The sequence below is a fragment of the Hemitrygon akajei genome, chromosome 11 (assembly GCF_048418815.1).
Source record: "Hemitrygon akajei chromosome 11, sHemAka1.3, whole genome shotgun sequence".
Taxonomy (NCBI): domain Eukaryota; kingdom Metazoa; phylum Chordata; class Chondrichthyes; order Myliobatiformes; family Dasyatidae; genus Hemitrygon; species Hemitrygon akajei.
The window spans coordinates 47,859,093-47,927,366 of NC_133134.1; the positions used below are offsets into that span (position 1 = coordinate 47,859,093).

The 68,274-nt window shown below is 42.3% G+C and overlaps 1 long non-coding RNA gene across 1 annotated transcript; it reads right to left on the reverse strand.

The window, feature by feature from the left end:
- Positions 1 to 8,307: 8,307 nt before the first annotated feature.
- Positions 8,308 to 35,727, reverse strand: LOC140735577 (uncharacterized). Its single transcript, XR_012100781.1, has 4 exons — positions 35,371 to 35,727; positions 13,149 to 13,258; positions 11,183 to 11,380; positions 8,308 to 9,430 (listed from the first exon to the last, which is right to left on the reverse strand). It is a non-coding gene; the product is annotated as an uncharacterized lncRNA (long non-coding RNA).
- Positions 35,728 to 68,274: the final 32,547 nt, after the last annotated feature.

Below are 68,274 nucleotides of genomic sequence, written 5' to 3' on the forward strand. Positions count from 1 at the left end.
CAATTCTTGTTTGGGGGATTTTCGCCCAATCTTTCTTGCAAAAGCTGGGGGTTTTCACCCATTCTTCCTTGCAAAAGGCTTCTAGTTCTGTGAGATTCTTGGGCTGTCTTGCATGCACTGCTCTTTTGAGGTCTATCCACAGATTTTCTATGATGTTTAGGTCAGGGGACCATGAGGGCCATGGCAAAACCTTCAGCTTGCGCCTCTTGAGGTAGTCCATTGTAGATTTTGAGGAGTGTTTAGGATCCTTTCCTTTTTTTCACTCTAAAATTGTACAAAACAAAAGTAATACACTAATCTTGCTTAAAATGTTGAAAAGAGTGTTTCATCTTTAACTTTATGACTTTTGGAGATTAGTTAATCTTTTACTCACTTAACTATTCACAGTAACAGATATTTTGACCAGGGGTGCCCAAACTTTTGCATGCCACTGTATTTTGTATAAATGTTTAAGTCTGACAGTCGACTTAACTATTATCTCCATAGAAAAAATATATGAATGACATTTCCTTTTCAAGATTGGTTACATTTCTCCACACTTTAAGGTCTTCCATAGCACTGTTAATCTCCCTTTAAGAACACAATGCCATTTGGTAGAAGCTTCCTGGACCAGGTTATGCCATCAAAGCTGAACCAGGAGGTACAGAGAAGAGGAAACATTAGGAGGCTAATACTTCTGGGTTACTGTGGTATTGTTGTTACAGATACTCAGGGACTTTGAGTGATGACAGCAGCTAAATGTGGTGCCAAAGTTAGAGAAAAGCCATGATCTAATTGAATGCTGGAGCTTGAATAGCTTACACACACAAAATACTGGAGGAACCCAGCAGGCCAGGCAGCATCTATGGAAAAGATTACAGTCGATGATTCGGGCTGAGACCCTTCAGCAGGACTGGAGAAAAAAAGATGCGGGTAGATTTAAAAGGTGGGGGAGGACAGAGAGAAACAAAAGGTGATAGGAGAAACCGGGAGGGGAAGAGGGGAAGGGATGAAGTAGAGAGCTGGGAAGTTGATTGGTGAAAAAGATACAGGGCTGGAGTCTGATAGGTGAGGGCAGAAGGCCATGGAAGAAAGAAAAAGGGGAGGAGCACCAGAGGGAAACAATGGGCAGGCAAGGACATAAGGTGAGAGAGGGAAACAGGGATGGGCAATAGTGAACGAGTTGGGTGGGGAGGGCATTATCGGAAGTTTGAGAAATCAATGTTCATGCCATCAGGTTGGAGGCTACCCAGATGGAATACCCAGGTGATGTTCTTCCACCTGACAGTACAGGAGTAGAGGAGGCCATGGATTGACATATCAGAATGGGAATGGGAAGTAGTATTAAAATGGGTGGTCACTGGGAGATCCCACTTGTTCTGTCGGACGAAGTGTAGGTGCTCAGTGAAGCAGTCTCCCAATCTACAATAGGTCTCACCGATATATACCAGGACCACAACAGGAGCACCGGACACAGAATGTGACCCCAACAGACACACAGGGCTCAATATTGAATCAAATGATTTTAGATGCTTTACTCTTTCTGTTTGTATCTAAACTGGCCAGTTCCACTGTGAGGTTTTCCACCTGTAATATGTACGTACTCTCCATAGATACTGCCTGATCTGCATTCTCTATTTAGTCTCAGGTCTCAGCAACACCTGCGTCTTCTGTTTCACAGTTCTAGTATGTTCCTTTATCTGTTTTGTCACTCTCCAGCCCTCCTCAATGAACAATCAAAGTTCAAAGTAAATTTATTATCAAAATATATATTATATATGTCACCATATACAACCCTGAAAATCAACCAGACGTTTCCATAAACATTAGGATCACCTTAGCAATCCTGGCCTCACCCTGTCAAGATATTCCTTTTGTGCTTCCTACCATTTAACACCCTCCCTGAAACTTAAAACTTTGTTTTCTAACTTTCCCAGTTCTGATGAAGAATATTCAACTTAAATCGATCTCTCTGTTTCTCTTTGCGCAAATGCTGCCTGACCTACCAAGTTATTATCCTTGGTGGACCATATGGACTTAAGCATGGTGTGGAAGGTGGGGGCAATGATATAGATATGTATGCCATAAACACAAGAGATTCTGCAGACACTGGAAATCCAGAGCAACACCCACAAAATGCTGGAGGAACTCAGCAAGTCAGGCAGCATCTATGGAAATGAATAAACAGTGGATGTTTCAGGCTGAGGCCCTTCATCGGGATAGATACATACTCTACATTCTTGGATAAACACTACAGGAGCCCTAGTGATGATGATTTTCCCAACTCCCTGCCCCCACGACTTAATTCAATCCCCTGCAGACTTTAACACAAGAATATATCAGGTTATTTAGAATTGGGACCACAGATGATCTTCTCAATAAGAGAAGATGTAGTTAGCACTCAACTCTTCAATGGATCTGCTGTTGCTTGTATTCTGCATACAGTGCACAGTCATGACAGCCTGATCTCTAAGCAACCATCCTGACACGGTGCTTAGGCTGAACAATGCAGGCATCTTTAATGCTGGAAATCATGGGATTAGCTCAGCTTCTATGGCAGCATGCAGAAAAACAAAGAACGTGGTGGCAAGCTGCATTGTCACAGAAAGAAATTCATTTCATAGAGAGGCATTTTGACACTAAATAAAATCAAAGCATTTATTGTTAAACTACATCATAGATTTGTGGATAAAATTATGAAATCTGTGGCAGGCACAGGGGAGAACATTTGACTTGACTCAAATGTTACAGTCGTACAACCCCTTGGCCCACCACATCTATTCTGCCCTCATCTTATCCATATTAATCCCATATTCCTTAATGCCTTGATCTTTCAAGTACCTGTCAGTCAATGTCAAAGTAAATTTATTATCTAAGTACGTCACCATATACTACCCTGAGATTCATTTTCTTGCAGGCATTCAAGAGACCTTTTAAAGGTTGTTACTGTTTACTGCCTCCATTATCTCCTTAAGCCGATCATTCCACATACAATCCAGAATCAAACCTTTCTGTAAAAAATTATACCTCAGTTTGCTAGAAGCCCTAAAGGGCATTTTACTGCTCTGCCCTTGCCCTCGACTGGAGAGGTGATTTACTTTACCTGTGCAGGGGGTAAAACTATGAGGGCAGATAGAAATGAGCCTTGCATACTTGAGAATGCGAGAATGTAGCTTCCTGTGGATTTGACTGTACGCAAACAATGAGAGTACTGTACTAGGGATGGACACACTGAGTAAAGAACGGGAGAAATACCATGGACAAGACAGGGAAAGCGAACATGTGTGACCGCAGAGCAGACAACATGGCCCTCAGAGAGACACCAGCCCCAAGCAGAGGGGAGAGACTGGGTGAAGTGTGGACAGAAGATGGGACAATGATCGTGAATCATGTCAGCAAGTCCCAAGGTTAGGGACTGTTAAAGGACAAGAACTGTTAAAGGTGATGCAGCTACCGGTAGATGTAGCAGCAACTGAAGTAAATGCTGAGCAGAAAGGGGAGAGTATGGAGCAGAAAAGGAATGAGTGTAAAGATCACAGGGCATAGAGAGCAACAGGAGGACAAAATGACAGAAATTGAGAGGGTGGAGAAAGAAATCAAGGGATTTACCAATTTAGTAAGACCTTGTGGAGATGTGGCGGACCATTGCAATGCTTTGAGGGACCGAGCGAAACAGCAACAACATATTGCTGATCGGAGAAAGTCAGAGAGAGGGAAGATCGTCCTCCCACAGATGGGTGACCAATTCATGGTGAGGGAGCTGTGGTGAACTACATATACCTGTCTGGACACGCCCCCTGTTGACTGCTCCTGTGGCTCCTCCCACAGACCCCGGTATAAAGGCGATTGAGGCCTGAGCCCGGCCTCTCTGTCTCCAGGATGTAGTATGGTGGTCAACTCAATAAAAGCCGCTGAAAAAAAGCAAGGTTCACTCCCAGGTGGATAAGTACTTCCGACAAATGACACCTGTGTTTGTGTGCAGTCCTGGCAAGGCAGACAGTGGAAAACACAGGACTCGGGTTCAACTGTATGACTCACCTTCTAGTCACTCTCACAAATAAAACAAGGGATCGTGTCTACCTAGTAACAACGTCATTACAGAGAATCTAAGTGATGGACAGCAGCCTGCTGCTTCACATCTGACCACTCCTGGTGAAAACTACATGCTGAAGTGTAATGGTAACCACTTTGTAATGAAGGCTGGTTCTGGGAGATCAGCGATTCGTTGTAGAATAGAAAGATATAGGGGAAAATAGATGGGAAAGGATCTGAGTTACGGTGGACATCAAGTTCCACAGCCTCGATGGCAAGGCGAACCAAGAAAGAATAAAATGCATATAGCGTCTCAAAGCAACGACCCCAGCCTGAAATGGGAGTGGATACAAAGGAGCTGGGCCCTGTCAGTGTTTGGACCACTGATCAAAAGGACAAACCAGGAGTGGGTGCCACTGGGATAAGGTACTTGGAGATACACAAATAGAGACCACCCCAAACCCTCTTGCAGATTGATCAAAGGGACTGAGAGACTTATTGTCAGATTTTTCTGACAGTCTTTTGTCACAGCACTGAATGGGAACTGTTACCATGCTAGTGTCCACAGAATAACTGACAGCTACTGCTGAGTTTTAGCTATCAAATACTGATGGTGGAGGGGAAGATAAAGATGTGATTAAACTGTACTGGGCCAGCAGGCAAGAAAGCAACAAGCACATAAATGACAAAGCTGAATTTTAAAGTCTGTTGAAATCGAAAAGACAAAACTATCTAAGAAGAGGATGTGATCAAATTTTTGGAATGGTTTATTGCCATCTTTGTTTAGTCTTGTAGATAGGGATGATAGTGCAGATGGAGATGCACACAGGGTTTGACCTTCCTGGGACAGATTTCTGTCCGGGGGCCAAGGGGAGGGCATATTTGGGAGTACTCTGGAGTTATATGCAGATATTAATTGAAGCAAGAACGTCTTCAGTTCTTTTTGTAAATTGTAAGCAGTAAATTGAAGTTAAAAACACAGATTCTCCCACAGATTAAGTGATTGCATATGTATCAGCCAAACGGTAAGACATTGGGGTCATGTTAATTGCCATGCATCGACTATGGGTTTACGGAATTTGCACCTTTGTAACATTGTAAATTGTAAGCATTGTGTAAGTTCAGGGAAACTTGCAAATAGCTTGTTTCAGCAAAGATATTTAACGTTCAGAGGGGTCTCCCACTGTAGACATACAATTCAAAGGAAGCACAGTCAAACCAAAGTTTTGAAATAAGCGATGTCATTGTAGCTAGTGAAATTGTACTGAATCACCTGCTGTTACCTTTGGTCTTTGGGTATAAAAATGGGATGTGCTTTGTGAGACTCTACCGCGAGCGTCACCAGGAGGATGACTGCTTGTTATGATGAAGACTTGTATATCACCAGCTTCAGTGGTCTCGGGTGACTTCATTCAATCACAGCACAATCTGCTCCAGCCAATTCTTGTTACATGCCCTAGCATCTCTGTACCAGATCTCCAGCCCCTTCAGGTAGTCAGACTCAACACTATATGTGATTTTACACAGTAAGGTTCAGAGCCGCATAGATCAACAACCAGTATCTTTCTCTGGGGTTGAAATGTCTAATACCGGCGGCATACATTCAAAATGAGGGTGGGTAAGTTTAAAGAAGGTATGCAGGGCAAGTCCGTTACATGTAGGGTGTCTGGAATGGGTTGCCGGGGGCGGGAGTGGAGGCAAATACAGTAAAGGTGCATGTAAACAAGCATGGAGGGATGTAGACACTGGGTAGGTAAAAGGGCCTAGATTGTTTAGGTAAAAACACAAAATGCTGGCAGAACTCTGCAGGTCAGACAGCATCTATGGGAGGAGGTAGGGACGACGTTTCGGGCCGAAACCCTTCATCAGGAGTGAAGTAACATGGGATGGTGGAGAGGGGATAAGAAGTGGGGGGAGGGATGAAGTGGAGAGCTGGGAAGTGATAGGCTGGAGGGAAATGGGCTAGGGGGAAGGTGGAGAATTATAGGAAATAAAAGAGAAAGAAAGGTAGGGCTGGGGGGAGATTATAGTGAGGGGGGAAAAAAGAGAGAAAGAGAACCAGACTAAAATAATAGACAGGGATGGGGGTAAGGGGGGGCAGGGGTATCAACAGAGGTCTGTGAGTTGGATGTTCATGCCGGCAGGTAGGAGGCTACCTAGGCGGGAGATAAGGTATTGATCCATCGACCTGCGTGTGGCTTCATCTTGACGGTAGAGGAGGCCATGGACAGACATGTCGGAGTGGGAGTGGTTTGTGGAATTGAAGTGTGTGGCCACAGGGAGATCCCGCCACTGCTGGAGGACTGAGCGCCGGTGTTCGGCGAAACGGTCTCCCAGTCTGCGGCGGGTCTCCCCAATGTATAAATGGCCACATCGGGAGCACTGGATACAGTATATCACCCCAGTTGACTCACAGGTGAAGTGGTGCCTCACCTGAAAGGACTGTCTTGGGGCCTGGGATGGTGGTGAGGGAAGAAGTGTGGGGGCAGGTGTAGCACTTCTTCCGTTTGCAGGGATAAGTGCCCGGAGGGAGTTCGGTGGGGAGGGATGAATGGATAAAGGAGTCGCGTAGGGAGCGATCCCTACGGAAAGCCGAGAGTGGGGGTGGGGGGGGGGGAAGATGTGTCTGGTGGTGGGATCCCGTAGGAGGTGGCGGAAGTTACGGAGGATTATACGTTGGATCTGTAGGCTGGTAGGGTGATAGGTGAGGACCGGGGGACTCTATCCCTGGTGGGCTGGCGGGGGGGATGGGGTGAGGGCAGAGGTGCATGAAATACGGGAGACGCGATGGAGGGCAGAGTTGATAGTGGACGAAGGGTAGCTGTTTCCCACAGCTACCTAGACTTTTCCTCCTCCCACACTGTCTCCTGCAAAAATGCTATCCCTTTCTCTCAATTCCTCTGCCTCCGCCGCATCTGCTCTCAGGATGAGGCCTTTCATTCTAGGACAAAGGAGATGTCTTCCTTTTTTAAAGAAAGGGGCTTCCCTTCGTCCACTATCAACTCTGCCCTCCATCGCGTCTCCCGTATTTCACGCACCTCTGCCCTCACCCCATCCCCCTGCCGGCCCACCAGGAATAGAGTCCCTCTGGTCCTCACCTATCACCCTACCAGCCTACAGAACCAACGCATAATCCTCCGTAACTTCCGCCACCTCCTACGTGATCCCACCACCAGCCACATCTTCCCCTCCCCCCCACTCTCGGCTTTCCGTAGGGATCGCTCCCTACGCGACTCCCTTGTCCATTCATCCCTCCCCACCGACCTCCCTCCGGGCACTTATCCCTGCAAACGGAAGAAGTGCTACACCTGCCCCCACACTTCTTCCCTCACCACCATCCCAGGCCCCAAGACAGTCCTTTCAGGTGAGGCACCACTTCACCTGTGAGTCAGCTGGGGTGATATACTGTATCTGGTGCTCCCGATGTGGCCATTTATACATTGGGGAGACCCGCCGCAGACTGGGAGACCATTTCACTGATCACCAGTGCTCAGTCCTCCAGCAGTGGCGGGATCTCCCTGTGGCCACACACTTCAATTCCACAGACCACTCCCACTCCGATATGTCTGTCCATGGCCTCCTCTACCGTCAAGATGAGGCCACACGCAGGTCGATGGAGCAATACCTTATCTCCCGCCTAGGTAGCCTCCTGCCTACCGGCATGAACATCCAACTCACAGACCTCCATTGATACCCCTGCCCCCCCTTACCCCCATCCCTGTCTATTATTTTAATCTGGTTCTCTTTCTCTCTCTTTTTTCCCCCCTCACTATAATCTCCCCCCAGCCCTACCTTTCTTTCTCTTTTATTTCCCATAATTCTCCACCTTTCCCCTAGCCCATTTCCCTCCAGCCTATCACTTCCCAGCTCTCTACTTCATCCCTCCCCTCACTTCTTATCCCCTCTCCACCATCCCATGTTACTTCACTCCTGATGAAGGGTTTCGGCCCGAAACGTCGTCACTACCTCCTCCCATAGATGCTGTCTGGCCTGCTGAGTTCTGCCAGCATTTTCTGTTTTTATTTATTTCCAGCATTTGCAGATTCACTCGTGTAGATTGTTTAGGTGTTTATTTGCAATGTAATTAGTTCAGTACAACATCATTAGCTGAAGGGCCATGTACTGTGTTGTACTATTCAAAGTAAATTCATTAACTAAGTACATCCATGTCACCACTTACAACCCTGAGATTCTTTTATTTTGACAAGCACAGTAAATACAAGAAACCTAACAGAATCATAGCAATGCCACACCCAACAGAGCAGACAACGAGCAATGTGCAAAAAAACCCTACAAACTGTAAAAGAAATAATAAACAATTGAACAAGTGAATAAATAAATAAACAATAAATAAATGAACACACAGGAAGATAAATAAATAAATAAGCAAGCAAACAATAAATATCAAGAATGTGAGATGAAGGGACTTTGAAAGTGACTCCAGTTCAATGGGAACAGTTCATTGATGGGGCAAGTGAAGTTATTCCCCTCTGGCTCACGATCCTGATGGTTGAGGGATAATAACTGTCCTTGAACCCGGTGGTGTGGGCCCTGAGGCTCCTGTACCTCCTTCGTGATGGCAACAGCAAGTAAAGAGTGTGTCCTGGGTGGTGGGAGTCACTGATGATAGAGACTGGTTTCCTGTGACAGCGCTCCTTGTAAATATGTTCAGTGTTGGTGGGAGGGCTTCACCCATGTTGGATTGGTCCATATCCACTATGTTTTGTAGGCTTTCCCATACAAGGACATTGGTATTCAATAGTTTATGCTCTATGTTTAATACATTCTTGGATTAGCCATCTGATGATTCAACGTCTGTTAACATTCTATGTCCTGACCCAGCCCCTGAGCTGACAAAGAAGCAGCAAACAATAGATGAGTCTGACATGTCTCTGTATAGCTGTTGAAGTGCTGCCAATGCTTCAGGATGGCCTGGAGATTCTGAGTACTGGACTATCCTACAAAATCCTACCAAAGCAATCCGGGAGGAAAATCATAGGAACACAAAAAGCTATATTTATTTCATTCCTTTTGAGTACTTTTGGCTATTTTCCTCTGAAATTATCAACTGTGGAAAGCTGGTTGACGTCCAGCTGAGAAGTGCAGCATGCTTCCTGCTGCAGTGGGAAAACAATGTACCGCGAGGTGGCTGTGTTGAACGACCAAAGCCAGGACGTGTAGGCGGTGAACTGCAAAGTGGGATGTCATGTGATGGAACATGTCCAGTCAGACTTGGCAACCTTAAGCCATTGGCAGATATGCAGTAGGTTCTCACTGTCTTTTGTTGCTGTTAGTCCAAGACAGAATTTAGGAGTTTCGAGTTTCTGTGAGGGCTCTCCCAATTTGCTGTTTAAATTATTTCTTTCATTGTCATCTTCTCAAAAATGGCTGGAGATGGATAATAAATGAAACATAGATCCTATAAAATTAATATAAAAAATAAGGTGGGAGATCAGAACAGTCACAAAAAATTCTAGTGAGAGTGCTTATGCTTCCTTGAATTATTGCTCAATAACACAGCATATATTAATCAACACAGAGGTTACACATGGAACACAAGTAAGTGTTATTATGTAGAACATTTGCCAACTTGAAAGATGTCAAAATAATTCCTGGCCTCTTTGGTACTACACAATTGTAGCGAACACTTAAACTGTAATGACAAAGAGTGGAACATATTGCACTTCACAAACTATTTGCAGACATCACATTACAGGTAACAAATATCAAAAGTATTTGACAAAGACTTTGTCTGAATCCTGATTGCCTGTCTCCCCCAAGCACAGAACACAAACTGTTCAAATACTCAAACCTTTAGTGAATAGTATCCAATATGCTCACGCTGTGTGACGGAAGACTGATATTTGTTTTCTACGACAGACCAACAAAGTGCTTATTTGTATAAATACTACTCTGAATAGAGTTTCCAAAATCCTATTGCATGCATTCCCTGATGCATTATACTCAGAATAACACATTTAATTGGGTGAATAATTTATGTAGTGAGTGGATTGTAAATCGATCCAGCAACTAAAGTTCCTTCTATCTGTTACAAAATAACATTAAGGTCTTCCTCTTCCTGAAACAGTAGATGTGTTGCATTGAGCTATAAAAAGAAAATTCCATTTCTCATGGAAAACCTTGTGTTTATAGTGAGGGTGGACATATCACATTCCTGTGTTCTTTGGCATAAGTAGGTTACTGTGGGTGGTTGGTCATTTTTCTTTCTATAACTTGGGGAGCTGGGTTAGAGCTGAGATTAGGAAGCACTATTTTGATTTTGTTTTATAAGAGTGATGATGACTGACTTAAAACCACTGTTCACACAATTTGTTTTCTGAAGGTTACTTCATTCTGATTTTCTTCACCTAGCCTACTCTCTTGGAAGTCGCAGGATTTCAGCTATCAGCTGCCCTCTAATCCTGTTGTCCTTCAGCAATGAAAGTCAACCTGGATTCCCACAGCCCATCATGGTGCAATGACATTCATTTGAAATATGCACATCTGGGTTTTATGGGAGCTTAAGATAAGACAGGAACGCTGGCTCGGTAGTTCCTGAGCTCCATTTACTGGCACCATTTCACAGTAAGATATGCTAACTGCCTCGTTGGATGGAAATAAAATATATCTTGGTACTACTTGAAAACAGAAAATTCACTGGCTGACATTTACCTTTCATCTAATACTCCAAACAAATGCTGCTTCGTGAAGCTTATTCTGTACAATGACCTGTTGCACGGGCACCTTCAAAAAATTCATGATTTTGTGAAGGCGCATATATAACAGGTGACTATACAGAATCACCTAACCCCACCTAACCCCATCCTCAGTCCTGAAGAAGGGTTTCCGCCCGAAACGTCAACTTTTTATTCACTTCCATGAATGCTGCCTGAGCTGATGAGCTCTTCCAACGTTTTGAGATCATTGCTTAGGATTTCCAGCAACTGCAGGAAACATCTTTGTAGTTCATTGTTTAATTGTCAGGCCAGTGAAATTGGACAGCAAGGAATAGATTAAATAAGTTTAAGGTAGGAATTCAAGAGAACAAACACAGAAATTCTATGTGACAGTCTGCGGTTTTTCCTGTGTTTTATCCTTACTGAAGAAATGCGGCCTTAAAAATAACACAATTGAAGAACAGTTGCAATAAGATTTTAAAAATTGAGCATACCTGATTATTTTTCACCTCTCAAAGTTGAATCCTACGTCCCTGTCATGAGAGGTGGAAATAAGTAAGGCTGGCCAACAGGCTTCTAGTGAACCCGTGTAGACCAATCCTCTGGATACAATGGATTACAGAAATATTGATGAACTCCAACCATACCTTGGATGGAGAAAGGAGGTCATCAAAGAGGTGCTCCATTGGAAGCTAAGGGCCCAAGAAGAAGAAAGGAAATACTTTTCAACAATCTATCTAAATCTTTTGGGCATTTTTACTGCTCATCTGATGTAGCAATTTTAATGTTGTCCTTCCATCCCTGTTCTTTGCTGTTTCCAATGGGCTTGACTCTGACTGGGCTCCTTCATCCGAGTCTTTTTTTCATGCGAGGACCTAAATGATGACTATCAAGAAGCTAACTCAGCCACATATGGAAAGTACCACACAATCCTCAAACACACAACCAGCGTAACTCAATAGATGCTATTCATCAGCAGATGTTTCCTGGTCCCACCCTTTTCAACTTCGTGCATGGTCACTGAAAAATAATGGCAATCTCTAGGTCAATTAACCCACCCAGAATCAGGGCTTGGAAGCAGATTTAACGGGCATCCTTACATCAGTTGCTGTTACCAGGGGGCAGAGTGTAGTGAAGCTCCGTGCTAAAGATAAAGATGCTGAAGGGGATAAGATTTGCAAAGTTACTATGGTTACGGTTACATAGGATGTAATTAATGGTTTTAATAGGAGTTATTTTTGTGTTATGGCAGTGCTGGAAACCAAAGAGTTCAATGGTGTTTTTTTGTTATCAATGAGGTCAAGGATATTTGAAGGGTGGAATAGAGGTCCATAAACAATATTAGCTTAATCTTGGGGGCAGCAGTTTGATGGGAATTAAATTGAAGGTACAGGATATGGCTCTCATGGACAAGGACAGTGAGGAGGTAAAAGTGAGGAGTGACATCAATTAACTTTGGAAAGTATATCTGAAGAATGCTGAATACCCTCTTCCTTTCAGTCCAAACTGGCCAAATTTCAGGTGCAGCCAAGTTATTAATTTAACAATTTGCTTATGTCCTCACCAAATAACGCAATGACTTTGTGACTGACACTTGGAACTGATAAGGAGGCACTATCTACTTCGTGAAAGATGCTGATTAAAGCTTCTGGGCATTATCTGCAGGAACCAGGACATCTAAAAATAGGTACATTTCAAGCTGATAAAATTCCCCTTTTAATAAAAGGAGAGAGGACACCTATTTTTCTGCACAATTAATGGCCTGTTCATGAAATGGCATGAATGTGAGATTTCAGTGATAAGATCTGGGACCTGAATTCCACAGAGGCTCCGCTGATCTCCTGCTGTTACTCTGACAGAAGATCAGTGCCCCCTGGGGGAACTTCATCTGTTCGTTAGCTGATTGCTAACTGGAGGAAACAGGGCAATTCACTTGTTTTTCATTAAAAATCTTCCAGAAGCTTTCAATAAATTGTATCTGCTTAAAAAGGATTTAATGGATGTACTCCTAAGCGTATATAGACCAGAATATGCTTACTCCCTCAGCCTTACAGGAGAAAAATTCATTTTATAATACATAAAGAAATGAAAGACAAATTATGTTCCTTTTCGCTCTTTAGTAAAAGGTCTGTAGTAAAAATAAAGATTTGCTTGTTGAATTCTCTGCTGTTGATCGGAATACACTTAACATTAATGTTCTTTGTTATTTGAGCTACTCTACCCATACAGCTTGTTAGGGCTGATGGAAATGAAATATTGTATAGGAAAGTCTGAGTATAAGTCAGTTCAGTGACAAGAGAAACCTATCCCATCAATCATGCCAAGTATGGTGTGGGAGATCCATCTGTCTTCCAGAGATCCAGCTATTCTATTGATACAAATCTCTTTTATATCATCTAAAATAAATATTATTTTAACAATTGTGTTGGGGAATTTCAAATTCTATGAATGGATGATTACCTGATGAAATTGTGTCTTTGTCCCTTTTGTTTTGTGATACATTGAAAGGATTGTACAATTGTAGCTGAAATTCAATTGTTCCACACCTGAAGCAAAGCAAATCAGAGATTCTGGAAAGTAAACAGAAATATAAATTATAAAGAGTCAAAGCAAGGCCAGATTTTTGGTGGATGTTGTCTGTTGAGAAGTATCTTGTTCTTTTAGCATTAAAATATTTTTACATAGACTGCTGTGATACAATACTAGACTAGTGACTTCAAGGTGATGAGTTCCAAAGTTCAAGGTAATAAATCTTGCCATTTACTGGTACCAAGAAATGGACCATGAAAATCTGCTAGCAAATTCCGAATGCTTTGTTAATGACCTTTTGGAAGAAATCCGGCTTGCTTGTGAACTTAGTTCAGCGAAATTTGACATTTTAGGCTCCTCATCTAAGCAAAGATGTGCAGGCATTGGAGAGGGTTCAGAGAAGGTTCACAAGGATGATTCCAGGAATGAAAGGGTTATCATATGAGGAATGTTTGATGGCTCTGGTCTGTACTTCCTGGAATTTAGAAGGATGAGGGGGGATGTCATTGAAACCTTTCAAATATTGAAAGATGTAGAAAGGATGTTTCCTATGGTGGGGGAGTCTAGGACAAGGGGGCACAGCCTCAGGATAGAGGGGTGTCCATTCAAAACAGAGAGGCGCAGAATTTTCTTTAGCCAGAGGGTGATGAATTTGTAGAATTTATTACTACAGACAGCTGTGGGAGGCCAGGTCATTGGGTGTATTTAAGCCAGTGCTTGATCGGTTCTTGATAGGACATGGCATCAAAGGTTACAGGGAGAAGACTGGTCAATGGGGCTGAAGAGGGGAAAAAAAAGGATCAGCCATGATTGAATGGTGGTGCAGACTCGATGGGCCAAATGGCCTTATTCTGCTTCTATGTCTTATGGTCTAATGATCTTATGGTCTTATGATGAGAATTCAGTGCTATGCTGCAAGTACCTCTTGTGCCACGTTCAAGAGGCAAAGAGGTGTACGGAGAAGGTATCTGGGGGTACTGAGAAGGAATCTATTTGGTCACTGATAAATTTCATTTACCCATATCTTTTAGTTCATAAAGAACACGAGGTAACTTTATGGAACAATGTTCAAATCATGGAAATACCTAATGTAATTTCCCAAAGATAAAGCAGGGAATAAACCAACAACGTAAGTCAAAGTAAATGGTATACATCTTTCTTATATACATTACAATAACTGGAGTTCTCATTGTCTTTCATTACAAGTGGTCTACATGCTGGATCTTTATGCTTCTCCTTTTTGAAACATGAACTGCTTCATTTCCTTTCTAAGGGATTACATTGTGTATCATCTAATTGTTTCCTTAGATGAAGCGGTTGGCTACTCAGTCAGCTGGCTCTCTGCCTGCCATCCGATGATGTCAGCATCCTCCTGATCTTTCATGTTATACAATCCTAGCCCCTGGATCTTGAACCACAACCAATGATATCTCAGTGACGTCAACCTGTCATCAAATTGAACTTCTGGCAAGACAAACAAATCAAGCAAGTTAAGAAGCAGTCCTGGCTTAAAGCAGAACAAGTTCTGTGGGGTTTCGCTAAACATACATTCAAGACAAGACTTGTTTAAAGTGCACATCTCTAGAAACATACACTCAGTGGCCGTTTTACTAGGTACCTCCTTTACCTAATAAAGTGGCTACTGCATGTGTATTCATGGTCTTCTCCTGATGTAGCCTATCAACTTCAAGGTTCGATGTGTTGTACATTTAGAGATGCGTTTCTGCCCACCACTGTTGTAATGTGTGTTAATTTGAGTTACTGTCACCTTCTTTTCTGCTTGGACCAGGCTGGCCATTCTCCTCTGACTTCTACTATTAACAAAGTATTTTCACCATAGAATTGCCACTTCGTTGGATTTTTTATTTTTGTTTTTCGCACCATTTTCTGTAACTCCTGAAGAGTTGTGTATAAAATCCCAGGAGATCAGCAGTTTCTGAGATACTCAAACTATTCCGTCTGGCTCCAACAATCAGTCCACGGTCAAAGTCACTGAGTCATTTCACCCCTGTCCTGATGTTTGGTCTGAACAAGAACTGAACTTCTGGACTTCTTAACTGCGTGGTTTTATGAGTTGCCGGCACATGGTTTTATGAGTTGCTGATTAGATAGTTGCATTATCGGCCTAATAAACAGGCCACTGAGTGGTATACTCAAGAAATATAGCAATTAGTATGTTGGTTCTTGAAGAGCTCTCTGACCATTTCAAATCAAGAGAATGCATTATTTTGACCATCTCAATAATCATTTCAAATATGGTTTTGTGTGCTCTGCTAAATGTCATTAGAACCACACTGAGCCCTTGATTCACACACAGCAAACCAGGTATGAATGGCAGATTTCCTCTCCTGAAGGGCATTACTGTATTGAATCAAACAGAGCTTTATGTCAAGCCGATGGCTTCGTGACCACCATTAGCAAGATTAAGAGGACATGTTTCATTTCTAGATTGACTACATTTAAACTCCACGGCTGTAATGAAGTGATTTGAACGTGGGCCTCTGAATCGCTAATCTAGTGGTTACCAGGGCAGTAAGATAACCGCTGTAGGGAACCTCTGTAACAGCATCATGGATGCCGTTATCAAAATGTTGCAAAATGTCAATCTGTCCTGTGGATTAGTGCAAATAAGAGTGATGATAGTTCCTGTTCTGTAGTTTGTTCCTATAATACATAACACTTATTTCTCCATGCACTGTGAGAACAGCACAGAGAATGTCTTCATCAGATCTGAACAAACTATTTAGGCATTGTGTCATTTTGCATCTTATTGAAACAATTTAATTTAAGCAGACTTTAGCAAATCACATCTCAGCCTGAATGTAGTGCCTATGATGGGCTACATATCTTTCTGTGGATTTCACTGACTCACCTCAGATCACAATCTTCAAAGATTTCTCTCTGACTTAATCAATTTTCTCATTTGCTGTTAATGTAAAGAGACTACTCCCCTTCTAGTCATTCATGATTCAGTCTATTTTGTCCTCTACCACTGTGGCAGAATCTCCCGTTGAGTCTGCCCTTGGTGATCCAATGCATGCAATTTTATTTTTTATATCTGAACCATTATGCTACTTTACAGTTGCAATTTGCATAAGATTCTCCAATTTGCTTTGAAATTGAATGCAGAAATATCATTTGCTTAAAAAGCTGTTAGTTTCCAAAGTCTTCATTTACTGACAAATTACTTTAGTAAAGCTTGGGAGATGCTTGGTGGGATTCTGTTCTTTGAGGAAGATGGGATTCCCTCTTTCTGCCCAGCTCATGGATGTCAGTCCGTATGCTGCTTCCTGAGGTCTTTTAGCCATGTGAAATGTTTCCCTGGTGACACTTAATGCAGCCAGGAGACCCTTCCTTTTCAGAGATACTGATTGCCATTACTTGGCAATAGAGAAGCCCAATTTTCTTCCTTGCCGTCTATCCCCCTCAAACAGTAATTCAGTCAATGAATAGTTCAGGGACAGGCAGCAACATCTGGGGACATTTCAATGAGGTCTCAATAGGGGTTTAACTAAATTCTTGGGCCCTTATGTGTGACGTGCTCGGTGACACCACAAAAAGATTGCTAACTGTTTTATACAGGATGGGCAATTGACTACTGTGCGTGGTTGCCCCAGATCATTTTCCAAAAATATAAAGGCCAAGTCTTCCATTGCTCTGAGCGACTCAACTCCAGGACAATAATCTAACAAAAGGGATGAATGGATTTTGCGGAAATATCTCAGCATGGTCTTCCCAATGGGTGTTTCTAGGATCTTCCCAAGACAAAATGAGTCCTCCTGTAACAAAGCTTTTCCCTCTCCAAGTCATGTCCACAACCAGTATTGTGAGTGTGTGTGTTTCTGAAATATTTTGTGAGCAATAAAAGCACTTGGCTTAATTAATCTTTCAGTCCTTTTAAGTAAAAGGAGACACCAACTCATAGTCTTGTACTGGTTTCATCTTTTGCAGATTAGCCTCAAGGGAAATGGGCTGCAGTATTGTTTGACTTCAGTTAATATAAATGGTTGCCTGCTTAAATACGAGTGCTATCTGGGCAGTATGTTTGAGTGTAAATATAGTTCTAGGCCATCTTGTTTATATCAGGGAGGGCAGTACCTCTTTATATGGTTATCATTGTTACTTGGTACCATTTGACTCCAACCAGGAATTCCATTCTGTAAGTTCACTCGTCCGTACAATTTGCATATCAGCTCACCTCCAGGTACATCTCACCATGTTTGCTTAATCTTTCGTTAGGGAAACTGGTGCAGTACAGTTTTACTGGGCTCAGATATCAGGTCTTTGGTTGGGTTTACAGAGAGTTCTTATCTCTGCACCCACAAGTTACGCTCTCGGGCAAGCTGACTTATATAAGACAGGGAGAACCATAAATGAGGATTTTTTAAATGTCAAAACGAAGTATTATTCATAATGAAACTATATAGAAAAGAAGAAATAGTTCTAAAGAAAACTTCCATATTCATGGTCATTACATTCAGCAGTGTAATGAAAAAAAACAAACATAGCACCATGCCACTGGTGCAACTACCCCCAGAGGGTGAATGCTTCTTTTCATGGTTTTTTACCCCTTCATGTGCAGTAGCAGAAGGATCTGGATTTGATCTTTACCCACCAAGCTTCTGCGTATCCCTCGGTAACTATTCCTGCAGTCTGCAGCATTCCCTTACCCTCTGTGCTGGAGGACCAAGAAGTTTCAGGTGGCGAAAAGGGCTTCTTTCACCAAGCTGATGACCTTTCAGCAGCACTTGATGTTTGTCTCTATGTGTCCACCCCCAGGAACAGGCTATAGATCAGTGAGTTCTCTGCTGGGGTGAACTGGAACATGGACTTGATGTCTGTCTCTATGTGTCCACCCCCAGGAACAGGCTATAGATCAGTGAGTTCTCTGCTGGGGTGAACTGGAACATGGACTTGATGTCTGTCTCTATGCGTCCACCCCCAGGAACAGGCTATAGATCAGTGAGTTCTCTGCTGGGGTGAACTGGAACATGGACTTGATGTCTGTCTCTATGCGTCCACCCCCAGGAACAGGCTATAGATCAGTGAGTTCTCTGCTGGGGTGAACTGGAACATGGACTTGATGTCTGTCTCTATGCGTCCACCCCCAGGAACAGGCTATAGATCAGTGAGTTCTCTGCTGGGGTGAACTGGAACATGGACTTGATGTCTGTCTCTATGCGTCCACCCCCAGGAACAGGCTATAGATTAGTGAGTTCTCTGCTGTGCAGCTGCTGGGGTGAACTGGAACATGGACTTGATGTCTGTCTCTATGCGTCCACCCCAGGAACAGGCTATAGATCAGTGAGTTCTCTGCTGGGGTGAACTGGAACATGGACTTGATGTCTGTCTCTATGCGTCCACCCCCAGGAACAGGCTATAGATCAGTAAGTTCTCTGCTGGGGTGAACTAGAACATGGACTTGATGTCTGTCTCTATGCGTCCACCCCCAGGAACAGGCTATAGATCAGTGAGTTCTCTGCTGTGCAGCTGCTGGGGTGAACTAGAACATGAACTTGATGTCTGTCTCTATGCATCCACCCCCAGGAACAGGCTATAGATCAGTGAGTTCTCTGCTGGGGTGAACTGGAACATGGAGCCTTACATCCACCTCCACGTCCTCTTTGTAAATCTGCAGTCTGCAAAGAGGTGGGTGACTGTCTCTTCCCAACTGTAGCAGTCCTCAGGACAGTGCGTGTTGGGGTTGACTTGTCATCTATACAGGTGGTCCGCTTCCACTGCTGGGAATGAGGCCAATGCTGGATGTACTTTTGGCCCCGTTCTCTGGGGATTCATGCATCAAGTCCTTGTAGACTCACTTCATCTTTGATCCTAGACAAACCGGAAGATGTTCAAGGTAATTACCAAAGCAAAGAAGTGGGGACACAGGCCACACCAAGTACAGAGCATATCACACCTGATAACAAAATTCTTTCCAGTTAATGACAGAGAACATCACTTCCATAGACCCAGGTTTTGTTTTAACGTCCAAATCTTCTCCAGCCAATTCTTGTTACATGTCTCACTCAGCCTCTCTGAAGCAGGCCCCCAGCACCTTCAGGTAATCGGATCTGACTGTGAAAGGCACCAGCTATCGAAGAACATGGTCTCACTCATCCTGCAGCCGGCTTGGCCCCCAATGCCAACTCAAAATGGTTGCAGATGCTGGTAGATCTATGATGGACCATGGACCGAGCAGAAGACAAGCTGTGTTCATGTGACTTGTGGAAGTGGATCGCACCACCACAACAGAAACACTATCATGAGCAGGCCCATTTTGGCCTAACCAACCATTCAGTTCTGTTGAGCGAAACGACACAACACATCATAAAATTATCATTATTATCTTGTGAAACTGCCCCTGGGCTAGTTGAGCTTCCTTTTTGTTCAACTGCTATAAAGCAGAGGTTGTCTAAGCAATCCCCTGGATGGCTGGCACTCACACTATCAAGGGAAGAAGAGGGAATGCACGGTAAACACTCGTTTTGTTTGTCACAATTTGTCATTTTGTCACAAGTGCGAGGCACGGGTGGACCCAAATGCAGAACACCAACACGTTTTGTAGCGTTAACAAAATAGAGTTTATTAATAGTTACAAGGAAAGTGGAGAAGCAAGGATTGTTCAGAGGGTAATCAAGGAGTGAGCAAAGCAGAAGTGGGAACAAGCATGGCTGGACTCAGACTCAGGCCCAGGACAGACTGGGACTCGGGACCCGGACTGGGACTGGGACTTGGACTCGGGACCCGGACTTGGACTGGGACTTGGAACTCGGGACCCGGACCCGGACTTGGACTGGGACTTGGACTCGGGACCCGGACTGGGACTGGGACGGACTCGGGACCCAGAATTGGACTCGGGACCCGGACTTGGACTGGGATTTGGACTCGGGACCCGGACTTGGACTGGGACTTGGACTCGGGACCCGGACTAGGACTGGGACGGACTCGGGACCCAGAATTGGACTCGGGACCCGGACTTGGACTGGGACTTGGACTCGGGACCCGGACTTGGACCGGGACTTGGACTCGGGACCCGGACTGGGACTGGGACGGACTCGGGACCCAGAATTGGACTCGGGACCCAGACTGGGACTGGGACTTGGACTCGGGACCCGGACTTGGACTGGGACTTGGATTCGGGACCCGGACTGGGACTGGGACGGACTCGGGACCCAGAATTGGACTCGGGACCCGGACTTGGACTGGGACTTGGACTCAGGACCCGGACTTGGACTCGGGACCCGGACTGGGACTGGGACTTGGACTCGGGACCCAGAATTGGACTCGGGACCCGGACTTGGACTGGGATTTGGACTCGGGACCCGGAATTGGACTCGGGACCCGGACTTGGACTCGGGACCCGGACTTGGACTGGGACTGGAACTCGGGACCTGGACTAGCAAATTGGAACTCGGAACACAGACTTGGAACTTGAAACTCGGAGTCTGGAGTTGGAACCTGGAACACAGAACACAGAGCTGGGATTCTTCAAACACAGAGCCGGGACTCTTCTTGGACACAGGACACAGAGCCGGGACTTTACCTTGGATACAGGACACAGAGCCGGGACTCCTCTTGGACACAGGACACAGAGCTGGGACTCCTCTTGGACACAGGACACAGAGCCGGGACTTTTCCTTGGACACAGAACACAGAGCTGGAACTCCTCTTGGACACAGGACACAGAGCCGGGACTTTTCCTTGGACACAGGACACAGAGCTGGGACTCCTCTTGGACACAGGACACAGAGCTGGAACTCCTCTTGGACACAGGACACAGAGCCGGGACTCCTCTTGGATACAGGACACAGAGCCGGGACTTTTCCTTGGACACAGGACACAGAGCTGGAACTCTTCTTGGACACAGGACACAGAGCTGGAACTCTTCTTGGACACAGGACACAGAGCTGGGACTTTTCCTTGGACACAGGACACAGAGCTGGAACTCCTCATGGACACAGGACACAGAGCTGGGACTCTTCTTGGACACAGGACACTGAGCTGGGACTCTTCTTGGACACAGGACACAGAGCTGGGACTTTTCTTTGGACACAGGACACAGAGCTGGAACTTTTCCTTGGATACAGGACACAGAGCTGGGACTCCTCTTGGACTCAGGACACAGAGCTGGAACTCCTCTTGGACACAGGACACAGAGCTGGAACTCTTCTTGGACACAGGACACAGAGCTGGAACTCTTCTTGGACACAGGACACAGAGCTGGGACTTTTCCTTGGACACAGAGCTGGAACTCCTCTTGGATACAGGACACAGAGCTGGAACTCCTCTTGGACACAGGACACAGAGCCGGGACTTTTCCTTGGACACAGGACACAGAGCTGGAACTCCTCTTGGATACAGGACACAGAGCTGGGACTCTTCTTGGACACAGGACACGAAGAGACAGTTCTTCACTCAGGGTAGAGGCAAACGGCCGGACCTACCCAGCGGAGGAGAGGACACGGGGAGACAAAACCACACAACGATAGACAGTTCTTTATCTTGACACAAAATGGCTCCAAGTAGCGGCAAACTCTCGACGCAGCCCAGGAACTACAGACAGCGGCTCTTGTCTCATTCCGGCGGGTTAACTTGTCAGACCTGGTCTGGCGAGGTAGCTTAGTGGCTCGCTCAGGCGAGGTAACTTAACGGGCTCTGGTGAGGAGAGGCGACTTAATGGCACTCGCTTTGGGGCGAAGACTTGACGTGATCCGACGATGTGACTTGGCTCGCTCCAGCAAGGTGACTTGCTTGCAATTGCTTCGGTGACATAAGGTGACATCCGGTGAAGATCTAGTGCCGAGTAGCTGTAAACCTGACACTAAATACTGTGCTTTTAATTAAAGTGCCCGAGAAACACAGGGAAACAAGGAATAAAGGAAAACCAGGAGTCAACGGTCCTGATCGTGACACAAACAAAGGAAATTTAATGGAACCAGGGAATGACCGATCAGGACTGTGACACATTTCCCATGTAAAAATAATCAAGCAAATAGCATTACAAAATTGGAGGAAGCATAAGAGGATTGAGATGGGACTGAAAAGGGGCACTTTATGAACTTGGATTTGTAACTGTAGTTGAACTGGCATGTTGGAATCTCAACATGCTGAATCTGCAATGGATCCATGAGAGACCTGTCTCTACTTGGACCACAGACATTTGGAAAGGACTGATAGACGTGTTGCAATTGTGTAAATGTAAAGTATTGCCCGTATACACTGAACACTGAGCTGATGAATACTGATGCCTTTAACTTTGATCACATTATTCCAGTTACAACTGCCACTATGAATTCTTCATCATTTTAAACTGTTATTATCAGTGCAAAACAATCACAGCTGTGATCTGAACAAGTTAAGTTTAGTTTCCAAATCAAGTCAGGACATATTTCACCTGTGTAATGTTATTTAATTCAATCACAGGATGTGAGAATCACTGGCATTGCCCATCCCTACATGCCCTAAGGGAAGCTCAAAGAGTGAACTGCTGCATTCTTTGTGGTCAACTGTTTCACACAGTGTTGTTGGGGAGATTGTTCCTAGATCTTGTCTGTGACCGACCGTGATATCTGTCCATTTCAGGGAAATATCAGACTTGGAGGTGGTGAATACTTCATGAGACTACTGCCTTGAAATAGAAACAGAAAAAGTCAGAAGCACACGTAATACCCTAGTAGTGATGTTACTGAAAATTTGTAGGGTATTTCATATAATGGATTTTCTGTAGAAGCATTGTGTTCCGAAGGCAGTGTTTGGGCTACTGTTAAAGATAAGGGAAGCTTAGGAATGTTGTGTCATCCAGTCAGGAGGGTGGAACTGGAAGGAGGTTCTAGAGAATGCTGGGGGAGAGATGGATACTGAGGTGAAGTCTTTTTTGGAAGGAGGTGGAGAAAGACGGAGCTCAAGAGAACGGGCTGTAGGATTCAATCTGGCGGGAATGTACGATCCGATGGAGCCCAAAGGGGATTTCTACTGGGGATCAGTGAATATGAGTTGGTGCAAAGAATACATCGGACACAAGGGCTTTTGGAAAATTTGAGCTCCACCTGTGCACATTTGTCTGTTAATTATAATGGGGCCTTTTGTTTTTTTCTTTCTTTGATAACTCTTTTGGTTAAGTTAACATTCATAAATATACTTTATAACTGTATGCAGTGTACGATCTGTTATTTCCTGTCGACAGGAATTTGCGTAACACAATAAAGCACATAGTATTCACACAAATCGGGGTGTGGGTGGGTGAGACCTCACGAGTTTGGCAGGAACCAAGTCATATCTACCCTAGACATTTGGAGTCTGAGAAAGATGGTTTCATTAACGCTGAGTCCGGTGGCTGCTAGTGAGGGGCTAACGAGTTGCACCTTTCGAGACGCCCGGTAAAAAGGGGCTTCACGCAGAATTTTCTAGAACGTTTCAGCATCTGCTCTTTTTATTTTCATTAACTGCTAGTCTTGCTCAAGAGATATACTTGTCGTGTGCTGATAGAGGCCTTGTTTGAGCCGTGGAGATGCATTTGGTGATGTTGTACATTAAAGCCACAGTGCAACAATGCGGGAGAGAGTGAGTGGCTAAGGATGTCAGCAGGGTGTTAGTCAAGAGCACTAGGCGGTCATGGCCATGCTCCCTCAACATTGTCTGATTTGCAATCTTCCTGGCAAAAGGAGAAACTTTCACCACACTTAACTTGTGCTTTCTGGGACAAAGCTTTGAGAAGTCGGGAAGTGAGTCACACATTAGCCTCGGATGTGCTTCGGGCAAATAGTTCACAGGCAGTTGTGTAGTCTGCGCTGTGGAGATGATGAGCTCTTTCCTCACATTCCTTTTTCTGTTATCCTTTGTAGATCCTTTCCCATTTCCTTTCTTCCACAGCTCTGCACCCTGCTGCTTTTTAGTGCACAGAGGCCACAACTGTCTCTTATTCAGCCACAATGTTGCTCCCAACAACACTAACCCTGCTTATTTTCTAATTTTTTGGCTTCAGTTCTACACCAACCCAGAACTTGGCTTCTGCAACCCTGTTCTATTACATTCTTGATGCAATAACCCAAATTTGGTTTCCAGATTCTTGGAATTTTATGGACACCAAACTGTTTCCAAACCAGACTGCTGTGTCTTTGTTCTACTGCTCAGCTGCTTAAAGTTTAACATAACATAAATCAACTGACAGACTTTACCCCTCACTCTGTGCCCACATCCGCACAACTGGCTCTTCAGTTGGAGACTCAGTCTGATCCCAAGAGAGATTTCCTCATTTCTGGTCTCTCCTGTATTTTTCAATTGCTCAGCATCTTATGCAGCCTTTACTACTGTTTTGTTCCATGAGGACAGCTGATATAGTGCTCCTGGTTTTCACAGTACTATGAGTTATATCTATGCCAGTTTATGCTGTGATATTGCACCACACACATCCTTCAACTAGCCCACAACACTCATCTCTGGAAGAGGTTCATGTAAGGTCCATGCTACCTCCACCCTACTTGCATTGACCTTGTCATACCAAGAGGCAGAAGCCATCAATCCTTCTTTCACCATGAAGTCAACAGAAAGAGAATGCATTCATTTTGGAATGGATGGGATGGGATGGAGTTCATCCTAGGATCCTGATGAAGCTGAGGGAAGAAATCACAGCAGGTCTACCTGCATACAGGCAGAGACTAAAGATCAAGGCTCCGGAGATTAGGACAATAGAGTTGGTAGCAGGAGGCAAAGGAGTGGCTATGGGTTAGCTTCAAGTAGGTGGACTGGGTCATGTTCAAGGACTCATCTGTGGATCTGAAAGAATATGCCATGGTTGTCATGGAATGTTTGCACTTGCATTGGTTGTTTTACTTTGCACAATGGTTGAATGCCCGCTAGGTGTGGTCTTTCACTGATTAGATCATGGTTATTATTCTACTATGGATTTATTGAGTATGCCTGCAAGAAAATTAATCTCAGGGATGTGTATGATGACAAATATGTACTTTGAAGATAAAGTGATTTTGAACTTTGAACATATATTTATAATAAGTATCGGTTTATGTCAAAGAGCTGGAGAGCAGTCAGTGTTGTCTTGATTATTAAAACAGGAGAAAGATCATATTCAAGTACTTAGGAGTGGCTTTTGTAGAGATTTTAATGCTTATTAATCACTTTAAGAATACCATTAATTTCCTTGTTAAGAACATAGTGCGTGACTTAAGAATGTGCAATAATCTCAGAGTAATAAAAACCAGCCATTTTACTGAATATAACTGTGTATGCTTGACTATTAATATAAGAATTAAATTTAAAAATGATTACAAAAGTCAACATTTGTGAATGGGAAACTGAATGGATCATTGTAAGAGAAGTAATCAGTCGAGTGTTCAAATGGGACATTTGTGTTTGATAAACCTCGTAACTATCTAAGAAAGTAACAGATATGGCAGTGGAAGCAGTGTATATGGACTTTTAGAAGTCCTTTTGTAGTTACTAGTGAAGAGTAAGGCTGGGACTTGGAGGACAAAATCATACTAGACAACAAACTGTTTGGAAGAGAGGAAATGGAGAACAGCAATTAAGGGTAGTTTCTCAACATGATTTAAAGGACTGAACAAAATATTTTGTTTTAGCCCTGGAGAATGTGAAATTAAAACCTGTAGCTAATTCGAAAATAGGAGGCAAAGTTATTTATTCAGATCAATACAAGTCAGGGTCAATGACAGAATGGGCTGTAATTAAAGACTAACAATGGTGTGAAACATAGTAAATGACAAATGATGGAGTTTGGGTGCAGTGGAAATACAAAGGCACCCCCACTGGTTGTTAAGCTTCTTTAAAAATAGCTAAAAAAGGTTAAGATTCAAGATTGTTTAATGTAATTTCCAGTACACAAGTGTAAAGGAGAATGAAATGATTGTTATTCCGGATCCAATGCAGCACAAAGAAACACGATAAGATAAAGAAGTCAATAATAAAAAAAACCCAAAATAAATGTGAATACGTTAGACAGCTTCTAGACATAGATTGATTGAATGTCCATGAAGTGGCTCTAGGCACAGGAGTGATTGACAGGAAATGATAAAGTAGTGGTGACGGGAGGGCGGAGTTGTGAAGAATTGTGTTCATGGGTGGACATGCTGATCTGCCTCACTGCTTGGGGATAGTAACTGGTGGTCCTGGCATGGGTGCTAAGTAGCCTCTTCCATGATGGGAGTGAGACTGACAGTCCATGGGCAGGGTGGGTTGTACCCTTCATGATGTCATTGCCTGTTTTCTGGCGCCTTTCTGTATATATGTCCTTGATGGCGGGTAGGCTTCGTCTACCCAACGTAGAGCCTTCCTGTGCATCTGGAGAAGGATGAGAGTATACTGCATATATACATCGTCCAGTTCCCTTCAGCCTCCTCAGAAGGTAAAGGCATTGCTGAGCTTTCCTGATTGAGTGGAATGTGTTCTGGGACCATGAGCAGTTCTGGGAGATGTGCAGTCCCAGGCGTTTGAAACTGCTTGCAGTTCCCACTGCTGTGCCACTGATGTAAAAAGAGGTGCGAGTGGTACGAGTTCTCCTGAAGTCGATAACCACGTCCTTTGTCTTGCTGACACTGAGGAGAAGGTCATTTGCTTGACACCAAGTCTCAAGCTATTCCACCTTGACTCTGAGGCCATATCATCACTGTTGATGATGAGCCCCACTACTGTTGTGTCATCAGCAAACTTGGCAATGTGATTACTCTGGTGCTTGGTCATACAGGTGTGTGTGAGCATTGTGTAGAGCAGTGGGCCCAGCAAACCAACTGTCTGAGCTCTCGTCATCAGGAACTCCAACACTCACTTGCACAGTGATGTATTTAGACTGAAGATTAAAAATTTGTTCACCAAACTCTGTGGGATAAAAGTGTTGAATGCCGAACTGAACTCCAGAAGCAGCATTCTGACCTAAGTTTCCTTGTTTTCTAGTTGTGTCAGGTCATCTGTCGTGGGTGTATGGCATCTGTTACAGAGTGGTTCTGTTGTTAAGCATATTGGTGGAAGACATAAAGCAAGTGGAGACACAACCTGGATGAGTGAAGTGTTGAAGATATCAGTGAACTGGTGTGCACACTGCTTCAGTACTCGGCCTGGGTGTTGTCTGGCTTGGCTGCTTTACGGGGATTGATCCTCTGCAGAGTCCTCCTCACTTCTGCTGCTGTTACTCACAGTGGTTGCTCACCTGGGAAGGGGTTAGTTTTTGCGGCCTGCATTGTGCTGCACACCTCGAAGTGTACATAAAAGTTAAGAGTGTCAGGGAAGAAGGCATGACTGGTACAGTTGACACTGTTTTTCCTTTTTTACTTGGGTAGTTAATAATGCCGTTGGCCCCCGGCCACATATGCCAGGGTTTGTCTTATCTGATAGGAGTTCCTGAATTTTCTTGTGCACAGACAGTCTTTGCCTTCTTGATGCCTCAGGTGAGATTTGTCCTGCCTGCTTTGAGAGCTGTTCTGTCTCTAGACTGGAAGGCAGTGTCCCAGACTTATAGTAGGGGGCATGTGTGTTCAGCCAGGGCACCTGTTTGGGCCATGAGATGACCGTTCTTGAGATAGCAATGTCACCTACACACTTACTGACATAGCTGGTGACAGATGAGGTCTGTTTGTGTTGACCTCCTTGAACATCTACCAGTTAGTCCATTCAAAACAGTCCTGAAGCATAGGAGGTCGCTTCATTAGGCCATGCAATGATGGTCCTTCTGTCTGGTTTCAGTTGGTATGCTGGGTTTAACATTATGGGGATGTGGTCAGAGAGGCCAAGATGAGGGCATGTCTGTATAAATGTGGTCCAGTCTGTTTGTTCCCCCAGCAGCCATGGTGACGTGTTGGTGGAACTTGGGTAAAATGTCCTGCAGGTTAACATGATACTTGTTTTATAGAGTGCTAATGATACTGTAAAGCTCTCTCAATGCATCCTTGGCATTCGTGCTCAGGGGATGTAGACTGCAGTGATGAACGTAGCAGTGAACTCTAGAAATATAAACAACAAAAGGAAATGCTGATGCTTCATAAAACTTTACAGGATGTAACAATTCCAAGAACCATGAGAATTATGGATTATCACATAGATAAGGAGGAGAAGTTTATCTTTAATCACTACCAGTAGGCACAAGCAAGGGAAAATTTACAGAAGCCTATTAAACTATTTATCTACAAGTAGAATCAGAGAAGCACGTAGCAGAGATACAGGCCCTTTTGACCTCAGCTCATCCATGCCAACCATGATGCCTATCTACATTAATCCCATTTTCCCATAAGAAGCCTGCATCCCTCTACACCGTTCCTATCCAAATAGCTTTTAAATGCCGTAATTGTATCTTCCTTCAGCATCCCATCTGGCAGCTTGTTTCCAATATTCAACTGGAAAAAACACCTATCGCTCAGGTCTCCATCTTTGACATTTGCCCTAGTAACCTGCTTCATTCTGTGCAGTCTATTGACTAGGTTTATTTCTGTCCTGTGATGTGACCGGATCATAATATAACTTATTAGTTATATAATATAACTTATTAGTTATATAATATAACTTATTATATAACAGCTGTGTTGTGTGTGTGTAGTGCAAAAAATAAGCAAAAAAGTGAGGTAGTGTTCATGGGTTCATTGTCCATTCAGAAATCTGATGGAAGAGAGGAAAAAGGAAAAAGCTGTTCCTGTAACATTAAGTGTGTGTCTTCGGGCTCCTGTACCTCCTCTCTAATGGCAGTAATGAAAAGATGCATTCAGTACTCTAATCAGCTTTATAGTCTTGGAATACTGTGAATACTATTGATGTTTTCTGCAAGTCAGATTCCAGTGGACAGCACAACTCTATCATTGTTTCCCTGACAAAGAGCAGCCTGAAACACTATTGTTCTAGGATGCTCAGTCTTCAATTGCCCTGGTCTTTCCATGTGATTTTGTGGACTATGTTGGGTTTAAGCAGTTTACCTCTGATCACCCTGCCTTATACAAATAAACAGCAGTTATTCAGTATCTGTGATGAGAACAACTATGTTTGGGACATTTTGCAGTCAAGAATACAAGGGCTTGGCTTGGTTGGAGGATCAAAAAGTTAAAAATTTGAAACAAGATCTCAGTCGAGCTCGATCTACTTCCAATTTTGAAGGAGCTGGGACAAACAACAAAACATTTTGTGCTCCATTTTTACAGGATTTCTCTCTCTTGTTAACATCACTCAGTTTTTTGGGAACGGGTCTCAGCTGGCAGAAGAAACCAGAAAGGCTAAAAGCCTTTACTTCGCTGCTGGTGAAACGGGAAAAATGTCTTTCCCCAGTACAACAGGCATATCCTTTAAAAACTGCACCCCACAACCTCTACATTATCCTATCCATGCAGCATCAACCAGTCCTTACTCATCTCATAGAACTACCTTCCTCAATAGGGCTAGTTCCATTCCTGCAGCTCAGAACACAGTATCTCCATATGGACATAAAGGAGAAGGTTATCACCTTTAGGAGAAATTGCATCACTTACTCACACCCTTCTTTACATTGGTGACACAGCAGTGGGAGTGCAAGCAGTTCCAAATTTCTGAGAGAGAGCACATCTGGCACAACTTCCCAGAACACAGTATACGCAATCAAGAAAGCTCACCAATGCCTCCACTTTCTGAGGAAGCTGAATAGAGCTGGACTAAGCACATCAATACTTATGTCATTCTACAGTTGTGCAACAGAGAGGATCCTAACAAGTTGCATCATTCCACTTCACTTCATCATTGAAATCTTCCCACAACTTATGGACTCACTGTCAAGGGCTCTTCATTTCATGATCTCGATATGGATTGCTTGCTTGCTTATTTATTTATTGTTATGATTTCTTCCTTTTTGTAATGGCATAGTTTGTGTCTTTTACACACTGGTTGAATACCCAAATTGGTGTGGTCTTTCATCGATTGTATTGTGGTTATTATTCTATTATTGATTAATTGAGTATGCCTTCAAGAAAATGAATACCAGGGTTGTATATGGTGACATATATGGACTTTGATAATAAATTAACTTTGAACTTCATTATGGAAAGTACACTACAGCAGACAGGAAGGCTCTACAACAGGTAGTCAAAACTGCCCAATGCATCACTGGCACCAGCTTACCCAACACATCTATAGAAAGGTGCCAGAAAAAGGCCAGTAACGTCAGAAGGATCTCCACGACCTTGCTCATGGGCTGTCTGTCTCACTCCTTTGCCTAGCATCATTTTATGGACATACAGTTAATCTATGTATATAAGCTATCTTATATTTATATATATATATATATATATATAAGGATAAAATTTGATGGGAGCGATAACAAAGCAGATGCTCATCGAATGTAAAAAATCTCAAGAACCAAAGTAATAGGGAACAAATTGCAGAGACAGAAGGAAATGAAAACTGCATAGTACAGTGACTGGTAAAGTAGAAATAAACTTTATGCAAGTGGCATAAACTTTCAGCAGCACATTTTCTGGAGGGAGAAAACTGGACAATACTAAAACTGACCAAAACATGTGCACTCTGTGGGGCTAAGTGGTGGTAAAGCACAGGGACATGTGGTCAGAGGCATGGAGTTGGAGAACTGTCTATGTGTGTGAGTGGGTGGATGGGTGGGTTAGGGGCTTGTTCCGCTGTTGTGGTTTTGTTTTGTTGTTGTTATTGCCTGCTTTGATCTGCTGAACATTGTGGACATATTATGGTGGTGCCAGAATGTGTGTCAATAGCTGCAAGCTGCCTCTCACCACCCCCCCTTCCCCCCCCCCCCCGTACATCCTTAGGTTGTGTTGGTTGTTAATGCAAATATCACGAGTCACTTTATTTTGATGTACAGTACACAGGATAAATAAATAAATCTGAATCCCTGTATATCAATCTTGGCCTCTGCTATCTCCTCCCAGGTATCCTGTGACCATAGAGGACCCTACTCGCTCCCATGATTATGTACTCCCTATGATACCCCCATTCTAGTTCTGCCAAACTTTTCTCAACACTTCCCATCATTGCTATCTCTAACTATCATAAAACATACCTAATGTTTGTCTGCATGCTCCTCTGAAACCAGTCCAGTCCAACAGGTTCTGAGTCTAGTTTCTGGAAAGGGAATCGTTCTAACAATCATTGAATGACACAAAGAGATCTAATTATCAATCCATGATTGGAGTCAGTCACTTGGAGGAAATTTTCAAAAGTAATTGGAAATTTAATGTTACTCTTATATTCACAGGAAGTCTGTTGAGATCTGGAGTATTGGATATGAAAATACATTGAAAAGCAGAATGGAAAACAACATTCTATGAGAACAAAGAGAATGTTCACTGAAAATCTATGCTTGACATACTTTCAGTACCTTAGTCATGACATCATTACTCTGCATGTAAATGAATTAAAATAGCACAATCACCTTAAGCACTGTACAATTTCAAATCTCAGTATGTAATGTAGAAGTGTAATGTGTGTTAAAATACAGTACCACAGAATTTCTCTGCGGTAAACTAACTCCAGTATTTATTTCAGTTCCAATACTGGATAAATTTAAATTGCATTTATTTTTCAGGAGCAAAAAAATAGTGGCATATTGTTGAATTTTTGAGACAAAATTTTAATTTAGTGATCTGGCATTTTATTTGGCTCTATGTTTGAGGTGGCCTGTTGCTTTGCACCATTCCTTCTGTTGTAATTGAAAAAGTAATCTAAGTTTCACGTCACATCTCGGCATGATCCAGAATTATTGGACTGGGGATATCTGGAAACCTTCTGCAACGCCAACGTATCAGTCAAAAACAGAGAAAGAAGTTGACACAGAAGCAATTTACAGGGCAGATATCATACAGAGATTGACAGCATCCACAATATCATGCAATTATTTAAGACCTGTAATGAGCACTCACACAAAATAATGTGAAAACATAAGAGTATATACTCAAATGGGAAATTTAATAATTTGAAAGTGAACGGCAATTTATTTTCATCGCTTTTCACAAAGACTATCAAAATATCTCAGGACAAGTCCTTTCTTTTACACTAAGTTATTATCACTGGGAATGTTCGTTCTGAACAATTGGTGGATCTATATTAAACTGTCCATTTCAAGGTAGAGTTGGGTACAGATATGTAAAGGAAAAAATCTGCACATCCCTGGGTAAACAGCAAGACTGTATCACCATTGGAATGGCTTTTATAAAGCATTACAATGGGCAGAATGGGCTCCTATTCCATATGAGGCAATGATCTTTGCCTCTCAATGCTGTCGGAAGGTGGTGCCGGAGTCCTGGGTCTTATGCAAGGTTTAATTGACGTGGTTTGTGGATTGGACTCTGTAGTTCATCTTATGATGGTTTCTGATCGCTTCTTTTTTGGTTACTATTTTGTGCAATATTGATTGGGGTAGATAATGAATGACACAGCACTAGAATAGACTGAACTGAACTGAATAAGCCTGAACTGTATTTCACTTTTTTTTTTGCTGTTCGCACGATTCTGTTGGAACGTAGTGGAGGTGGTTAATGTGCTTCTTTGAACGGGCTATATAGTTTTCTTTGTTTCAGGACTGTAAGTGGGAAGTCGAATCTCAGGGTTGTATACTGCCTACATATTTTAATAATAAATTTACTTTGTATCTTTGATCACGCAAAGACTGAAAATTCAGCAAGAACTACTTAACATCATTGATGGACCATAATTCACCCTAAAATGCTTTACTGAACTCTTGTGATATATACCACAATCACCTCTGGTACATTTCATACTCTGTGTCTGCTGGTATTTCAATAACTGAGGACAAAGGAAACGGAATATGTGTAGGGAAGATACAGAAGGCTCCCTGGTTTATTTCAAAATAGTGCTAAAAGATACCAGAAGTGTGATTCAGCATTCAAACCTCTGTTACTGGCCTAAATGTTCTCCCAAAAACTGTACAAACTCCAGGCCAAAGATGTAATCTGAAATTGCCAAAATTTTGTCTGTATCCTAATGTTTTTTTTTTATTGCATGTAAGAACTTTGGCAGAGAGTTAAGAGTAACAAAAGCCATCCAGAGAATCTGTTTTCCTCATCAGATGCAGAGATTTTATCCAGGAATGCCAGAGAAAGAAAATATTGGTTTTATCTAAGAAAGTAATAAATTGCTTACCATACTTAAAGTTTTAAAGCTTTATATTTATTCTGTGCAGGTTATATTATAGATTCAAGAATATATCCATACTTCTGTCATGGTTTCTTTCTGACAAGTTAAATTCTCCAAATCAGGTTTACTACCACTGGCATGTGTCGTGAAATTTGTTAACTTAGCAGCGGCTGTTCAATGCAATACATAATATAGAAGAATAAATAAATAAATTACAGTATATGTATATTGAATAGATTAAAAATCATGCAAAAACAGAAATAATCTATATTAAAAAGTGAGGTAGTGTTCATGGGTTCAATGTCCATTTAGGAATTGGATGGCAGAGGGGAAGAAGCTGTTCCTGAATCACTGAGTGTGAGCCTTCAAGCTTCTGTACCTCCTACCTGATGGTAACAGTGAGAAATGGGCATGCCCTGAGTGATGGAGGTCCTCAGTAATGGATGCTGCCTTTCTGAGACATCGCTCCTTGAAGATGTCCTGGCTACTTTGTAGGCTGGTACCCAGGATGGAGCCAACTAAATTTACAACCCTCCGCAGCTTCTTTCGGTCCTATGCAGTAACGCTCCCCTCCATACCAGGCAGCGATTCAGTCTGGCAGAATGCTCTCCACAGTATATCTACAGAAGTTTTTGTTGGCATTTCAAAGCTCTTCAAACTCCTAATGAAGTATAGTCGCTGACTTGCCTTTATAGCTGCATTGATATGTTTGGACCAAGTTAGGTCCTCAGAGATCTTGACACCCAGGACCTGCTCACTGTCTCCAGCTCTGATCCCTCTATGAAGATTAGTACATGTTCCTTTGCCTTACCCTTCCTGAAGCTCACAGACAGCTCTTTCATCTTACTGACATTGAGTGCAAGGTTATTGCTGCGACACCATTCCACTAGTTGGCATATCTCACTCCTGTACGCCCTCTCATCACCATCTAAGATTCTACCAACAATGGTTGTATCATCAGCAAATTTATAGATGGCAATTGAGCTATGCCTAGCAGTCATGGATATAGAGTGTAGAGCAGTTGCCTAAGCACACTTGTCTGAACTCATGTCAGAGAGCCTGCAAAATGAAAACATTTACCCTGGTGGATGGGTTGAATTTGATCCCACCTCTCAAGAAGTGAGAGAATATTGTGTAACCAGCTCTATTCGATTTCCTTTTAACGATGAAAGTTAGATACCTAATAACCCTTTTCTCCATTCCTTGCTGTTATATAGCTCTTCAAAGCTCTTAAGAATTCCACTAAAGATGCAGTTTTATTTTGTAGCTTTTTGATGAATATTTCTTTCACTCAGAATGTTTCTTTCCATCAAGACAGATATCAGTAGCTGTTTAAATATTACAGAATTCAAGCATCCAGGATTTGTGTAATAAGTTGAGGTAAACTATAAGCCATAACCTTATAGAAGAACTAAATGACCAGCTCCTGCTTCACTTTCTTATGTCATTTCCATGATGTTTATGATGTTTCTTGCAGCTTCCTTTACTGTCAGTTTTGTTTCTGCTGAGTTCGTTGCAATTGAGTGGAATTTTACAATGATCTGTTTACCTCACAACTTAATTTCCCCTGGTGCATTCCTTGATCCCTGTACTGAACTACTCTTACTCGTATGCCTTATTTTAATGGGCCTTGCAAACCAACAGTCTGATCAGTTGTGCTTATGGTTAATTATTTCAAGTGCAGAGTAAGTGTTTTAAGCAATGAAAACTTCGACTTAAAATTACTGGTATTATCAAACAGGCTGTCCTTTCCCTTTACTTCAAGCCATTTCTCTGGTTAAAAGGAGCTCTGAAAAGCTCCTAACAAAGATTTGGAGCACTAGCACTGACCCTTTGTACAAAGGATTCAGTTACTTGACGAAGGAATGTCTGCAATGCTTTTGGAGCTGTTGTGCTTGAGTACACCAGGTTGTTTTGGTTTTGTGTCTTACAGCAACATACCAAGTTAGGGAGTAACTTATACATCTTCATGTTCTAGCTGCTGGCTATGAAACTGAAGTGTTGATTGAAAAGCAGTGGTTTTAAGTGTCTGCTAGTCATGTGCACATGGACTCACCTTTACAGAATTTATTGTGGCTCGTCCTTCAGTTTCAGTTCTCTCTAGAAAACGCTGACTGTTTAGTTAGTCTGCAGAAGCATAAGCATTGTGCTGCGGGACTGTTCCACAGTGAGCAATGTCAAACTGAATTGAGTACTTACTCCTGTAACAAGCACTTCATAGCAATATGGATCTGGGCCAACTCCTCACATTAAGGGAAATGGAGAACTTCCTGGCCCGAGTGCTCACGTACACATGTGTATGCGAATGACATCATCGCGAAAGATAACTTTGGTAGTAATTTTAATCCAAAATGAACAAGTCACTACTTATCTACTCAGTTCAAAAACCTCCAACCTCCATCTCTATAACATTGCAGACTCCCACGCCTTCTCAGTTCAGCGGGTGCTGAAATCTTTCTCCATCTCTTTGTCACTCTTTCTCAAAATCATTTCCAACTCCATCAATCCTTTTAGCTGTACACCCTGGAATACTCTAAAGGAAACTGCAGATTGCTACCTCCCTCCTCTCTTTTAACAATTATCTCGATCCCTAACCCCACTGTAACCTTTGCCAACATCCAGCTCATGCATTTGAATATACATACAGTATACATTTCCTCTAATTTGCCTTGTGAAACCAATCCTGTTTGCCTTCATTAAAGAAGTGCCATCACATAAATGAGCAAAAGCATAGAAGGGGGTGTGAGGGGAAGTCTTTGAATGTAGAGAGTATTTATGTACTGGAACTTACCACTTGTAAGGTTGATAGAAATAGTGTTGGTTAGTGCTTGATCAAAGGGATTCGGACAGCTGTTCAATGGAAATATTTTTGCAGGACAAAGTGAAAGGGCAGGAGCCCAGGATAAAATGGAAAGCCCTGCAAGGAGCCACACTAGACTGAAGTAAACTGATTTGCAATCTCTATTCACAAAAGAAGGCTGACGTCCATGAAATTCCGTGTTTTTCTAGGCAATTCTCCCACCATTCTGTGAAGTGCCTTCAGTTATTTTTCCATTTCAATTATACTGCTTTTTATTTTCCTATTCTGCTTTTTCCTTATGCTTTGTGCAGTTCCACATTTCATTAGAATGTGTTGCTGTGGTTTGTCTTATATATACACTCAGTGGCCACTTTATTAGATACACCTGTACACCTGCTCATTAATGCAAGTATCTAATTAGCCAATTACATGGCAGCACCTCAATGTTTAAAAGCATGGTGAAGAGATTCAGTTGTTGTTCAGACCGAACATCAGAATGGGGAAGAAATGTGATCAAAGTAACTTTGACTGTGGAATAATTATTAGGGCCAGAGAGAGTGGTTTGAGTATCTCAGAAACTGATCTCCTTCCTGCAATTTTCACACACAACAGTCTCTATGGTACAAAAAACAAACAATAAAAAAAATCTAGTTAGCAGCAGTTCTCTGAGAAAAGTTACCTTGTTCATGAGAGAGGTCGGAGAAGAATGGCCGGACTGGTTCAAGCTGAATTGAGAGAGAGTTGCCTGGGATTCAAGGAAAATCTTCACAGCTACAGTAGCCATAGGTTACACTCAGTGACCACTTTATTAGGTACAGGGGTGGAACTTGGTGTGGTTCAGTAACTCAGATAACCACATGTTACAGTTGTAGCGTGCAGAAGAGCAACTCTGAATACTCAACACATAGAACCTTGCAGTGTTTGCTCTACAACAGCAGAGACCACACCACGTCCCACTCTTGTACCTAATAAAGAATCCACTGAGTGTAACGCGTGGCTACTGTAACTTCTGATTTTTTTTCCCTCTTAATCATGCTTTGTTCATTGACAAAATAGCTGACAAAGTTAGCCCCACCACATATAATACGACTCTCTTCAGTAAGTTTGGGAGAGTTATATGCTTTGTTGAGACATATAAACAACACGTTTGGGAGAATAAACACTAAAGTAATTCATTCAAATGGTAAATTTGGTATCCAATAGTCAAGAACATAACCATATAACAATTACAGCACGGAAACAGGCCATCTCGGCCCTTCTAGTCCGTGCCAAATGCTTACTCACACCTAGTCCCACCGACCTGCACTCAGCCCATAACCCTCCATTCCTTTCCTGTCCATATACCTATCCAATTATTTTTAAATGACAATATCGAACCTGCCTCTACCACTTCTACTGGAAGCTTGTTCCACACAGCTACCACTCTCTGAGTAAAGAAGTTCCCCCTCGTGTTACCCTTAAACTTTTGCCCCCTAACTCTCAACTCATGTCCTCTTGTTTGAATCTCCCCTACTCTCAATGGAAAAAGCCTATCCACGTCAACTCTATCTATCCCCCTCATAATTTTAAATACCTCTATCAAGTCCCCCCTCAACCTTCTACGCTCCAAAGAATAAAGACCTAACTTGTCCAACCTTTCTCTGTAACTTAAGTGCTGAAACCCAGGTAACATTCTAGTAAATCTTCTCTGTACTCTCTCTATTTTGTTGACATCTTTCCTATAATTTGGTGACCAGAACTGTACACAATACTCCAAATTTGGCCTTACCAATGCCTTGTACAATTTTAACATTACATCCCAACTCCTATACTCATGTGAAATGTGTTTAATGAAATATCTGTCAGTGCAGGACAAAGGTCGCCACTTTGCAAAGAGTAGTACAAAATAACCTGCAGTGCTCTATTCAAATTTTCACTATGAATATTCCATACTCCAGCAAATACTGAAAGCACGTTCAGTGGTAGTGTGCTTGCACTGCTTAATGCAGTAATACTTTTTAAAAAATTTTTTAAAAATACTTATGTCATCTCCATTCTTCTCCAGATTGCATGTTATGAATAGTTATGGCGGCACGATGCAGCAGCGCACAGCGGCCACTTCGGAATGAATATCTGTAATCTGTCAAGTAGGATACCATGTACAATCCTGATTTGATGGAGATGGACGGGTGAAGCACGGAGGAACATCTGGTGAGACTTTTGAAATGCCTGTTTCGCTGCCACTGCTACAGTGCAATCGGAAAATCTCCGGGAGGAGGGCCCCAAATCCTCAGCTTTGCCTGTTGCTTGGCAGCCGGGGCCGGAGTCAAAGCGCTCGGCAGAGATGGTGCTCGGCCCTCGGTGTCGGAGGCTCGAAGTTTTCGGACGGACTCAGAGTTGGCTGTGGTCGGGTGCTTCCCGGGGGCTGTAGCGGCAAGGTTGAGGCGCTGGAGGTTCATGGCAGGAAGAGTTTTTCTTCCTTCTACCGTCTGCATGAGATGATGGGCTATCGAGGACTTTGAGACTTTTTTTTTACCGTGCCATGGTCTGCTCTTTATCAGATTACAGTATTGCTTTGCACTGTTGAAACTATATGATAAATTATGTGGTTTTTGTCAGTTAGTCTTTTATCAATTATGGTATTGTCTGCACTGTTGTAACTAAATATTACAATTATGTGATTTTTGTCAGTCTTTTATCAATTATGGTATTGTCTGCACTGTTGCAACTAAATGTTAACTATAACTATGTGGTTTTGTGTAGGTTTTTGGTTTGTTGGGTGGTAGTGCTGGTCTCTTGACTTGGTGTGTCTGGGTAGTCTTGTTTTGTCTGATGGGTTTGGAGTTCCTTTCCGGGGAACATGCTAAGGATGGTAGCGCGATATTGATACACAGCAGCATCTCCGGTCTCTGGATTGGGGATTACCAAACGTTATGTGGTTTTTTTTGTGTGGTCTGTTTTATCGTGTGCTTTTTTTGTGATATCATTCCGGAGAACATTGTCTCATTTTTTAACTGCATTGCATTTGTGGTTTCTAAGTGACAATAAACTGAATCTGAATCTGAACTCTGTCTTAAGTGAGGTAGAGTGTTGGTTTTGATAGAAATAATAACCTGCATGACAGAAAAGTATCAATAGTACCTGATAATTCTGAAGAATTGCGTTCCATTGCAGATGGCACAGTGTGCAGCAATTTGTGCATGATCTTTCTTCTCCCTTCTGTTGGGAAGAAGATGTGAAAGATGGAAAAGAGCTTATATCCCAATGTTATAAGACTCTTGAATGGACTTTGTGTACATTAAAGATAGAACCTTGACCTCCGGATTAACCTCATCGTGACTCTTGCACCTTACTGTCTACCTGCGCTCTCTCTGTAATTGTAACAATATATTTTACATTGTTATTGCTTTTCCCTTGTGCTACATGAAGTATGTTCTGAAATGGCTGCTAAGGATGGCATGCAAAACCAGGTTTTTCACTGTGTCCAGTACGTTGCAGTCATAAATCAATAACAATGTCAAATATTGAAAGAGGTGTCAAAGGACAGAGGTTACAGAGATATAGGGAAATAGAAAAGGAGAATGGGACTGATGGGATTACTCATCAAGGAGATAGCATAGATCCAACAGGCTGAATAGCCACTTCTGAGTCATACTTAGTATGAATCAGATTGCTGTTTTTAAAAAATGCTGCATGTGTACATCAGATCCCAAAAGTGCATCCATTAAAAGTTGCACAAATAATTCAATTGTAAATTAGACATATGCATTTTATTGTAGGGTGGCAGTGTGGAGATTAGTCTCTACCAAAGGAAGTGTAAGAAGTTCCTTCCCTCTGCTAGCCTGCAGGTCACCCTTGGACAAGCTGTAGACCCCCCAAACAGGGAGCAGCGGGTAGATGGTCTTATGAGCAGCTGGTGCATACCACAAGTTCTAGTTATGCGATCAATGCCGGGCAGACAATCACTGAAGAGTATTGATAATGGCTGCTATCGCCCGTCCTTAAAGACACTGCCCAGAAGAAGGCAGTGGCAGGCCGCTTCTGTATGAAAATTTGCTAAGAACGATCATGGTCATAGAATGACCACAATAACACAGCACTTAACAAAAGAATGAGCACTTTCTGGGAACACATTAAATAGTGTTCAGACATTTACCAGTTTTCAGAGATAGTATTGAAGAGGTCAAATGAAGTGTAGGCTTTCAGTTTTACTTGGCATTCATTCGGAGCACAATGTTCTCAATGAACCAAAGACCATTAATCAATACAACTTATGAAATATGCTATAGACAATATGATTAATTCAGATTTATGCATATTTCTGTACTGTAGTGACCGAATACTCCTGGGCATCTGAGTTAAAGCATGCATTACAGAGCCACCATTTACACGACATGCAAAAATCATAGAGAAGTTGAACTGCAAATTACTTGTGTTGCAATACTCTGCTCTAATCAAAAGCAAAATAGTGCTGTCACTTCCCCTCACATGAATATTTCCCCAGCCAAGAAAAAAAATGCTTGGGAAGAGCAGAACATAATGGGAGGATTGTGTTTCACATGGTTTTGAGCTGGAGATGAATGAGGTAATGAACGACGACAATAGCGCATTTTCTCTGTAACAGAGATCCAGCCTACTGGAAATCCAGTGACATGCAGGTGTATTTGTAATAACACTGGTCAACTTCAAAACAAGAGTGAAGTTCGGTTGAGCTATGTATCACAGCATGAAAGATTCAAAATGTGCCGATCTGTTTCAAGAGCCAGAAGTAGCTTAATGCAGCAAGGAAAGCTCAGGGTAAGGAAACATTCATTCAACAATCTCTGTTTAAGAGAAGCACCATTAAAAACTTTTCCATGCCTTAAGGGTACATTAGAACAACACTTGTTAATAGAAAGCAGCTTAAATAATAATCTTGTTATACCTTAATAATGTTTCTGCTTATGTGTTAAAGAGCACCACAGGAACAGTCCTAACACTTGAGCACATCTCAGCAGAGTGGTATAGTTTGTAGTGCTGCTGTATCACAGCTCTGACAACTCGTGTTCAGGCCTGACCTTCAGTACTGAATGCGCATGCAGTCCATCCATTCTCCCCGTGTCTGCATGGGTTTTCACCCAAATCTCACAGCTGTAGGGGGATGGTAGGTTAATTGGTCCTTAGTGTGTTCATAAACAACAGAATACAGTTACAGGATCTTACAGCATAGAAAGGGGTCCTTTGACCCATCTAGTCCGTGCCACGACCATTTAGTCTGCCAACTCCCATCTCCTGCACTGGGACTATGACCCTCTATACCCCTACCATCCATGTACCCATCCAAACTTCGCTGAAAACGTTGAAATCGAGCTCATATGAACTACTTCTGCTGGCAGCCCACTCCACACTTTCACGACCCTCTGAGTGAAGAAGTTTCCCCTCATGCTTCCCCTTGGACTTTCGCCCCTTAACCCATGACCTCTGGTTGTAGTCCCACCCATCCTCCGTGGAAAAAGCCTGCTTGCATTGACGTAAACTATTCCCCTCATAATTCTGTAATCTGGAGAAAGGAGAAGAGGGCAATAGGAGTGATGGGAATACGCAGCAAAGAAAACCTAGATCAGAGTGGATGGTTGGTGTGGACTTGAAAGGCCCATTGTGTCTGTGTGGTTCTGAGCAATAAATACTCAGGATTTGGAAACATGGGTCTTACTTTGTTGGAACAACTCAGGTTGTGGGTCAACGTAATTTAAGTGCTTATCATTCATACAAGATAGACGTAAGTAAAAGATCTACCTTTGCACAGTGCTTTTCCCAGCCTCAACGTATCTCTAATTGTTCTAGCATAAGCAGAGCATCTATAATTGTTTAAGAAGGAAAAATTATAGATATATATCAGAGATTTATACTAAAGAGCAAGAGTTCATGGGAGTGATTGTCAGGATATGGAATCAGTAATTTGGATAGGGAATGAGGAAATGGTATTAAAGGACAATAGAACCATATACTGTATTAAGCGGAGGATAAAGTTGAGAGGTGGTCCTAGCCCAGTGTCTTCCAGCCTAATGTTTTGGATAGTTTGTTTCTTGTCAGAGATTAATAAAATTAAAGCTGGTTCAACTCAAGACTTGAAGTGGGGAGAAAGTAGGAGAGAACAGAAGGGAAAGACAGTGAGAGGGAAGAGTTATTGTCAAAAGGCATGGTAGGCCAAGGCAAAGGAAGATGGCAAAGAGAATAAGCTGTCAGTTCGGTAGAGCTATGAGTTAGCAGCAGATTATTATCAATGACTGCTGCTCAGAACAAAGGGGAGCAAAGGCTACGATATGAAACCATTGACCTCAATAGAGTCAGAAGGCTGTAAAATCCCTAACTGCATAGGTCCTTAAACTTCTACCCTTCTAAAGGCTTACTGTACTAATAAAAGGGAATAAACCAAGCCCAGATTAGAGACCATAAAGGAGGCCAGAGTCCGGGGTCAAGCATCGGTACCAGCCGGGGTTGGGAGAAGATTGGCCAGAGGCAAAGGCAAGTCTAGTTTGTAGGAAAGATCAGAAAGTTCATAGCTTAGGTGGAGGGAGGGGTTGAATTGATGGATATTAGGTGGGAGTTGCTGAGGTAGGTAAACTCTATACGGTACTGAAATGGAAAGGCGGTTACCTCCTGAATTTTCCCCCTCCTTGCCTTTATATATATATTGTTTCTACCAGTATAGGAAGGTAAATCCTTAGGGTTAAATTTGAAGTAGCTTTTTAATGTGAGGTGCACAGCTTCATTATAATAGCTAAATTATGTAAGAAAAAAAGAGGTAAGGTTTAATAGAGGGCATAAATGAAAAGAGGCACGGACAACAAAGAGATACATAGTTGCGGAAGGCAGAGGAGTGGCTATGGAATTGCTTCGAGTCAATGAATTGGACCACATTCAAGGATGCATCAGAGGACCTGAATGAATACACCGTGGTTTTCAGGGATTTAATAAAGATAATTACGGACGTGTGTCCCCCCAAAATCATTGTGCCTTTCCCAATCAGAGGCCCTGGATGAACCAAGAGATCTGCACTCTGCTGAGGGCTAGACCTGTGCCATTCAGCTCTGGTGACCAAGGAAAGTACAAGTAGACAAGTTATGACCTCCAGAAGGACTTCTCACATGCGAAGTAGCAATTCCAAACTGAACCTGAATCACAGAAGGATGCTCGACAGCTGTGACTGGGTTTTAATGCTATCACCTCCTATAAAGTAAATCCAAACGATGCACTTGACAACAGCATGTCACTCAGAGGTGAGCTAAATGCACATGGAGGCATCTTCATGAATTCCCACAGCCCCTAATTTCATTCTCTGAGGCTGACATGAGAGCATCCTTCAAGAGGGTGAACCCACTATAGTATACTAACCAGACAATGTACCTGGCCAAGTATTAAAGATCTGTGCTAATCAATTAGCTGGAATGTTTATTGACATCTTTAACCTCTTGCTTCAGCGGTCTGAGTCACCCTTCTGCTACCAACAGGTTTCAATTATACTGGTGCCTAAGAAGTACGTAGTAACGTGCCTCAATGACCATCATCCAGTAGCACTTACATCCACTGTGAATGTTTTGAACGATCGGTTATGAAACATATCAACTCCTGCCTGAGGACTGACTTGGATCTGCTCCAATTTGCCTCCCAGCACAACAGGTCAACAGCAGATGCCATTTCATTAGCTCTTCGCAAGACCCTGGAATATCTGGACATTGAAAGTACATTCATCGACATGCTCTTCATTGACTAAAGCTCAGCATTCAACCGTATCACCCCTTCAAAGCTAATCAATAGGCTCCAAGACCTAGGTCTCTATACCTCCTTGTGTAACTGGATCCTTGATTGCCTCTCTTGCACACCCCAGTCAGTTTAGATTGGCAAGAACACCTCCACCATGATGACCATCAGCACAGGAGCACCACAAGGCAGTGCGCTTAGGCCCCTGCTCAACTTGTTTTATACTTATAACTGTGAAGCTAAGTACAGTTCTAATACCATATCTAAGTTTGTTAATGACACCACTGACATTGGTCGAATCAAAGATGGTGATAAATTGACATATAGGAGGAAGATTGAAAATCTGGTTGAATGGTGCCACAACAACCACCTCTCACTCAATAACAAAGTCAAAGAGCTGATTATTAACTACAGGAGGAGAAACACAGAGATCCATGAGCCATATTCATTAGAGGATCAGAGGTGGAGAAATTCAGTAAGATGAATAAACTCTTTTCTGCCTTCCAGCTGAGTACAGGAAGCCTGAGAAGAATTTATTCATATACACTGGGAAAGCACTAGATCCTTTTCCAAATTTTAGTAAGATTAAATTCCTTGGTGTTATCATTTCAGAGGATGTGTCCTGGTCCCAACTCTACTAGAAGTACAACAGTACCTCTACTTTCTTTGAAGTATGCGCTGATTTGGCATGTCACTTAAAACTTTAACGAACTTCTATAGATGCACAGTGAAGAGTATCCTGACTGGTTGTATCATTGTCTAGTGTAGAAACATCAATGCCCATGAATGGAAAAACCTTTAAAAAGTAGTGAATACAGCCCAGTCCATCACAAAAATAGCCCTCTACTCATCTACAAGGAGCATTGCTACAAGCAAGCCACACTCATCATCAAGGGGCTCCCACCATCCAAGGCCATGCTCTCTTCTCGCTGCTAGTATTGGGAAAGAGGCACAGCAGCCTCTGGTCCCACACCACCAGGTTCAGCAACAGTTATCACCTTCAGCCATCAGGCTCCTGAACTAGAGTGGATAACTTCACTTACCTTAGAACTGCACTGATTCCACAACCTATGGACTCACTTTCAAGGACTCTACAGCTCGCATTCTCAGTATTATTCATTTACTATTTATTATTATTGTTTCTTTAGGGTTGTCACAGCCGGGGGAGGTAGTGGGGATAAGCTCCCACTACTATTTAAATGCTCAAATAGCCTCTGACAACTTCCTGGCCTCCACATAAGCCCAGCAGAACCATTTCTACAGACAGGAGAAGGGGCACAGGTGGGTTACTGGCACCTTTAGACCAGTCACTCTGGGCAGATGAGGCTTGTGAGTCATGGTTGGCAGCTCATCTAGGAGAAGGAAAACTCTGATCTCAAACCCCTGCTGCTTTGGGGCTACATCCACTCATGGGGAGGGCTTAGGAAGTAAATACCAAGGAAAAAATCTGAAGCTGGAGTCCCTAATACAGTCCTACGTTGAGTTCGATGCTGACTGGCAACTTTATTGGCCTCTGCCAATTCTTTGAATTCACCAGCTGCGTGATGAGAGAGGGAGCCTGCTACTTGGGCAACAGCTTGCTCTTCATATCATACTGCCCTGGCTTGCATACTGTCGTGCGTATCACATTGACAGCTAGGATTCAATGTCCATGGTCACTCCCAACCAACTGTCACTCCTCCAATTGTTGGTTCTTTTGTGCTTGCACAACTTTGTCTTTTGCACATTTGTTTGTCATCATGTGTAGTTTTCCAGTGGTTCTATTGCATTCCTCTGTTCTACTGTGCATGCTTGTAGGAAAATGAATCTTGGGGTCATACATGGTGACATATACATACCTTGAAAAAAAATATTACTTTGAAATTTAAATGGGTAAGCTGTCACTAAAGATCGTTTCAGTTATTTACATATCTTGCCCCCATTAAATCTGGAATTAATAGATTGTGATTAAAATTCAAACATTTAACAAGCTAAACTAAAGCAAGACAAATTCTCCCCCCGCAAACTTGATCTCGTTTCTCAGAGATACTGTCTGACACCACAAGTACTTCCAACATTATTGGCTTTTATTTATTTTTAAATGCAACAATCAATACTGCATCTTCAAATTCCAGAAACATTCACATTTCCTAAATTCTGGACAGTTTTAGTTTCTGCACTTATTTTCTTAGGAAATGGTTCTGGAGATAGAGAACAGGAAAAATTGGCAATAAGTGACCAATAATCTTTGTCCAAAATTCAGTTGCTGGGATAGAAAACCATGCATCTAAATTTGCCAGTGACGTAAAAACAAATAGAATTGTAATCAGTGTAAGTGAAAGGATGATTATAAACAGACATTAATACAGTAAATGAATAGGCAAAACTTTAGTAAATAGACTTCAAGTGAGAGGTTAGTTATTGAGGGGAAACTGACCAGACCTGTGTATTTTCTAAATGATGAAAAGCTGGAAGCACTGAAATATAGCAAGATAGGAGCAGTAGTAGTCCAGCTCTGCCATTCAATATGATGTTGTTGGCCAGAAGAAACTACAGTCTACAGATCAGTGAATTCAAATGAATCAAGCACAGTGGAAGCAGACAGGCCAACTGCTTTTGTTCTTGACATGAGGGCTGCCACTTTATGAAGTGACTGGTTTCCTTTTTATGAGTTAGTCGTTTGGCTTGATCAGTGTTTTAAAGTCGATATCCTGATGCCTCAGATAATCTGCTGAACTAGGTGTTCTTTGGTTGGATACAACATGCCGTTTTTTGCCTGTTGGCAGCCGAATCTGTTCTGCATGATTCAAGCTGGTTGCCGATTGAGAACAAAGAGCCATAAATTACCAACAAGAAAAAAAAGTCTACAGAAGCTGGAAATCCAAGCAGAACACACAAAATACTGGAGAAACTCAGCAGGCCAGTCAGCATCTATGGAAACGAGTGCAGTCAACATTGAAGGCTCTCGGCCCGAAACATCAACTGTACTCTTTTCCTATAGATGGTGCCTGGCCTCGAGTTTGTCCAGCATTTTGTGCGTATGGTCATAAATTACCAATTGTCAATTGCTGTGAAGAGGGCAATAAATGGATTCTGGCCTGGAGCAGAACCAATAAAAAGGTGTTAAAGATCAGACACATGGCCTACAGCTAATGACACTGGAATGTAGCATTTGAACTGGTAAGGAATGAATATAAAAGCAGAGGCTTCATGTGTACTGACAGCGGTAACTCTGTAGGAGAACCACTCTCGTGGATGTGAGGCGCCCCATAGACACGTGGAGATTTGAAATGGGACTACAAGGAACATGTAGCCAGCAGCAGTCACTCCTGATATTTAACTGGTATTATGTTTTTTGTTCTTTGACTGTTCATGGAAGGTCAGGAAATCTTGGTTGGTGTGCACATAAGTATTTCGCTGTGTAAGTTTACTTGCTCTTCCATTGAGATAATAAAGGGTCTTGTCGGTACATTACTGATTCTCTCTGTCTCACTGATCATTATTACAAGGGGTGATTCTTGCAACAATGTCAATACTACATCTCTTTCTCCCCATACCACTTGAAGCCCAGATGCAGAGATCCAAAAGAGAGCTAAGATATCATGCGTGTAGATCTTTAAATAAGCTTGACCGAGAGCAAAAGGTTAATGAAATGCTGGTCTTTAGAATCTAAAGGGTGAGATTTGAATGGGGTCAAAGTAAAGCTACATATTCTGATAGACGTTCATGGCATGGACTAATGGCTTCATCGTATATTTTACCTCCCCGTTTACACATTCAGCACAGATGCTGCTTTAGAGTCCCCAGGGGATTTGCAACACCCAATAAGTAGGCACTAACAATCCCAGTTTCTTGCCTCTTTTTTGAGGGGAAGGATGAATATTAATTTTAAAGATGTAACCAAAACTTGCAAAATATAAAGTGAGAAAGGAATTCCCTCAATTGCTTTCAAACAATACAAGTTCATGTCTTTAGAAACAGACATTTGGAATGTCCTGTTCTATTAAATTCACTAAAGCAGCAAAGCACCAACATCTTTTATTTTATTTATTCATTTTAGGCATCTAGGGACTGCTGGCAAGCCAGCAATTAATAATTACTACTGTCGAGTAGTAGAGAGCTGCCTTTTTGAACTGCTGTAGGATAGGGAGTTTCAGAACTTAGACTCAGCAAAGGGGATCATATTTCCAGTCTGATGTGTGTGACTTGGAAGGGATCCTGAAGGTAATGGTACTCCTGTACATCTATTGCTTTTTCCCTTCTTGTTGGCAAGAGCTGCAGCTTTTGGTGCTCTCGGGGTAGCTTTAGAGAGTAACCACAGTGCATTTTGTAGATGATGCACACTGTAAACACGGTAAATTGCTGGTGGAGTGAGTTTTATGGTGGTAAATAGGGTATCAATCAAGCAGTTAACTTGTCCTGTATAAAGCCGCGCTAATTTGAGTTTTGGAATTACATTCCCCTTAGCAAATGAAGAGTGTTCCAACAAATTCATGACTTGTGCATTGGAAACGGTCGAATGGCTTTTGAGGCAATTTACTCACCGCAGGATACAAAGCTTCTGACCTGACCTTGTAGCCATAATATCCAGCATGGTTGGCTTCTGCTGAATGGTAATCACCAGCATTTTCATGGTGGAATCTTGGTAATGGTAATACTACTGAATATCTTGATGAAAATTATCATTTCTGGTACTTTAATCTGCTTATGTATGAATATTATCTTCATCTTGTTGCATTTTGACACATGCTACATCATTTGCTGAGGGGTTGTGACTACAACTGAGCAAGGTACAATCATCAGAAACATCCCCACTTCTGAACCCAAGATAGAATGAAGGTCCATCAACTTTCAACCATTGAAATATAGTAAATTCAACGTACACAACACCATATACAATCCTGAGATTCATTTTCTTGCAGGCATACACAGTAAATCCAAGAAATACAATACAATCAATGAAAGACTGCACCCAGCAGGACGGACAAACGAGTGTACAAAAATTATGCAAATACAAAAGAGAGAGGAAAAAAGCAATAAATATCAAGAACATGAGATGAAGAGACCTTGAGAATGAGTCCATAAGTTGTGGAAACAGTTCAGTGGTGGGGCAAGCTAAGTCAACAGCTCTGGTTCAAGAGCCTGATGGTTGGGTGAAGGGGTAATAACTGTTCCTGGACCTGGTGATGTAGGTCCTGAGGGTCCCGTACCTTCTTCCCCATGGCAGCAGCGAGAAGAGAGCATGGTCTGGGGGGGGGGAGGAGGCATGGGGGTCCTCGATAATGGATGCTGCTTTCTTGTAACAGCTCTCCATGTAGATGTGCTCAATGGTGAGGAAGACTTTACCCGTGAGGGACCAGACATATATAAATGTATATTTTTAAATATCAGCAATATTTTCTATATTGTGCTATCAGAAGCTTAATTCTGCACTGACATATTTTATGAAGAAGAAAATGCGTAAAATTTGGTTGTCACGTTCTGAATTTGTAATCTATGTTCGACAAAGGCAATACCATGAAAAAGAACAATTATTCTTTTGAGGAAGATAATTCCAACACACTGTTTCTAGGCCACTGTCTTGCAAATCCAGAACAGACATATCCCCACTTGATAACCAAAACAAACCAGGAATGAATCAATACTTCACATTTCTCAGATCACGGCCATATGATGATCAGTTATCAATGATCAGTTACTCAGTTATCAAATCTCACATTTCTACTTCTCAATTGAAAGACACTTCAATGAAAACTTTCAATATCCATGTATTCAACATTACCTTCATCGGCATTAACTATTATCTCATTAAAAAATTCTATCAAACTAGTTAAGCACAACTTAATCTTAACAAACCCATGGTGGCCTGCCTTAATTAATCTATTTTTTTCCATATGGCAATTAATCCTGTCCCAGATCAATGTTTCTAAAAGCTAACTTGCTGGCAGACATCCAAAATGATTTTAAAATCCACTAATTTTGAAAGATGCTCTTAATATTCTCTTTATGCCCTCAAAGCTTTATTTTTCATTGAAGCTACCAGCTGACATGACAACTACATATCTTGGGATTGTCATCTTTTCATTCGCTATCACGTTATTTCACCACAGGCATTAGCTCTTTCATTTGATCTTTTGTGAAGTGTTTTTAAATGCAGCCTTTACATTGCATTGGCCCAAAGTCTAGTCTACCTCCCGTCCATAAAACATGCATTTTTCTGCTTCTCCTGCCTTATATTTCAAGCTTCACATTCTTCTGATAATGATCATATTGAGTTTTGCTTGCGTTGCTGCATAACCACCCCTATCCTGATTATCCTACTTGTACTCCAGTTCTATGGCATATTATCTCTTATCTTCTGAGGTTGTCATTGATCTGTTGTGCTCCATGATTACTGGTTAGAACAGTAGCCACTGACCCTTTGGTCATCTTGCTCTGCACTTCTTGCCCATTTGACCTGTGGTTTGTTGGGTGGGGTCAGTACAAGCCAAAGCTTGAGTTGCTCCAGAATCCATTCACTGCTCAAGAACTGTCTTTCTCTCAAAGACATAGTCAACGCAACTGACAGCCATGATCACTAATGCATGTCTCTGGCTGATAACACAATGGACAGCTGGACCCATCTCTTTTCAGCAGTAACCCAATAACGTATCTCCCTTATATAACCCCACCTGCATAGGTGCCAACAACATAGAGTCATAGAGCGCTACAGCATAGATGCAGGATATCTGGCCCATCAAGTCCATGCCGAACAGTTATTTTGCTTAGTCCCATCAATCCACACCTGGACTATGGCCTTTCACATCCCTCCTGTCTACATACCTATCCAAAGTTTTCTTAAATGTTGAAAACAAACCCATATCTACCACTTCCTCAGCAGCCTGCTCAAAACTTGCACCACCCTCAGGTTGCCCTTAAATATTTCACCTTTAACCTTAACCTATGACCTCCAATTCTAGTTTCACCTGTTTACTTTGATATTACTAAACTATTCAATCTTTCCCTGTAACTCAGGTCCTCAAGTCCTGGTAACATCCTTATAAATTTTCTCTATAAAGTTAACTCTATCTTAAGAATAAAATATTCAAGGCACTTCTGATACACAGCCAAACTTGTAACAGATTCCTTGCTGTAGTTATCAATACGAATGCTACCTTGACAGTCTCAACTGAGAAGTGGTTTATGCTAAACAGTTTTTAATCTGCTATGCAAATATACAATGTATTTCATTCAACACATCCTATTCAACATGAGATGCCACCTCAGTGAGACTGCAGATACCTTTGCCCCTTTGCATTATATGAATAAGGTCCACTGTCTTTGCTACCTCAGCTATTTCTTCTATAGTCCCTGCAATACACCCTATTATGTGGCTTTCTAAATCTAGTGGCTTCCAGAACTTCACTTGGAAGGCTTCCCAACTTTCTGCTGCACGTGGCTCACAGCCTTCACTCGTCCAGCATGCCTGTGACTGCCTATTTCTTATCAAATCCACTTGTAACATTAGTGTAACACAGTCACGAAAATGACAAAAACCTACGCTACCAATTCCGTGGGCTTGTTTCCAGCCTGCCCCACAGAAGTGTCCCCTGATTGAGACAGCTCCACAGTTCTCACACCACCTCCAATCTGCTGGCTATTCTGCACAGTCTATTAACAATAGCGTGTCCAATGGTGCCTGGATTTTCTCATTTCCTAGTCTGTAGACCGACTGGATCCAAAAAGGTCTGGGAATTGCACCCGGATGCTGGAGTATTTATCCAGATGTTCACCAGCTGTTTCCTGGTGGCATGTGACAAACTTGAAACTCCTGTAAATCACTGAAGCTGGATATGTCCCTTTAAGGCTTTTGCTGTGTCCACATTAGACACATTATCTATAATATGCGGCACAAAACTCACCATTGTCACATGTGCATCCAACCCTAGCATCAGCAACAATAATCACCTTCTTCATTTCACACATGGCTGTGCTTCTCTGTTCTGAGCCCTCCCCTGGGGCCTTGGTGGTGTTATTTGTTCAGAGGAACATCTCTGTTTATTCCATCTGCAGGGCAAGTGGCTGAGACCTCTCAAGCTCACCAACACGTGCACCATGTCTATTGGCTGCCTATATGCATAACAACAGCAGAGGTTACTCAACCATCAGGTCCATGCTGGGTCCCAGACATACCAGTAGTGCAAAACTCCCTCTCTTTACTTCCTTGTACCTTATTCTCTCTTACAAATACCCATCAATGTCCCTTTGATTATTTTTGCCATCGACCTCTACTAAGAGGTAACTTAGAGTAGCCAGTGACCCTACCAGCAACATAATCACTGGCAAGACACTGTTTAGCATGCAGCAATACCACAAACTTGTCAGTGATTTAGTGTCCAATGGCTCCTTCCTTTTGTTGCTCAGTTAGCAGGTAAAACGTATACAGCTACTGAACAAACATCCTTCATTTAAGGCAGTCAACAAACAGTGCCTGATACAACTGAAACACCCTGGTTTCCATGGCTACGGAAGTCTATGGAAGACAACCTCCGGCCCGCAAAACTTGTGAGATCGAGGCACACTCGATCCCACCCCAAACCTTGGTCTGTGTGGATGTTGTGTCATTTGCTACCCCGATACAAATTAATGCCATGAAATAACAGACTATATGGTTAACGGAATTATATTTATGGATCTTAGCTGAGGGGTTTGTAAAGAATAACAAAAAGAAAAGGGCCTATTCTAATTAAACAGTCAAATGTGCACAAGTTGGAGCTCATCTTGAACTTCTCTGTAACTCACGTACTGGGCCCTCGGTCCACGTGACGGCACACACCACCTTTCGAACATCGCTCGCAATCCATCTCGAACAAGCGGGTCTCCCACTGATCGTATCCTACCACCAGTTCTCTCCAGCGTCTTCTCTCTTCATCTACTCTTGAACAAAAGAAAAATCCTCAAGCCCAACCTCATTGACTCTCACTATGAAAACCTCCCGCTAATTGGATGGCACACGTTCCACATCATCCTTTATCCCAGATCCCAAAATAACCCAAACACACTGAAAGCAGAACAGCTCTTACAGAGCTGCTAAATGAAATACCTGCAGCATAACCATAAAGATGTGAAGCAGGGCATTACACAATGTATCAAAAATCATACATAGCATAAATAGCTTAAAATCCATTTAACTCACATTTACCTCAATAACACTCCTAGATACCACCATTCCTCTATTGCTGGTCTTACTCTCATTCCCAAACTGCCACTTTTAGCTGCTCAAAACCCTAGGATTCGAGTTTCCCTCCTCTAACCACTCCACCCCTTCTTCCCTCTATCTTCCTTTAAGGAGCATTTTAAAACTCGCACTCTTGATTATTTCCCCTGACATTTCGTGTTGGCACAGGAGAATGCTGATCCTGGAATCTGAAGCAAAAAAAAAACACCAAGTTGCTGCAGGAACTAGTGGATCAGTGGAGGGAAAAGTCAATGTTGCAAGACAAGACACTTCACCTGGACCAAAAGATAAAGACGAGACATCAGGTACAAAGTGGTGAGAGGGGAGAGCTGGCAAGAGCTAGATGGATCCAGCAGAGGAGAGGTCACAGGCAAATAGTGCCAAAGGCTGGGAGGTGGCAAAGCTCTGCAGATGGTGAAAGCTGATAGGAAAGGAAGGTGGAGTGTGGAGCCAAATCAGGGAGGCGAGGAGGGCAGGTAGCAACAGAAAAAAAGCTGTGGGGTTTGTCATCAACTATTTTTATGATGTCCCTGTTAGGAACTTTATTTTTACCATATTAGAGATATCATGTAAATGGATATTGTTGTAGCTGCTGGCTATTGCTGTTGTTGTTGTTAGGAAATAAAGGCCTAGAACCTCTGGAAAGTTGGAACCTCTTCTCCCCATGTGGCCACTTATCGTTAAATGACCACATCCTGTGTAATTTTGGCTGCAGTATTCCTAGGTTTTTAATTACATTGTTTCAAACCACCCATATGCTTTGATAAACTCCTAACACTGAGTCCAGTATAGGCTGGCAGGATGCTGTAAATAAATAATTAGGTTAAACCTACAGACATAAAGGCTTCTCACCTGTGTTTTTGCTGCTTTAATGTCCATATTGCAAAATTTACCCTACTGTAAGGAATAAATTTAAATCTATACTACAAGAAATAAGCAGTCAAACTTACCTACAGTAATGCCAATGCTCCAGTTAAACCTTCTCTCAGACTTCCTGATCAAATCCCACTGTACCTTACTTCTTCCTTGCATTTATCTAACCTTCTCTTAAATACACCCTTGATATTGGCCACCATAGTAGAAGTTCAATATTTAACCACTCTCACTTTCTCCTTAATTCCTTTTTAGAATTTATTTATATTTCTTTATGGCTCCGAATATTGAGAAGCATAAGACTATAAGATGTAAGAGCAGAATTTCTGCATCTATTCAACCAATAATTTTAAAAACCCCTATTCCATCACACTTCAGCCTGCTCTTCTTTAGTGGGAAGAGCACCAACCTATTTAGTCTCTCCTGAAAGTTATAATCTTACAGTTGTGATATTATTCATGTATTTTTATTGCGCATTCATCAATGCCTCTACATCCATTTTGCAACATAGAAGTCAGACTATATGCACACTGCATAATAAATAGCTTGGATTCCAGCAAGTTACTACTTAACTTTGACCTCAGAGTTCCATCCATAAGCGGAAAACTTTGGTATTTTTATGACTTACACTCTTTGTGGCTTCTAAAACAAGGCCACTATATTCAAAACCCAAAAGCAATCTTCTGCTCTGGGAAAAGGATTCTTTCAGTCCAGAGTAATTCTTTCAAAGATCTTTAGCGACTGTTAAAGTGGAGGACTTACATCACTGTGGCTGAATTTGAAGCCAATCACCATGAAAGGAAGTGTACCATAATATCCCAATTCTAAAACCAGACTTCTAAATGAAGACAAGGTCTCATGTTTGATTCTGTCTGTGGCCAAAAGCTTACATTTGTCTTATATGTGGTAAGTCCTGTTTGTCTACAGTCTCAGCAGAAATATTTTAATATAAAATTGTTGTATGCTAGAAGTCATCTATATAAAACCCTCTTGGGACAGCATAAAGATAATCTTAAAATAATTTTGTAACTGAAGTACCATATTTGGTCAAACTAATTTAACATCTCTGATAAAAATGACCTCACTATTGAATTTTTCTGACTAAAACTGCAAACATGCTGTTCAAATATTGGAACCTAACGGATTGCCTCTCTCATCATTGTTGAGCTCATGATGATGGTCATTAAAATACATTGCCATATCATTTGCTGTGATTTAAATCTTTCTTTTCTTTCTCACACCTCAAAGTTGCTTGCCAATACTCAGTCCAGTTCACGGACAGATATTTGGTAGAATTGTGCTTTTTGCGTACAGGCTGCTTTACTCATTTTTAAGATCGGCACACTGAGTCATTAAGTTATAAATCTCAATGCCATGAGTCTTTCCAAAGATGCTGACAAGGGCAGTCAGATGCTCTGGCTTAACTTCCTCTTAACATTCTTGCTTTTTAATAAAGTAGTTTATTTTCTGCAGTTCATGGCATGTATGTTGTTTGCTTGCGAGGGGCAGGGGTAGTTTATAGGCATGCCTAGTTTTAAGGGAGAAGTTAGGGTTCAATTCTTTGTGCTGTAGAAGAGAATAGTCATCACTTCTTGTAATATAACAATGGGATGTGGCTTTATTCCCAGATGACAGCTGGTAATGCAATCACGACTTTGGCTGGGTGAATAGCAAAACATATGGATTCCAAAGCTGAATCCTGAGAAGAACTGCACACCTAACCTTCGACATTGCCCTTGAAAGCATGCAGAGGCATGTTGGCAGGTTTACATCAGCTCTTTGTTACTGGAAACCCACTATGAAAGAATGTGTTAAAGGTGTATCGGAGAGCAACACACAAAATGTACAAACACCATTTATAGTAGTCCAATCAACAGTTGTTAATAAGATTATTTTATGGGCTCACAATTACAGTAAGTCCTACAGACAATAACTTAAATCCATGACTGCGATAATTCAACTTCTTTATGGGCTTGGTGCCACAGTGACTTCTGTCTGCCAGAAACCTGCTGTGATCTTCAAGCATCAGAAACAGCCAATAGTTTATATTTTATCTCAAGTCACAAATCACTCCAGACCAATCAGTATTTCATTAATGCCACCAGTTTGGTTAAGCTTCACACTCCGACAAACCGCTTAAAGTACATTGTAGGAAAAGGGATCTGCTCAACTTACAGCATGAAACATTACGACAACATAATGCCACAACTTCAACTGCTTCTTGTAAACAAATGTAAAACTGTTGCCCAACCAGTTCTTTTTTTAAACAAAGTCTGCTCTGTTTTAATAAATCACGTCTGTGCCTATATCTGATAAGTACTTATGAAAAAGAAAAAGAATCTTTCTGTCTTTCCATTTACTGGTAATAACTCTAGTCCTTCTTTGCTGTTGTGGTCTTGAACCAGATTATATACTGATTATTGTCTGCAGTCACGTTCTGCATCACTGTGGCTGTGACATTTCGAACGTTTCAGAAGCACAATAAAGTGAAACAAAAAAAAATTATGAAGTTCCCCCAGGTAAAAAAAAAGCTGAGGTACTGCACATTGCTTTAACCTACTGAAAACTGAAATTATATCTTAATTATATCTCTTAACTAAGGGAAGCTTTTCAGAAGGACGCTTTTTCAGACGAAACACAAGTAAAATGTTGCATAACAACTGTGTATTCCATTGGTCAGGAAGAACCCATCTGGAAGTTTGCATGTTGTCTGGTCTTTTACTCAAAGGAAGAAAGTTATTACTCATGAGAATACACAGGGTTGAATAAGCAGGATGAGTTATGTGGAAAAATTTAATGCGTGCTGGTTTTCTTTGCTTAAATAAAGACTTAAGGGGAACTTTCAAGATGGCTGGACTGATTTTAATTTGAAGTAGGAATAAGTACAGGGTGGGGATTAGGGATCATTTCACACCCCTAATTTAGAGCATAGGTTTCAGGAGATGACAATTACCAGCCCTTGTTTACTTCAAATCCAGAATGTCAATGCTAAAAAGTGGATACAAAGCTAAGGGAGGGTAGGTGCGGAGAGGGGCAAAGGGAGCATGCCTGTACCCACTGGCAAAGAAAAATGGAACATTCTTATATCAAAGTTCAAAGTACATTTATCATCAAAGTATATATACTTTATACAAACTTGTGACTTAACTTCTTACAGGTAGCCACAAAACAAAGAAACCCGGTAGAACCCTTGAAAAAAGACCGTCAAACACCCAATGTGCAGGGAAAGAAAAACAGATCGTACGAACAGTAATAAGAAAAATCACATTCTGAACTGAAGTTTACGGAAGTGAGTCACAGACACGAAGGCAGACATCACTGCAGCCGATTCAGGAGCAGGACACAGCCTCTACTCAGTGCAGAGCCGAGTAAATGCCACGGAGTAGTGAGCTGAACCGGACCGTCCCTCACCTCTGGCCCCGACACCTGCACCTTTTATGCAGCAGGCCGGACTGAAACCACCCAAACTTCGATTTGTTCCTTGCTTTCGGATCTGACCTGAATATGAATAATCTGTCGGCACTGGGAGTGGATTCTTGCACCAGGACCCATAATACAAAAGGCACACATAGCTTGATCATTCTACAAGAGCCATCAGCAGCATTTAAGTTAAGTCTCCAATTCTCTGTGATGGCAGACTTTTACGCATCTTATTTTAGGAAGCAGAAATGATTGGTGTACAGTCATTCCTTGGGTAGGCTGCAGAAGGCAGGTCAATTAAAATCACCCCCAAAATAGACTATTCTTCAATATCAATCACACAACACTGACTTTCAATACTAGGGATACATGGTAAGAGTGATGAAGCCAGCAGATACCTTTGGGTGTCAATGAGGTAGCTAATTTTACAAGAAATTGCATGGGAGGTTAGATTTGAAAATCATCTCCAATTGCTTGTAGCGTGAGCATCACAAGGCAGGGTGTAATAACTAGGGTGAAAACAAGGCCTGCTTTTAAAATGCATGATACTTTAAAAGCTTAAAAAACCAAAGTGATTTTATTTATGGTTTTCAAAGCAACCATCCTTATGCCTGTTGCATTGTGTTAGTTTCAGAGTGTTGCAAATAATGATCAGCTTTCTATTGACAAACGACACCCAAACGACGCAGTCAGTACAAGGAACAGTTAGACTCTACCATTCAAAGCCAAATTCCAGAGATAAAGGAACAGGTATTGATTTGCTTGCCACACAACGGCTTGTTGTACTTTTTAAAAATCTACTTCATTGTATATTTTCCAGGCTATGGTAATTTTACATATAGCAAGTAAACTATATTTATAAAATAAGTGGTGAGATAAAAAAGATGAAGAACTGTGATATTATAGGCAGCACTAAGAATTACTTCTGGCTCCTCAAACTCTTCATTCACATCCACAGAGGCTTAAGAGGTCTACGTCATGGCACAAGTCCTGGGACACTTGGCAGGCATCCCTGCCACTAAAACTGGCCAACTTCCAAGCCTACAAAGGTAGTTCCCTCATTTCAACTTAATTATTCAGATTCAGAATTGTCATTTATAAACCACAAATACCATGCAGTTAAAAAATGAGACAACGTTCTCCGGAATGGTATCACGAAAAAGCACAAAACAGACCACACAAGAAAAATCACATAATGTTTGGTAATCCCCAATCCAGAGTCCGGAGAGGCTGCTGCATATCGATATCGCGCTACCGTCTTAGCATGTTCCCCGGAAAGGAACTACAAACCCATCAGACAAACCTAAAGCTACAAGACCTACACAGAACCACATAGTTACATATAGTTATAGTTAACATATAGTTTCAACAGTGCAGACAATACCATAATTGATAAAAGACTAATTGACAAAGACCACATAATTATAACACATAGTTTCAACAGTGCAAAGCAATACTGTAATCTGATAAAGAGCAGTCCATGGCATGGTTTAAAAGAAAGTCTCAAAAGTCCCGACAGCCCATCATCTCATGCAGACAGTAGAAAGAAGAAAAACTCTTCCTGCCATGAACCTCCAGCACCGCAGCTTGCCGATACAGCACTCTGGGAGCTCCGACCACAGCCAACTCCAAGTCCATCCGAAAACTTCAAGCCTCCGACCAGCCCTCCGACACCGAGCACCATCTCTGCCGAGCGCTTTGACCCCAGCACTGGCTGCCAAGCAACAGGTAAAGCTGAGGATTCGGGGCATTCCTCCCGGAGATTTTTCCGGTCATACAGTAGCAGCGGCAGCGAAACAGGCATTTCAAAAGTTTCACCAGATGTTCCTCCGTGCTTCACACGTCCGTCTCCATCAAATCAGGATTGTACACAGCCCCTACTTACAGGTAACAGATATTCATTCCTGGAGTGGCCGCTGCGCGCTGCGTCACGCCGCCATCTTGCAAGGCTGAAGAAGTTTGGTACTTCAGCCATAGCGGCTGAAACTGTAACACAGCTGGGATCTCCAACTCCCACAATTTCTCAGAAAGGACATAACTTCAGCCAGGTCAGCAGTCACTCTTTACGGAAGGACTGAGTTCATGCGGCCATTCTCCTCATATTGTATGTGGGCTATCAGCGGCATCAACAGAGCTTTATTAAGAGGGATTTCTCGCAGGTTGGCGGCAGTTATTTAAAAAGGAAGCTTAAACAGTGTTTGTCCATTGTATGTGGCCTAACAGCGGCTATAACCAGAGCACCAATCGTGAGTTAGATAGCAAGGAAGGTTCAGGCATAAAAGGAGCAGTCATTAATGGAGTGATCTGAGGCAGATTGGTAGGATTTTGGCTCATTCGGGCTTTGGTGAGTTAAGTGGGTAGTTGGTGGGCTTTGTTTTTTTTCTCTTTCCATTTTTGTTTAGCAGAATAAAGAGCATGTCTGTAGGGTCAGTACTTTGCTTTGGGTGTCAGATGTGGGAATCTTCCAGTTTCCCAGATGGCCACATCTGTGCCAGGTGCACCAAGCTGCAGCTCCTGAGAGACCATGTTAGGGATCTGGAGCTGTGGCTTGATGACCTACAGCTTATTAGGGAAAGTGAGCAGGAGATAGATAGGAACTATAACAAGTTAGTCACCCCAAGGCTGCAGAGTTAGATAAGTGGGTGACTGTCAGGGAAGGGATGGTAAGAGCTCAGATAGTAGAGAGCACCCCTGTGGCCATCTCCCTTAGTAACTATTATCTCGTTTTGAATGCTGACGGAGGTGACCTGACAAAGAACAACCACGGCGATCGGGTCTCTGGCACTGAGCCTGGTTCTGTGGTGCAGAAGGGAGAGAAGATAATGAGGAATGAGGTAGTCATAGGGGATTCCACAGTGAGGGGAACAGACAGGAGGTTGTCAGCCTGGTAGAGATACCTACATGGTGTGTTGCCTCCCAGGTGCCAGGGTACTGGCTGTCTCGGATCAGGTGCAGAGTATTCTGAAGGGAGAGGGTGAACAGCCAGAAGTCTTGGTACATGTTGGTATCTATGACATAGATAGAAAAAGAGAAGAGGTCCTGAAGAGAGAATTCAGGGAGTTGGGTAGGAAGCTGAAAAGCAGGACCTCCAGGGTAGTAATGTCAGAACTGCTGCCTGTGCCACGTGCTAACGAGCACAAGAAAAGCATGATCAGGCATATTAATGCGTGGCTGAAAGACTGGTGTAGGGGGCAGGGCTTCTGGTTCCTGGATCATTGGGGGTGGTACAACCTGTACAGAAAGGACGGGTTACACCTGAACCCAAGGGGGTCCAATATCCTAGCAGGCAGGTTTAATAGAACTGTTAGGGAGGGTTTAAACTAATTTGGCAAGGGGATGGGAACCAGAATGATAGGGCTGAGGAAGGGGAAAACAGAAATAAATCAAAGATAGCCTGCAACAGAGATGAAAGAAAGGACAGGCAGGAGATGAGGCATTATCACAGCCAGTGCAATGAGTTACAGGGCAATAGAGGCATGGTGCAGCTAAAACAGAAGGCAATACTGGACTGAAAGTGTTGTATCTGAATGCACAAAGCATAAGAAATAAAATGGACGATGTTGAAATTCAGCTACAGATTGGCAAGTATGACATTGTGGCCATCTCTGAAACTTGGCTAAAGGATGACTGCCATTGGTAGCTGAATATCCAAGGATATACAGTGTATCGGAAAGATAGGTTAGTAGGCAGAGGGGGTGGTGTGGCCCTGTGTGTACAAAATATTAAATCATTAGAAAGGGATGACATAGGATTGGAAGGTGTAGAGTCTCTATGGGTTGAGTTAAGAAATGGCAAGGGTAAAAGGACCCTAAATGCAGTTGTATACAGGCCTCCAAACAGCAGCTGGGATGTGGATTACAAATTACAGCGGGAGATAAAAAAGGCATGTCAGAAGGGCAATGTCATGATAATCGTTGGGGATTTTAACGAAAGTGGATTGGGAAAAATCAGGCCAGTACTGGACCTCAAGAGAGAGAATTTGTAGAATGTCAAAGGGATGGCTTTTTAGAAGAGCTTGTTGTTGAGTCCACGAGGGGATTGGCTGTCTAGATTGGGTGTTGTGCAATGATCCAGAGGTGATAAGAGAGCTTAAGGTTAAGGAACCCTTGGGCAATAGTGAACAGGAAAAACTAAATTCTAATGTGTCGGTACTTCAGTGGAATAAAGGAATTTACAATGGCATGAGGGGGGAACTGGCCAAGGTTGACTGGAAAGGGACACTAGTAGGAAGGACAGCAGAGCAGCAATGGCTGGAGTTGCTGTGAAAAATGAGGGAAGTACAAGACAAATTTTTGAATGGAAGGAGGACACTCCCGTGGCTGACAAGTGAAGTCAGAGCCAAAGTAAAAGCAAAAGAGAGGGCATACAAGGAAGCCAAAGCTAGTGGGAAGATTGAGGATTGGGAAGCTTTTTAGAAATTTGCAGAAGGAAACTAAGAAATAAAGAAAAGATGAATTATGAAAAGAAGGTGGCAACTAATATCAAAGAAGATACCAGAAGAATTTTTAAGTATATGAAGGCTAAAAGACAGTTGAAGGTAGATATAGGACCAATTGAAAATTATGCTGGATATTGTAATTGGAGATGCAGAGATGGCAGAGGAACTGAATGCGTATTTTGCATCAGTCTTCACAGTGGAAGACGTCTGCAGTATACTGGACATTCAAGAGTATCAGGGAAGTGAAGTATGTGCAGTGAAAATTATGACTGAGAAGGTGCTCAGGAAGCTTAATGGTCTGAGGGTGGATAAATCTCCTGGACCTGATGGAACGCACCTTCAAGTTCTGAAGGAAGTAGCTGGAGAGATTGCAGAGGCATTAACAATTATTTTTCAAGAATCAATAGATTCTGGCATTGTACTGGATGACAGGAAAATTGCAAATGTGACTCCGCTATTTAAGAAAGGTGGGAAGCAGCAGAAAGGAAACTACAGACCTGTTAGCCTGACATCAGTGGTTGGGAAGTTGTTGGAATCGATTGTTAGGATGAGATTATGGAATACCTGGAGGCACATGATGTTAAGCCAAAGCCAGCATGGTTTCCTGAAAGGAAAATCCTGCCTGACTAACCTACTGCAATTTTTTGAAGAAATTACTAGCATGGCAGACAAAGGAGATGCAGTGGATGTGGTGTACTTGGATTTTCAGAAGGCCTCTGACAAGGTGTTGCACACAAGGCTGCTTAGCAAGATAAGGGCCCATGGAATTACAGGGAAGTTCCTAGCATGGGTGGAGCATTAGCCAATTGGCAGAAAACAGAGTTGGAATAAAGGGATCCTATTCTGGCTGGCTGCCAATTACCAGCGGAGTTCCACAGGGGTCAGTGTTGGGACCGCTGCTTTTTATGATGAATGTCAATGATTTGAACTATGGGATTAATGGATTTGTGACTAAATTTGCCAATGATACAAAACAGGTGGAAGAGCGGGTAGTGTTCATTAAACAGAGACTTAGATAGTTTAGGGGAATGGGCAAAGAAGTGGCAAATGAAATACAGTGTTGGAAAGTGTATGGTCATGCACTTTGTTGGAAGAAATAAACAGGCAGACTATTATTTAGATGGGGAGAGAATTCAAAATGCAGTGATGCAAAGGAATTTGGGAGTACTTGTGCAGGATGCCCTAAAGGTTAAACTCCAGGCTGAGTCAGTGGTGAAGAAGGTGAATGTAATGTTGATATTTATTTCTAGAGGTATATTAGATAAGAGCAGGGATGTGATGTTGAAGCTCTATAAGGCAATCGTGAGTATTGTGTGCAGTTTTGGGCTCCTTATTTTAGAAAAGATATACTGACATTGGAGAAGGTTCAGAGAAGATTCACAAGAATGATTCCAGAAATGAAAGGGTTACTGTATGAGGAATGTCTGGCAGCTCTTGGGCTGTATTCCCTGGAGTTCAGGAGAATTGGGGGGGCGGGGGGGATCTCATAGAAACATTCTGAATGTTAAAAGGCCTGAACAAATTAGGTATGGCAAAGTTATTTCCCATGGTGGGGGAGTCTAGGACAAGAGGGCACGACTTCAGGATTGAAGGACATCCATTTAGAACAGAGATATGGAGAAATAATTTTAGTCAGAGGGTGGTAAATATGTGGAATTAGTTGCCATGAGCAGCTTTGGAGGCCAAGTCATTGGGTGCATTTAAGGCAGAGATAGATAGGTTCTTGATTAGCCAGGGCATCAAAGAGTATGGGGAGAAGGCAGGGGAGTGGGGATGACTGGAAGAATTGGATCAGTCCATGATTGAATGGCGGAGCAGACTCGGGCTGAATGGCCAAATTCTGCTCCTATATCTTATGGTATGCTGACAGGAGGATGTTTTTGATATTCTGAGATTCATGTAGTTATTGGACTGTATATTGGTCTCTTTCAGTGTTTTCTTTTTTTGTGGCTGATTGGCGGGTGGGTAATCTGTTAACTTTTTGTGCTTAATTGGGGGGGCTGGGGTTTGATGCTACTGTTGCTGATATTTTCTGAGAGTGAGGGGGTCAGGGATTGTTATTGTCGCTGTCTTTCTGTGGGGAAGGGATATGGAATTGATGCTATTATTGCTGTTTTTATTCTGCAGGGAGAGGTTAGGGGATTTTGGGGTCTCCAAGTTTTGTTTGTTTTGTTTTTCGTGCCATGGAGGGAATTTATGTCTTTTCTTTCACCGTCCCATGGTTTTTCTGTATTTCATGGCTATATGGAGAAGACAAATAGAGTTGTATTGTACTTGCATACTTTGACAACAAAATGAACCTTTGAATCTTTTAATTAGAATTACTGACACCTTTTAAATCAAAGGGTCCCTGTTTCCATGATAGTGAAAATAATTATGCCTTCTTCCATCCGCCACACTAACACCAACGAAGGCAGAGGTGATGAGAATCTTTGACAGAGTGTAAATTGGCTTTTATTTTGGAATCCATTGCATTAGATCCACCCTGCAAGGAAACAGACTCCTTGAGCCTCTGAATTTGCACCATGCACCAGATATCCAATTACACCAACCACTCACCTCCACACTAACAGAGGCTGATTAACATACAGCCTGCATGCCTTTAGAATGTTGGAGGATATCCACAAAGTTACAGTGAGCCTGTACAAATTCTACACGATGGAACGAGAGGTCAGGATTTGTCACTGGAGTTGAGGCAGTAGCTCTACTAACTGCATCAATAGTCTGCACTTTGATTCTTCTTCCTACAACCTCTGACACAATTTGAGGGAGACGGACTTCATGCCTCTACAAGGCCATCTATTGCAAGATCAGGAATATTCTACATCCATTTTTTTTCTGTTCAAGCTGCAGCCACGAGTTAGCAAAAGCACAAAGATGTTCAGCTTTAATGCCTCCTTCCCCACCTGATTCAAGCTTGTCTCTGCATTACTAGATGCTAAAGATGCCAGTGGTGGGCCACACAGCTGTAGCAACCTGGATTCAGTCCTGACCTCTGGTATAAGCTCTCCCTGTGACTGTGTGGGCTTCCTCCAGGTGCTAAAGTTTTCTCCTACATTATGTGTAGGTGGTAGAGCCTGCGAGGAATGTGGGGAAATAAAACAGTGTTAGTGCAGGATTGTTTAAGTATGGGATTAAATGCTGACTTGGACTCAGTGGCCAAACGATCTGTTTCAATGCTGTATTACAGTGATCTAGGATACTATGATCTAGGATTTCATTTAACCTCAAACTCCAATTTATCTTGGTGGACAGGTTGGGCTCAGAGTCAGCCAGAGAAAGACTGAGATCATGACCTTCAATGTAGAGCCTCCACCTCCCATTAAATCATGCGCCATCGTTACCCAGCACCCACAGATTCACTGTCTGGGCCACATCATTTGGCAGGATGGTGGGACCGAGGATGGCATCCAGTGCAGACTCAATAAAGCTAGAAATGTCTGCAGATCAATGGGCAACACATGGGGATCAACCAAATACAGGGCCCACACCACGGTGAAGCTGTACCAGAGACGTGCTCTGTACACAATTCTGTACAGTCAGAATGCTGGCACATGACAGACAACGACCTTGCTAAGCTGTTGTCATTCCACACCATGAGCCTCCAGAAGATTCTCTATTTTCTGGCGAACAAATCTCCAACCATGCTCTACTCTTTCAGTGTCATCAAGACAACATGGCCACAATCATCATGAGGACATGTTGGAGATGGATTGGGCATGTGACAAGAAGCGAGGCCAACTTCATCATCACGATAACACTTCATTGGACCACTGAAGGGCAGAGGAAACACAGGAGAACAAAGACAACTAGGGAGACCAAACACCCGCGGCATAATGGGCAGTAAGAAAGTAAAACTCCAATTTGTCTGCACATAAGAAATGTGCAATATTTTGTAAAAGCTAAAATATGCACGCTCTAGAGATTTGAAATCTTGACAGAAAATGCTCAAAAGCAGATAAAGCAGAGGGTGAACTGGTTGGGCCTGTACTCATTGAAGTATAGGCAAGTGGACTCATACTGCATGGAAACAGGCTCATGTTGTGTGGTATCTCTGAATGGGGGTCAGGGAAGAGAGTGGTGGGGGTGCCACAGTCATGTAGCAGTTAGCTTGATGCTGTTACAGCTCAGGGTGTTCTGGAGTTCAGAGTTCAATTTAGGCACTGTTTTGTAAAGGGTCTCTGCATGTCTTCCCTGTGGAATGCGTAATGTAACAGGTAGATTCATTGGTCATTGTAAATTGTCCAATGAATAGGTTAGGGTTAACCAGGATTGATGGGGATTGCTGGGGCAGCGTGGCACAAAGGGCCAGAAGGGCCTACTCTGTGCTGTATCACTAATTAAATAAATGAGACACCCACACCCCTCTCTCTGAGGACTGAGAATCTTTGTAGTTTTCTAAGCCAGAGAGCCAATGGAGACATGGGAATTGAACATATTCAACGTGGAGTTTGACTGATAATTGAACTTCAAGGGACATAATGGGCACGGTGAGAGAGTGGCAGAATGATGTAGAGACCAAGAGTGGATTGGCCAAGATCTTAATTAATAGAGCAGGCTCAAGTGGTCAATTGGCCTAAAACTTGCACTGTTTCTTATTATCTTTACATTCTACTCAGGTAGCATCTGCAGGGAGAGGGACCACAAATGTCATCAACTCAAAAGTCATGACCTGCTCACTGTTATTGGCATTTTTCTGTTTTTGGTGAATTATGTAACATAAGTTAATCTGCACAGCAGACACATACAGTATGGCATTAACAAATTAGAAATTATTTAAAGAAGCTTATGCACCAAGTGTTTCAATCAGGATCAGTGTACGTATGACCCACATCAGCAAGATATCAAAAAGAACCAATCAGAAGAGCCCAGACGTGCACACCCTCTGGTAAATTACAGTAGCTAATAACAACAATGGCAGAAATGTTGAAAATGGCCATAGAATTCTCAATTTAGAGATAGACTGGTCAGGTCTTTATTCTTATTTGCTAACCAGCCATAAGAGGGCCACCTGACAGGAATGGTCAGATTTACTGACTATTGTGCTTATAAGAAAATGTGTGAATAATTGTCACATTGCAGACCTGTAAGAATACATTGCACCCCAAAGAAATCAATATCTTCAAAAACATTTTTAAGCCATTGATTCCTTTTGAGATGCAATGGTGGAAGATGGGCCTGAAGGGAGTGATTTTAATTTCAAAGTTGCTCAGTAATATTTGCCAATAAAATACTTAGCATACACAAAATAAATTTATTTTTCTTCTTTTATTCCAGATCAACAGGCAGCAAATTATTGAAACATTTCTCCTCAGGGAATTTTGCAGAAGGTTCTGGGTGTGACTCACTTTTATTACACTTAAACCCTTGTAGTGGTTTGCCACCAATCTATATTTAAATCGGAACAAAATGTCTTCTATGTAGAATGTGGTCACAACAAAATTCATTGTAAGCATATTTGATGTGGCTATATGACATCAAACCATTCAGATAACAAGTGAAACAGAAATTAAAATATATTTCGATAAACATCAAAGTATTTTAACAGCCACACAAAAGCAGCAATGAGAAAAGACAAATTATATTTCAGCACCTTGCCTGTAAGAGGATATTTATATACCACGAGTGTGCAAGTCAGGCATTGCACAGGAACTGAGGGTTTGTTTTCCTCTGAATATTCAAAATGTGCTTCTGAACATTTTAACTTATACATTCAATTAATAAGGGGACTCTCTATTTTATAGTTAATATAATGCACAATTATTTTCAACTAATTCCTTTTATTTGCTCTTGGAATGTGCGATATGAGATTGGCGGAGTTGTGGATGGCGCAAAAGACTGGCAAAGAATATAGCAGGTTATAGATCAGTTACAGATATGGGTGGAGAAATGGCAGATGGAGTTTAACCCAGACAAAAGTAAGGTGTTGCACCTTGGTAGGCCAAATGGCAAGAGACAGTACACTGTTAAGGACAAGATCCTGAACAGTGTTCATGAGCAGAGGGATCTAGGGGTCCAAGTTCATTGTTCCCCTGAAATTGCTACACAGGCTCATGAGGCAGTTAAGGAAGTATAAGGCAATGCTTGCCTTTATTAGTTGAGGCACTGAGTTCATAAGACAGGAAGTTATGTTGCAGCTTCATAAATGTCTAGTTAGCCACATCTGGAGCACAGCATACAGTTCTGGTCGCTCCATTATAGGAGGATGTTGAGGCTTTGGAAAAGGTGCAGGAGAAGTTTACCAGGATCCTGCCTAGATTAGAGGGCACGTGTTACAACGAGAGGTTGGACAAACTTGGGCTGTTTTCTCTGGAGTGGCAGAGGGGAGATCTGATAGAGGTTCATAAGATTATGAGAGGCATAGATGAAGCAGACAGACAATATCTTTTTTCCACAGGGTTGAAATGTCTAATACCAGAGGGCATGCAAGTAATGGGAAAGGGGGTAATTTCAAATGAGATGTGAAGGGCAATTTTCTTTCTAAAAACAGTGTGGTGGGTGCCTGGAATGTGAT